The following is a 72,089-nucleotide window of genomic DNA, read 5'->3' on the forward strand; positions in this document are numbered from 1 at the left end:
GTATTGTAGTAGTTAATCGTATCTTGTTTGGAGAAATAAAAGAAGAATATATACATGAAAGTTGTGGTGAGTTGTTCCTTATATTAAGGGAAATGAGGCATAATAATAGGGAATGAATTTTTAGCATTTGACCCAACGGTTATAAAAAATAATTGTGACAAATAAGGCTTTGACTAAGTAAATATAACATGGTTAAATCAACAACAAATAATAAACAACTTTTAATAACTTTTGAAATATAATATCAACTCAAAAATACAACAAAAATAGCCCTATTGCTCAAGTAAAATCTTACCAAACATGGTCCAACATCATTATTGTATTCTTCACACAACCAATGACACACTCAATCCAAGCAGACTCAGGTGCTCTAAAAAGACAACGTTATGTCAACATCAATTTTCCTCCACGAGCTTAAGCTATATATCTCCTAGAAGGGGTCTAAAGAACACCGTAAACATCCACAATTACGAAACATCTTAATCATTTAGCACCTTAACATCAACACTTGTTTCTCCCACAAACACAATCAGCTTTATATATTACATACCCCTAACAATATGAGTACACAAATACCCGCACAAAACAACATAGAAATATTTTTTTTAGGAAGCAAAAAATTGACAATATCACAAGACTTCAGATGATTGTCTTAAATCTCTGCCCTATGCAGTCACAATTCCCTTAATCAAGATTTTTGAGGATGTCCCTACTTGTTGATGGAGATGGAGTACCACAATATTAAGACATGTAAATTGTTAATGTCATCAACATCACATGCACAAAATACTGTCTAGCAGTAAACAGATGCTTGTAAAAAATTCAGTTTATCAATCACATAAGTAGGGCAGTGATGAGGCAGTAAACAGATGCTTGTAAAGAAAATATAAAGTTCAAACAGGCCTTTAGTGAAAGTTCAAAACATAAACACAGAATGTAATGAAAGTTTAGATAGAGATTTATTGCTCATTAGATAATCAAGTTTTTCATAAAAGTTGAGGCCATCCGATAAAGCTAAAAGAGGCTGAAGATTCTCCTTTTCTGAAACGCAGAATCAGAACGGCAAAAAAGAGTATGAAGAGAAAAACCAACTATGTATTATTACATGACTAAAACACATGGAAATTTAAGTTACGAATTAACTTGGTCAAAAAGAATATATTTGTTTAAAAGTTAAAGATAGGACTGATATAGAGCCATAAAAGAAAATGTTGTTTTCTGATTTCCCGTTTCAATGATGCTAAGAATAGTTTTTAAACAGCTCTAAGAACAGAAAAGATGAAGAAACTCTCAAAATGTCAACAGAAGCATTGAGAAACAAGGACAAAGTTCGAAGTTCATGGTATGAAGCAACATAGTTAAGTTTTTGTGCACCCTCAAATACATCAAATTTTTCAAGTATAAGTTAAGCATATTTTTTTTTTCATCAACTATGCGTGCATGTCCCTCAACAATCTATCATAGCAAATTTGCTCCCCCATTAGAAAAAACAAAAGCAAAAATACCCACATAAAAATAACAAACACGGAAAAAAAAACAAAAAGGGTCACCGGTGGTAGGGAGAGTGAATCTTGTCGCACCACCATTCGTGTAGTATACATCGAAAAAAGGAGCTTTGGATTTGAGGGGGGACGCGCATCAGTTCCAGAGAGAGAAATTTTCTTATATAATGACACTCATAGGGGAAATGTTGTTATTATTGTTTTTTACACAATCAAATACATGAATTAATTCAAGATATTTAGGTTAAATTCATTACAAGATTTTTGCTAGTTAATGGATGAAACTTAACGTTGAGGTCAATTAAAAAATCAAACAATTTAAATAAATCTGTTACATCCAAAACGTCATAAGGGAAATGACAATTGATAAACAAATATAATTAATACTAACAAAATCAAACATCTATTTAGATTAAGAATATTGTCTAGAAACATAGCTTCAAACTATAAAAATCAGAATCCTAAGCATAAATGTAAAGAGGGAATTCTCCTTAAGCATGGCTTGTAATCATCTTCAATTGAGTTAACTTTAAACGATAATATCCCTGGAATGATAATATGAAATCATTAGAACGAAAAAAAAAAAATTCAAAATCTAAGTACTCAGCTAGAGTATCTTTCATCCTTGAGTTTCTGATTCTGATTTCATAACTCAATAGAATGTATTTAAAGGTAGAATTGATAAAATAGGTGTTTGTGTGAGGGAATTGATAAAAATGCCGAAATTGTTAGGCCGAGCGCAATGACTGGGGTTCAAACACCGACACCGCCACTTGTGTGTGTGAGTTTATTGGGCTAAAGCTCAAATTCAACATCTTATAAATTATAATCTAATTTAAATAAATTGCTCTCTAAGCTTCCAAAATTGCCTTTTTACGCAAAACGGCAGTTAACTGTCGTTCCAACTGCACTTAATTGTGGAGACAACAACTAATCATATGCTTAATTATTATTTTGTTATGTTAGGCGCCCCATGTTGAACTTGAAGGACTCTGTAAGTCATTCATCTTTCTATTCATTGGGCACAGTTGGGTAAAAAATGCATTGAACTGCCCATCTGCAGTTAAGTGCAATTGTTGCCCTTCGATAGCAAACTGCAATTAACTGTTGTTGGGAGAAAAAGGTAATTTCGAATGCCAGAGTGCAATTCTGGAAGCTTAAACAACAATTCCCCTAATTTAATTTCATTATGAATGTACCAAAAAGTAGAATAAATATGTACAGGTACAGATAATCACATCTCAGACCTTAAGGGGGTGTTTGTTTGAGGGTAATAAAAATAATTCCAAGGAATCTAAGGCTGGAATTAAACATTCCTTTGTTTGGTAAGTGGGAACCACACAAATATGTCCAGGAATACAATTTTCCCAGGAAAGCCATCTACCCACGTTTTCCCATTTCTTCCCCACGTTCACCCTTTTTTCCATCCCTTTTATTCCCAAGAGATAGCTTGGGAAAGTTTTATTCCCAGGAAATGGAAACCCATGATCTTGAATAAAATACCATATTTTCCCTTGCCATTCTCACTAAATTTTTCTCTGCTATTCCCACTAATTTTTTCACCCATGATCTTTGTAGTGTTCATCAACTGCTTGCTATTTGAGTTTTGGATTTCACTTTTCTCTTCAAGGTACCATCTAATTTCATTTTAATTCTTCCATTACTCAACATAGATTTGTTGATTTATATCATTTCTCTGATTTTTTTTTTTGTCTTCTGATGTTGCTTATTGCTTTGTTACTAAATGAATTTGTCATTTCTCTGCTTGCTTATTGCTTCTGATGTCACATCATTTATCTGTTTGCTTTTTGTTCTTTTTTTGTGAGAATTTTAACCCAACTTTGTTACTTAACGAATTAGTCATGTATAGATTCAATTGTTTTAAATTGTAGATTTAATACTCAAATAAATTGCTAGTATGGGAAAATCATGTATCAAAATTTTAAACTGTAGATTTTAAAGTGTATGAAGTATGAAGTATATATCAGAATTTAACTCCTCTAAAATAAGTGAAAAAAGAAAATAGTTATTATATATGTATGCGGAGTATGAAAGTGCTCAAAATCTCAATCATTAAATACATTGTGTACCTGGAACCATGTAGTAATAGCATACAACAACTGAGCTCCTAGTTGTATTGTTAAAGCTTAGCAACTTTGTTGTGAATTCGTTGTGAAAACCACACCAATAATAAACTTGATGCGTGGAACAAATTAAACCAAGTAATCAAATCAAACGGATAGCAAATAATTCAAACAAAAGTAAACAACAAGAGATAAAAGGAAGAAAGAGAACACAATGGGAGAGAGAAGCTTTCCGTTCCACTATAATGATATGAGTTTATTTACAAAGGGATATTGAGTTACAAGAATCAGTCTTCAAACATAATTCTACCCAAGTCTCAGCCTCTTCCCGTGACCAAGAGACTCAATCCTAATAGTGCTTTGTTCAAGGTGAATCAAAACAATCCCAACCCTAGTGTTTGTTGCCAAGAGAAATTCTCTATAAACGCTAGTTTGTATGTTGGCTTCTAAACCTTGTTTTCTACACAGTGTTTTGTTTCTACACACTCTCACTCTCTCAGATATTCATCTGATACGCTTATATTTATAGTGGAAAGTATCCCTAAAAAATTGGAACAAAACAGGCCCACAAGCTGTTTTATTTTTCTCCTCCTGCGAAAAATAGGCCCCCGAGTTTGCAAAATCGGCCACCGATTTTTCACAAGACAAAAGTCTCCAAAACCAGGTCAAAATCAGCCCCCGTGTGGTACAAATCGGCCACCGACTTTGACAGATAAAATGCACATCTTTGAGTCACTTTTCAACAAACTTGATAGTGAAAATCTGCAAGATGTGGTACATAATCTAAGACAAGTAGTATGATGTTCAATGTTATATCTCTGTGCACAATTTGGCAATTCTTTTGTTTTTTCCATCATGATATTCCCAAGTGTGAAATATTATCTAAGAAAGTGAAATTTGTCAAATTTAAAATCACTGTAGGGCGAAAGAGTTACGATCATCAACAAATCAGAGAAGGCCACAAACGGACTTCTGCATGCGGTAGATTCATTACTTTATGTGTTTTGTTATCTCTGTGTTCTCAAGGGCGATAATTAGATTGTCTAAATTAGAATGCAACTTATCACAATTATGCTTTTTTACGCCTTTCGATAGATTCATCTAAAATAAATCTGGTGTACAAACTGCATAATATTACTCCAATTACATCACTCAATAATGATATTTATTGCAATCCTCCAAGAGAAATGTAATGATATTCATATCAGCGGTGTTAAAGGAATGCATGTTATCTGTCGCACAAGAGGAACATAAGAATGTAAGTGAATTCAAACTTATATCTCTTTTGAAATTGAGCAATAGAAGTATTTTTAGTAATCAAGTGGTGCAATGCAAAAAACATGAGTTTCATAAATTCAAGTGATGAGAAATAATGTCTTGGTATAAGAACAATACCTTTTAATTCAAGTATTAAATTTTGTATATGTGGTGTAAGCCTACATAAAACTTGAACACTTTATCAAAGAACTAACACAAATGATTAATAGTAGAACTAATATTATAAATCTATAATCTATAATAACTATTTATAAAGACAAAACATTGTTTTGGTGTGGCCTTTTTTACTTTCAAGTAACGCCCTACATTTTCTTCAATTTTAAATTTCATTTAGACAATTTGGTGATTTACACCGATAATAACCGCTTCTATTGAAATGCAGGATAACTCATCTGAGGCCCTCAATCAAACAAAAACTGGGAAAAAAAATTAAACTGCCTCACATCGGAATCAAACGTGAATTTAGTAATAAAACTGATATCGGAAAACCTGAGAGGGAGGAGGGAAGACCCCCAATGAAAGAGAGCGGTGTGTAAGTTGCAGCATCTAAAATCTAAATGCACTCTTTGCAGGCAAAATTGTTGGTCACTATAACACCCATAAGAAATTGATCTTTATCTATCTCCACGTCTCTTTTTCTCCTTTCTCTATCTCTCTAATCTCTCTTTTCTCTTTTTATTTTCTCACTTTCTAAATTTATTTTTTTCAGCAACTTTATCAACATGATGAGGACACCATACATGAATCAACCAATGTCATCACTTTTACACTTCAAACTTCAGGTTTGATTTTTTGTTAACAAGTATTCTTCCATTTTCAAAACTGCCTTCTAAAGCACTCAACATCCCATTCCCAAATAATATTACACTCATCAGAAACAATAATTGAAATAGGAAGAATAAAATTGTGGAAAGGAAAAGGAAGAAAGAAGAAGACATGATGGAAATGGTTGAGAAAAAGGCGATTTGAAACTACTATTGGCCTTTGGTAACTTTCTATTTTACTCTAATTTTCCACCAATTTAACTGTTACTTTTAATTCAAAGAAAATGTCATTGTTGTCTCATGTCTCCTTTAATAATGTTACTATTATCTCATTTGTTTATCTGCTCTATTTATCAATAATAGAAAGAAGAAGAAACATGAAAAGGAAAAGGGATATAGATGAGCGCCCTGCAACAAATTAAAGAGGAGGGGTCAGAAAAATTTAGAGAAAGAAAAATAGAGTAGATAGGTTGTGATGGAAACAATGCATTGAGTAAATGGTGGGTATACGGTGGCCATCTACCAAGTAGTTCTCGATGGCAATCATAATAGAGTTACGAGTTTGGGAATTTCCTTCATGAAGGAGACAACACGTTACACATTTCTTCTTTGTCTTTGTGTAGCATTTTCATGAACGTAATTACAGTGACTGATATTTTAATCACTGCCATGAATCCTGTTGTGAATTCGATCGAGAAATCACACCAATAACAACTTGATGTGTGGAGCAAGGGATAATCAAGCAACCAAAAATCAAAGTGTATGGAACAATTAAATACAAGCCAAAAGTAGAAAAAACAACGGCGAGAAGAACACAAAGAAGAGAAGAACACAAAATAATTTGTTGACCCAGTTCGGTCCAAATTGACCTAGTCTGGGGGAGAGAGCAGCCCTCCAATCCACTATATGATGAGTACCGTTACAAAGAGAGAAATCAATGGGTTACAAGAATAAGTCTCCCGCCTAATTCTACCCAAAGTCCCAATCTCTTCCCGTAACCAAGAGACTCCAATCCTAATAGTGTTTCCCAAGGTGAATCAACCCACAAACTCTAGTGTTTGCTCCTAAGAGACAAACTCTATACAAACCCTAGTTTTGTTGTTGCCTTTCTAAACCCTTGTTTCAGCCCCCTCCATCTCTCTCTCAAAGTTTGCTCTGATACAAGGTCTATATTTATAGTGAAATATAACTCATAAATTTGGAACGAATATCACACTTAAGATACGTTTCTTTTTTTTCTCCTTCAGTGAAAGAATATTTGCATAAAAAATATAATATTCCCTTTCAAAATATATTTGCATCAAATCGTCCTTCATACGATACAAAAATATATTTATTGTCCATAAATATATTTTCAGCACAAAATATCTTTGAAACAAATCTTTTATATTTTTAGCAACAATATTCTTCTTCCATCAAATTTTGAGTCATACTACAACAAATCTTTAATTGAGTACCCAGTTAAAAATGTTCTTTCTATCATACTTTCTATGATTATATGCAATTAAATTCTAAATTCTCTTTATAGTGTAGGACCTTATATTTTTTATTTTTATTTTTATTTCACTACACATCCAAATTTAAATCCATTTCTTTAATTTTACTTCCAATTCCATGTAATTTTGAAAATAATGTAGTTAGAACATTTCATTTTGTAACTGCATTGTATTTTTATACAGTTTGAACTTCAACCAATCTTTCATAAACTCCTTACAATATCTAAAATATTTTACAACCAATCTTTTAAGAGATTATCAGTTATTTGCTTTGAATCAATTTATTTATTTTCTCATTTGTTCCCTTTTTCGATTAATTTCACATTAATGATGCGATTATTGTACATATTATTTTCATTCAATTTCACATTTTACATATTTCACACTGCTTTGACGATCAAGAAGAAACATATCCAACACTAACAATTGTTGTTTGACGATCCCTATTGCATGCCTTCATCTTCCTCTCTTTTTTATTTGATTTTAGATTCAATGCATCGATTAGTTCTCAGGTGATTATATTGATCAATTGTTTGTTTATATCACATCCTTAATTAATTTTATCATGTTCAACAATTTTCCTTCTTCAATTTTTTTCATTGGATCTGGCTATTTTTAAATTTTCATGTCAGTTGCAGGTTTTTATTTTTAAACCTCATTCATTTTTTTCTTATACTTTTTGGCAGATTGATATTCGATCGTTTTTTTTTTCCTAAACTTGAAATAATATCTTCTTTTTAACAAATCTTTGTATTTGTAGATTGAGTTTCATGTTAAAATTTTGTGTTTATAGAATGTGGATGCAAAAAGCAACATCTTAATAGTGAATTTTTGTTGTACAAATACAAAGTTTATATACTACAATTGTTTAGGAAAATACTAGCAACCTCATTATACTATTTTCTACAACAATAGTATAATGAATGTATATACCTGACTAGGATAATATGTTGCTCCATATTATCCTACAACACTAGCAACCTCATTATACTACCAATTTTCATGTTTATATACTATATCATTTTTTGAAGTTAGCAGTTGCTCCATATTTTTTAATTATATTTCGATGAATTTTATTTTGTTTAGTGTTTTTATACTATATCATTTTTTGAAGCTAGCACTTGCTCCATATTTTTTAATTATATTTTGATGAATTTTATTTTGTTTTGGAGCTACAAAATACATTCAGAATGAATGCACCCAGAGGACCGTTAATATACTTCTTATTAAATGATACAATGTTTGCTTCATAGTAGTTTTCAATTTGTTTCAATGCATTTCAAATATATATTTTTTTTTACTTTTTTTAATCTTATTTGAAGCTTATTTGTTTAAATGGGTTTTGCAAATCCTCAATATTAAATAATGGGATCAAGCAAGGAAGAGCTTTGACAAAAAGGTACTATGTAATTTTACTGCTATTAACTTGCTTCTTAAGGGAGAGTTTTGACCAAAGAGTGTGCCTCTATTTAGATTCAAATTTGAATAGAGTAGATGGAAAATAAGCACACAATTTTTTGTTTTGCATTTCTATTCTATTGTTCAAAAAAGTTAATTTTTAAAAGCCAACCTTTCTTAGTACCAAACCAAGAGATCTCCATTTATCAATTTTTTTTTTTTTTTTTTTTATAAGTTTTATATATTACTCTTCTACATGGTGTTAAATAATTATATTTTATGTATGACATGGTGTATATTAATTTATATAAAGAAACTTAAATACATATATACATATTTTAGCGCAGTAGAAAAAGCGGACAGACGGATACGCTAGTTGTATATTAAGTATATACATGTTGAACTAAAAAGTAGCACAAATATAGAAACACAAGAGACACAAAATTCAATGAATGATTGGAAAGTTGAATTTACCTTGAAAAATATCAATCGTGAATCAGCTGAATTTCAATTTCAAGTCCGCTTGTTAGCGTCTTGGAATCTCGTCGAGTGAGTGGCAGGTTTATGTAGGTTTTCTGGTGTCTCAATCACAACTAAGTTAATATGCAAGCCCAATTTCAAAAACCCAAGTCCTAGCCCTAAAATATCATTTTTTGAATAATCTAACTATCTACAAAATATATAACGAAATTAAAAATTAAATAACGATCATTTTTTTATTGATTATATTTACAGTGATATATATTTGATCTAGTTTGTTACACTTTTTTCAAAGATAAAGGAAAAAAAATTGGACATATACTCATATCGTATTTTTTATACGATATATTTTGAGTGGTAACAAAAAAAAAATTGTGACTATAAATTTTTTTAATATTCAAATTCACTCTCATCTATTATCTTTTTTAAATGAAAAGGAAAACATCGACATATATAATTTGTTATATTTTGTTTTAATATATATTTGATATTACTCTTATCTATTTGTCATATGTGCTATTGACATTGAAAGTCGGCCTAAAAAGCTGAAAGGGACTATTATCTTTTATATATACTAGCGGAAAGACGGGCACGATGCGCTAACGCATGTGATTATTTTATTATGTTTGTTTGTATAATTTTGATTAAATTTTTAAATTTTTTAAATATTATAGAAATTATTGATATTGAATTATAAACAAAATATTGCCAAGGCATATAACAAAATTATTTTTGAACTCAAAATATTTTAGTTTGCGTCCATATAAAATTAAGTAAGATGATGATCATTTATTGTTTATTCTAATAGTAATTAGTAACATCATAACATAAATGTGTGTTGTGTGAAAGAAACATCATAAATAAATGTATAGATGACATGTTATATAAAAGAAACATTGATATGATTGTGATAAAAGAATATCTTTAAAAACTACATTTTTCGTAAAGTCTTCATCTTCTCCTTCTATTTTCCCTTCTTTAATGAGAACTTTTGTTGAATTTTGACAAACTCCTCTTGATAAAGCTACATATAATTGACCATGGCTGAAAACATGATGTGGAAGATAGATTCCGACATTGGGAATGGTATGCCCTTATGACTTATTTATGGTAATAGCAAAACTTAGTCTAACAGAAAACTGTTTTCTACTAAGCACAAAGGGAAGTCATGAACTCGCATTTGTTTTTAATTTAATTATGGGCAAGAATGCTCTTTTTTCAGCGCATTGCTTCCTGTTAGGATTTCCACATCCAACATATATTCTTAAATAAACCATGACATAACAATTGTGTTCCATTACACAGGCCATATCTAGGGTCTATGTTTCGCAACAACATCAAAGGTGCACCTTTTTTTACCTTTAAAATATGTGGTGGGATACTTCCTTGAGCAGTTGAGTTTATAAATTCCTGTTGATATAAATTATGAGTATCCCCTTCAACGTCGTTAAATGACAACAAATTATGTTATTCTCCTGAAAAATAATTGATAATTAGGTTATTCAATTTTTAAACATCATCATTTGTAGGTGTAATTATGGCTCTTTCGACCATATATGAATTATGATATTACTCATCGCCTATGAATCACATACACTCCTCATATTAGATGTGTCTGAATACGTGTTGCATCCGCATCCGCAAATATAATTACCCTAAATTATGTGATTTTCTCAACTTATCAACGTTATTGGCGTGTCAGTATCCGTGTTGTATCTGGTGTCGATGTTCGCATCCATACTTATTTGCGGTCCTCTCTTTTTATGACCTCTCAGATGGTGGTTTGAATGTAACCAAACGCAAAAGATGGTGGTTTGAAGTTTTCTAGTGTTTATGTTTTTAGTTGTTGGTTACATGAGTGTGATTATCGTTTAACAATTTTGAATTGTTTAAATGGTTTTAACACTTTGGTTTCACTGTATTTTGTTGGATATTGGATGGGGATCATGGGAGCAGTTTATCAATTGTATACATGCAGAACGTTTGGAATCACAAAGAATAAATCAATGCTTTTATTCCTTTAAACGACAGTGGAATGAGCTTAACGACAGGGAATGTTATTGCTTATTGTCCCTCTATTTAATAATTAAAAGAATAAAAGCATTAGCGCAATAGTTTAATATAGTGCTAACAAATTTTTTTCTAAAATATTTTGAGTCCTAATCTTTTTTTAGAGGATTTAAAGTCCAATATTTAACATTATATTTTGCTCATGTTTGTTACTAATCTATTTATCAAAAGATTTAAAGTTCAATCTTAAACATTATTTTTTGCGCACGTTTGTTACTATTTTTTTTTTTTTGAGTATTTAAAGTTCAATCTTTAACATTGTTACTAATCTTTAACATTACTATTTATCAGAAAGAACTGGTTGATGTAATCGATGAACCTAGCCATGGTTGGAGTTATCCCTAGGAAAGACGATATCTCTGGATTTGATGAACACTTACACTTACACATTGTCGAGGGTAAGCGAGGATTTACAATGGGTAATAATAAACACTTACACATTGTAGAGGGTAAGCGAGGAATGTTTTTTTGGGGTGTTCCTTTATTTTTATTTTTATTTATGAATAAACTAAATTAGTCTATTTAAATTGACACCGAAGAAAAAGTAAATTTCTAGCCACTAGGCTACTTGACAAAAAAAAAATAAATTCACACTGAAGAGAATTAAACATGAAACCTTGAAAAGAAGCACGCTCTTAAATCCTAATCCAATACCCACAAGCCAACCCAAGTGGGTTGTGATCCTTTTGTTTTGATGAAGTGTTTATGGTTTTTAGTTATTTGTGTTAAAATATAATTGCTCCCCCCTTTATATAATTGGTGGTTGTTAGTTTTTCTTCTTTTTGACAATTGGAATAGCAAAAACTGAAATTCGGATTGCTATTTTTAAACAATTCAAGGCGGAACCGAACTTCATGTTGCTAAATATATGGCGGAGTAAAGAATTAATATGTAGTTAAGAGAATTAATATGAAGGCTAAATGATAAATGATAAATATTAAATGATAAAATTATGCTATGATCTCAGGTCAAATGATAAATGTTAACAAATCAACTACTATACTGGAGCTATTAGCAATGCTAGGCTTCTTCACATCTCTGATATGCTTGGTGTCCCTATTTTTAGAGGCAAGCCCAAGAAAGTTTATCTTCAACCTATTGCAGACAAGGTGAAACTGAAACTTGTATCATGGAAAGCTTCACTTCTTTCAATTGCATGGAGGGTTCAATTAGTGAAATCAGTGGTCCAAGATATGCTTATTCACACCATATCTATTTACTCTTAGCCAATTTCTTTACTTAAATACTTGGAGAATTGCATCATAAAATTTATATGGAGTAGGGATATATAGAAAATGAAGCTTGTCACAGTTGCTTGGAATAAACTTTGCAAGCCACTAAAAGAAGGAGGGCTAGGTTTGAGATCATTAGAACTTTAGATTAGGCTTCAAATTTGAAACTGTGTTTGGAGATGCTTAAATCTAACAATGATTGGGCTTCTCTTCTGAGTTCTAGAGTCGATCGACAGGAACAAAAATAGCATCTATTATCATGTTTATTCTTCTATATGGAGCAACATCAAAGGAGAGTTTATGGTTGTATCCGACAACGTTGGCTGGTTGATTGGTGATGGCAGTTCGTTATTAATATCTGGAGGTGGCTGGAAATAATTTTCAACATGCATATAAACATAATCAACTCAATTCTCTTCCTTGGATGATATTTGGAAGCTTTGTGACAAGTAATCGTCACCTCGATGTAAAATAGCTATTCAATCGATGCTTATAAACATAATCAACACTATTTGGTTTGTGAGGAAGAATATGGCAACCTCCCATAACAAGATGGATTAAGTGTAATATCGATGGTGGAACAACTGGTACCCCTCAGCTGCTGCATGTGGTTGGATTTTCATAAACAAGGAAGTTGTGTTGTGTGTGTTCGTTTTTTCGCTAAGAATTTAGGTTATGGTTCCTCTCTGATAGATGAGCTCTCTGGAAGAATGCAGGAATTTGAGATTGCATCTAGAAATAATTGGAGGAATCTTTGGATTGAAACTGATTCTATGTTGGTGGTTTTAGCTTTAGAGTCCATTACCACTGTCCCTTGGTCTCTCAAGAATAGGGGGTTTTACCATCGCCTTAAGATTTTAGGTAAAAATGAAGTGTCTTTCTCATTGGTCCCCGGACTCCCCTCATGACCCAACACTGTCATCATTGCTATCAATAAATTACTATATTTTCCTTAGTTGCAATTTGTTTCTTCATCTTACTTCTGTTGTGTTTGCGTTGTTCTATAAATCCTTTGGTTCCTATCAATAGGACACATCATTGACAATTGAATTCTCTATTCATGCTTCTTTGTTTTTTTTATTCCAATGTGTCTGCATATTTAGTGAAAACTTGTGCTTGTGGTATCTTCAAATGTAATATCAAATCCGAGGAAACTATGTTAGGCAAAGGAAATAATCTAGTATACCAAAAGAAAAGATAACAAGAACTTTGAGAAATGGTAGCAACACACATTTTAACACATATTTTTCAATATACTCGTTTTAATTGATTAAAATTTATATGGGTCCCACTAAATCGTGTGGGTCCCATGTAAATTTTTACCAATTGTAGAGAGTGTGTTAAAATATGTATTGCTAACAAAATAACCATATGCAAACAAGAAAATACGCATAGCCAAACTAGTTGAAACAAGTGTCTATAAGCCTAGCTTAACTGACAAATGTTGTTATTGCTAGGTTGGACACTTTAAACTTGAAATCTTCCAGTTTATGTGAGTTTTAATGATGTTTACCTCTTATTCTATATAAAAAAAAAAATTAGTTAAACAAGTAAATTCATTGATGATGTAGGGAACATATACCTAGTTTTTTGTTCTGTTCATGCAGTATATCTAGTGTATCTTCCTTAACTATGTATAATATGCTCAGTTGCTTCTACTATGATACGTAATATAAAATGTAAAAAGAGAAAATTCATTAAAGATTAAAGAATCGAATTGACTATTAAAGATTGATCTTATAAATTAATATTAAATTTTTTTACACAGGACCGACTTTTTTCCAGGAGCTAATCAGTTTTACAATGGGTACTGTATATTCAATGTCCAATGCCATATATGAATTAGAACAATTGCAAAAGTAAATTGAAAAATACTCTTAGGCCTTGGCTTTTGTTGTACTTAAGCCATATAACAAATTTAAAAAGCATATCAGGCAAGTTTTTTTTTTCTTTGAGAAATGATATTTGTACAATCACTTTTGTACAACTTTTGTTGAAATTTGGGGCCTAACTCATCCTTACAAAATCGGCTTGTAAGGTGGGGATTGCCTCCTCCTTATAAACTATTCTCAAGAGTCTTATCTATCCGATGTGGAACATGGATTTTTCCCAATACACCCCTGTCACGCCCAACACTCTTTGGGCATGGTGCGTGAATCGGTAGGTGGCCCTTGAATTCGACAAGTTCTGATACCATGTTGTAATTTGGGGCCTAACTCATCCTTACAAAACCAGCTTGTAAGGTGAGGATTGCCTCCTCTTTATAAACTCTTCTCAAGAGTGCTATCTATCCGAATAAAAGGACTGGCTTAATGTTATTTGTTTATAAGTGGGGGCAATCCTCACCTCACAAGCCGGTTTTGTGGGGTTGTGTGTTAGGCCCAACCACCATTTCTAAGATGGTATCAGAGCCTCTTCACGATTCTTTGGGCCACCTGTTATCAGGTTTCCGTTATTGGGTCACCCGTCATTTATGTTCACGCTTCAGATGTGCAATCCTGAGCGTGAGGGTGTGTGTGTTAAGAGTTCCACATCGGTTAGGAGTTGGCCTGACAATTTGTTTATAAGTGGGGGCAATTCTCACCTCACAAGCCGGTTTTGTGGGATTGTGTTAGGCCCAACCACCATTTCTAAGAACTTTCTCTCTCATACTCACGTTATCTTCTTATTCTCTCTCTTCTTTTTTCTCTCTCCATTGTTTTTTACCAATGAAAAGAGAGCACAACAAGGTTGTCCCAAAAGTTGTTGTAAAAAAGTTGTTCAAATATCATTACTCTTTTTTTTTTTTATGGCAAATAGTATATATAAAAATGAACATGTATGGAAAAACACCGATCACCCAGAAAGCTCTAGATACAACGTCCATAGAGGAAACAAATCCTTAGCGAAAAGAAGAAAACAAAAAACACCAAACAACATCACAAAAATCGGTGAAAAATTAGAAGCAAACAATAAATGAATGACCTCTACACTAAATAGAATAGCTCAAAAGAGTGGGCCCCACCAAAACTACCAAAGCACAGATCAGATCTAACTCGGTACACCACACCAGACACTACCGATGCAGATAGAGGATTGGCTCCACCTACCACTTGTAGAATTTTGGTCTCTTAAAAAAAATCATTTATGTTGAAAAAGAAAAGATAAATAGTTCTACTTAGTACCCATCTTGTTTGAATCAAGGAAGGAAGGTTGGCAATACATCAATGTTTAGTAGGAATCCTTAGGTTGTTATTCTAACTCCAAGTATCTTTGTTAGCCTACTTTCCCATACATGTTGTCATACCCCAATTTTTGACCTAAGGCCCCACTGACACATGTCACTCGACTCTGATCGATCTCTGATTTTTCAGTAAAAAAATTCGGCAGGGAGGTATTTTAAAATACCTCATTTTTTTGATTTCGAGTCGGACCCTCTTTTCTCTTTTTTATTTTCTTTCCATCTTTTATTAATTTTAATTTTAAGATAAGTTACTTTTTTTATATTTAATAATTTTTATTTTCCATCTTTTAATTTTATTTTTCTTTACATAATTTAGTTTAATTTGTTTTTATTTTTATTTCGTATTAGATTTATTTTATTTTTATTTTATTTCTTTTTAATTAATTAGTGTCCAAAAAAACAAAGTGTCAATAGGTCCAAAAATAAAATGCCCAAGGTCTAAAAAAAATTTCAAATCAAAGTGTTAACTTTAACATTCCTTTTTCAAAATTCACATAATTGTCCATCATTTCCATTAAACCAATTTTCCTTTTTTCATCAAACTCCTCACCTATAAATAGAGCCCTCATTCCACACAATTTCACACACCAAAAGTTCTCTTGAGTTGTCAAAGAACTTTTCTCTCTTCTCCCTCTTTTTTCTGTCCCTTCGGAATAAGTCCCTTCGAAAAAGTCCCTTCAGTAATTTTTGCCCCTTCGGTTGTCAATTTCTTTTATTTTCTTGCATTTTATTTCTTTTTAGCATTTTTGCATTTTTTTTATTTCTATTTAGCATTTTAATTATTGTTATTTATTTTCCAGCAAATAGAATGTATTTAGGTCCAATGTAAATATAAATGAGAAAAGTGTGTGGGTGTGTGTGTGTGTGTCATTTTATTTCTTTACCGCCTTAGATATATCCAAAAATGCAAAAAAATTAGATTAGGGATTTTGTGGTGATCCAACGTCACTACAAAAATCCACGCGCTTTTATTTTTATTGCTCCGTTAGTTTAATTTTTATTTAATATTCCAAAAAAACAACAAAAAACATGCAAATAATCAAAATCACAAAAATATTTTCATAATAAACCTTGATCCAAATCAAGTGACCGCATTTTTATTTTCTTTTCTTAATCAAACTTCAATCAATTTAACTTTACTTAAAGTCTCTTTTTTCAATATTAAAAAACACAAACAAACACTTATTTGCCACTTGGCTTTTCATTTTAAAACCTTTTTCAAAACTAATAAAAAACATAAAAACCAATCAAACGTCATTTTCTACCCTGAACTACGAGGTTTTGATCCCTCACGGGTACGTAGGCAGAGGACAATCGTCCTTTCAAATCAATAAAAATGTAGATAATTAGGTCTTTATTTTTATCATTTTCACTCTAATTTCTTTTTTAAGCAAGCAAGTTATAGCACATTAATTAAATAAAATCAAGAGGTTCTCGTAGAGTACTACGAATATTTAGGGTGCTAATACTTTCCCTAAATATAACCAACCCCCGAACCCTAAATCTTCTCAACATGGGGTGTTTTGAACTTTTTCCCCTTTTTCTTAAAAAATTAAATGTTCAGTCGTGAAATAATTAGCGAGTCAAAAGCTAATCAAATAGCCTTGATCTCCGAAAAATGACGCGACAGAAATGGCGACTTCACTGGGGATCCCCCCTAAGAGGGTTGAGCCTAACTTGACTTTATTTAATTCTTTGTGCTATAACTTGCTAAAAAAAATAAAAAAAATAAAAGATGGAAATACTTGTATATATGTTCTTCCTTCTTCTTCCTTCTTTCTAACGTGAGTGGTGAGATAAGTCCTACACCCGGACTTGAGAGAAATTTAAGATAGGACGGTGGTATAATCATAGTTCCATGCCAAGAGTACTCTTCGGTATTGGTACATGTGATAACCCCACTCAACGGAGGGATCTTGGAAGTATATGTGGTCAACGTGAGTACTCATGTTTGGCATGCTATTTTCAAGGGACCATTGAAGTTGAGGACCTTTAGTCACCTTTAACCCATCTTGGCCTTTTAGGACGTAGTGCGGTGGCTAATCGAGAGTACTCTTGAATTAGTTGATACGCGATACTACACCCAAACGAGACTTTCCGACGGATGTTAATTGCAATGGGAGTACTCCCGTCACCCGATAAATATTCAGAAGTGGTTAATGAGTTTGGGAACTTGGTAGAACCCTTGTTACAAGTGCAATTTGAAACCATAGTCCTTACCAAATGGCGTGTTTACCCTTGACTCCAACATTGTGGACTTAACCTCACCATGCATTCCACATTCTTTAGCATAATCATGCATACATGCATTCATACATAAGAAAAAATTCTCACTAATATCGAAGGACTTAGATAAGTTTTTGTAAACATCAAAGATGTGGACCTCGTAAGAAAGAACACCAAGAAATACAACTTCAAAAATCTTAACTAAGCTTTAGGTTTTGTTAAGAACTTTTTTCCTTGGTTTCGTTCTTACTTTTGAAAAGGGAACCAATTACAACATCTTCACAATTTTCAAATAAAACAATGTTCCTTATCAAGTTTACAATTACTTTGACAAGTCCTTCAAAAAAATGTGTCTATTTTTGCATAAGCATAGAATGCATCACTTTGCATTCAGGTCTGAGTGTTACACTGTGTCTTTTCTACTAAGGGTCAATCCATCTCAAAGGTGTCCCAACTGTCCTCGTCCAAAGCCAACTCGCACTTACAACACTCGTGCAAACAAAAAGAAAGAACATATCAGTTTGAACAAGAAATCCACGAGCATTCGTGAAGAGGTAACAACACTATTGACGTTCCTTCCACCACTTTTTGTTCAAATAATGTTTGTTTGTTGCTTTTCTCTTTTCAAAGAACATCCTTTCGTCCCGCCTGAGGTGAAAGTGAACTGGTGTAGGGCTTTTTGCTTTAAGAATTGTCATCATTAATAAAAAGGTCGTTTTGATCCCGACTTGGTTTTCATTTTGTGCTTTTCTCTGGAAAAATGGTAATACAAAAAACTCAAAAAGTAATAATCATTTTCAAATATCTGCATAACCATAACTTGTTCTTACTTGCCAAAATCAATAAATAAATCATGCATTAATAAATTCGTTGAACACATTTACCATGTACTCTCTTCCAACTTTGAGTTCCTTGTATTCGAAGCTGAAGAAGACAAGAATGAAGAGACTCCCGACATGATCTCTCACATACTGGGGCATCTTAGCCGTCAAAGCTGCGAACAAAATATCAAAGAAGATTGCCCAGAAGATGGCTTTCATTTACAAAGACTGGCACGAAATGCTACCATTTGCACTTCATGAGTATTGTACTTCAGTACACACTTCAACAGGGGCAACCCCCTCTTTCATTAACATACATCATGAAGGCCATGCTTCCTGTGGAGGTCGAAGTCCCGACAATAAGAGTTCTGCTGAAATCCAAGCTTGATTGAATTTAAATACATGACGAACTTGTACAACCATGTCAAAAGAGGTTGAAACAAACTTCCAACAAGAAGGTTCGTCCCCACAAAATTCAAGAAAGAGACTTTGTGCCCAAAAAGGTGCTACCTTTCCAACCAGACTCCAGGAGCAAGTGGACGCCTAACTATGAAGGCTCATGTGCAATGAATTTTACAACTATGGATGGTGACAAACTTGTACTTCCTATGAATGCCGGTGTAGTCAAGAAATACTCTGTCAAATATAAAAGCTCGATAAGTCGCAAACCTGAAAAGGCGGCTTAGGCAAAAATGAGCGTCTCGGTGGACTGAAAACCCAAAAGGGCGGTCCAGGCAAAAGTTAGAGACATTATCCTGATAGATTTAAAACCCGAAAGGGCGATCTATGCAAAAGTTAAGGATCAAAAGACAAAGTAACTGCATCCGGTCGGGCACAATCCACTTGGGGCATCCAGCTATCAAAAGACCTCCGATTCGAAGCATCTGCAAATCAAAGACTTGGAACAGGGGCATTCAAAGTTGTTAGGGAGAATAGCGGTTATTTGTGTTCAATGTACCCTTCCCATTACATTTACCATTTTTCCAAAAATTTTCAAAATTCCGTGGATCCATGCCCTTGGCAGGTCACCACTCAATTCATCAAAATTTGAGCCTGTGCCCATTTATTTGGAACTCTCATCTATTCTATTTGCATAATTTCTTCTATTTTTGATGGCAGTACTTAAAGCAAAAATTTTCAAAAATACAAAACTTGTTTTACATCTTTTGAAAAGTGTGCACAACAAACACACTCTCTTTGAACTCATGAGTAGGTGAAGCGTACATCAACATTCGCCTCGAGAACGGTTACACTCCGGAAGAGAAACATGGCTAGGCACTACGGAAAGGACCTCTACTTTGAGCAAGATGTTGTCACAGTCGAAAAATACAAAAAAAAAAAAGAAATGCAAAAAAAAAAATCAAAGCTCGCTAAGTTGAAAACCTGAAAAGGCGGCTTAAGCAATAGAGAGCGTCCCGGTGGACTGAAAACCCCAAAGGGCGGTCCAGGCAAAAATTAGGGGCACAAAAAAGAATATAATCCCGGTGGACTGAAAATTTGAAAGGACGGTCCAGGCAAAAGTTAGGGATTTTTCTATAAAAAAAAAAATAACTGCTGAAACATACCAATGGAGGAACACTCTGTGCCGGTTTACAAATGGCGACTTCTTCCAAACTTTTTATCAACAATGGGCTTACCCCAAGGTGGCATCAATTGCTACCTCGTGCCAGGTTCTTACACCGTCAACGGCTCGATTTGTTCACAATAGTATCATCTCCAAGGAAGTTTGCTGAGTGTTTATACTGCGATGTCAGTCCGTCTCCCATCTGACTTGTCTTGTCTCGGTTCATCGAGTCACATGTCATATACAGTCATGCAGTCATACATTCACACAGTCACACATTCATACATTCATACAATCATGCATTCATCAATATTTTCACATATTCGTACGTTTATACGTACACATCATATGCACAACATCAATTCACACATAATTGCATCAATCGTCCAGAATCTCGATTCGGTCATGTCTCTCCAGTTCAGTCTTAACTTACCATTGTGTCAAGCCGCAAGTTTCTACAAATAAGCCTCTTCCATTTACCTTCTTATTGTCAAAGTGTCATCCCCGGTGTGAAGCCGTGCTAGTCATGACACTAATCAAACTTCAATTTCAACTCTCAATAGTGTCATCCCCAGTGTGACTGACCAAGTTGTCCTTTCATTCTTACCTTTGTTAAGCTATCTCATCGATAGTTAGGTAAAAGTATCATTTGTCTTTGTTAAGCTATCATTTCAACGATAGTTAGACGATGGTTTTTCTTTCATTCTTACCTTTGTTAAGCTATCTCATCGATAGTTAGGTAAAAGTATAATTTGTCTTTGTTAAGCTATCATTTCAACGGTAGTTAGACGATGGTTTTTCTCTCATTCTTACCTTTGTTAAGCTATCTCATCGATAGTTAGGTAAAAGTATCATTTGTCTTTGTTAAACTATCATTTCAACGGTAGTTAGACGATGGTTTTTCTTTCATTCTTACCTTTGTTAAGCTATCTCATCGACGATGGTTTTTCTCTCATTCTTACCTTTGTTAAGCTATCTCATCGATAGTTAGGTAAAAGTATCATTCGTCTTTGTTAAGCTATCATTTCAACGATAGTTAGACGATGATTTTTCTCTCATTCTTACCTTTGTTAAGCTATCTCATCGATAGTTAGGTAAAAGTATCATTTGTCTTTGTTAAGCTATCATTTCAACGATAGTTAGACGATGGTTTTTCTCTCATTCTTACCTTTGTTAAGCTATCTCATCGATAGTTAGGTAAAAGTATCATTTGTCTTTGTTAAGCTATCATTTCAACGATAGTTAGACGATGGTTTTTCTTTCATTCTTACCTTTGTTAAGCTATCTCATCGATAGTTAGGTAAAAATATCAATCGTCTCTGTTCAGCTATCAATACGATAGTAGACAATCATTTTCCCCAATGAAACTATATTCCCCTAACGGAGTCGGACCCCTTTTTCTTCAACGAATTAGGGTATCCCGTTATTGTTTCTCATTCCAGTCAAATCACATTTGTCGTCCTGCATTCATACTTGCATCACATGCATTCATAACATCTTAGGTCAAAAATGGCGTACTTTGTATTTAAGTCTCTTCGACTCGTCAAATCAAAGATTTCATCTTCAAATCTCCGGACGAAGAAACTTAAATAGGGGCATCTGTCATACCCCAATTTTTGACCTAAGGCCCCACTGACACATGTCACTCGACTCTGATTGATCTCTGATTTTTTAGTAAAAAAATTCGGCAGGGAGGTATTTTAAAATACCTCATTTTTTTGATTTCGAGTCGGACCCTCTTTTCTCTTTTTTATTTTCTTTCCATCTTTTATTAATTTTAATTTTAAGATAAGTTACTTTTTTTATATTTAATAATTTTTAATTTCCATCTTTTAATTTTATTTTTCTTTACATAATTTAGTTTAATTTGTTTTTATTTTTATTTCGTATTAGATTTATTTTATTTTTATTTTATTTCTTTTTAATTAATTAGTGTCCAAAAAAACAAAGTGTCAATAGGTCCAAAAATAAAATGCCCAAGGTCTAAAAAAAAATTCAAATCAAAGTGTCAACTTTAACATTCCTTTTTCAAAATTCACATAATTGTCCATCATTTCCATTAAACCAATTTTCCTTTTTTCATCAAACTCCTGACCTATAAATAGAGCCCTCATTCCACACAATTTCACACACCAAAAGTTCTCTTGAGTAGTCAAAGAACTTTTCTCTCTTCTCCCTCTTTAGCTTGTGTTGACGAGCTATTCTTTTCTTCTCCCTCTTTTTTCTGTCCCTTCGGAATAAGTCCCTTCGGAAAAGTCCCTTCAGTAATTTTTGCCCCTTCGGTTGTCAATTTCTTTTATTTTCTTGCATTTTATTTCTTTTTAGCATTTTTGCATTTTTTTAATTTCTATTTAGCATTTTAATTATTGTTATTTATTTTCCAGCAATTAGAATGTATTTAGGTCCAATGTAAATATAAATGAGAAAAGTGTGTGGGTGTGTGTGTGTGTCATTTTATTTCTTTACCGCCTTAGATATATCCAAAAATGCAAAAAAATTAGATTAGGGATTTTGTGGTGATCCAACGTCACTACAAAAATCCACGCGCTTTTATTTTTATTGCTCCGTTAGTTTAATTTTTATTTAATATTCCAAAAAAACAACAAAAAACATGCAAATAATCAAAATCACAAAAATATTTTCATAATAAACCTTGATCCAAATCAAGTGACCGCATTTTTATTTTCTTTTCTTAATCAAACTTCAATCAATTTAACTTTACTTAAAGTCTCTTTTTTCAATATTAAAAAACACAAACAAACACTTATTTGCCACTTGGCTTTTCATTTTAAAACCTTTTTCAAAACTAATAAAAGACATAAAAATCAATCAAACGTCATTTTCTACCCCGAACTACGAGGTTTTGATCCCTCACGGGTACGTAGGCAGAGGACAATCGTCCTTTCAAATCAATAAAAATGTAGATAATTAGGTCTTTATTTTTATCATTTTCACTCTAATTTCTTTTTTAAGCAAGCAAGTTATAGCACGTTAATTAAATAAAATCAAAAGGTTCTCGTAGAGTACTACGAATATTTAGGGTGCTAATACCTTCCCTAAATATAACCAACCCCCGAACCCTAAATCTTCTCAACATGGGGTGTTTTGAACTTTTTCCCCTTTTTCTTAAAAAATTAAATGTTCAGTCGTGAAATAATTAGCGAGTCAAAAGCTAATCAAATATCCTTGATCTCCGAAAAATGACGCGACACATGTCCATCCTTAACCTAAGCCACGTTCCAATCCTGATAGTTCACCAAATGTATATATATTTGATTTTGACTAGTTGTTTAGAATTGTCTCATATTTACCGCAAGGTACATTCATGTGACGACTGGAGTGTGAAAATGTTGTGACCATCTCTACTGCCTTTAGGAGGGAGATACATACGTGTATCAATGAAAAGAGTGTGGTTGAGTATATGAGCAATCTTCTCCAAAGTTTGTCCCGCTTGAGTGTAACGAGGTAAGTAAGTCAAATCTGTAAATGGGACGAGATGATAATCTGAGCGCCTCTTCAGAAATGTATGTTTTTCCAGAAAAAATGTAAAGAATAAAATTCATTTTTCTTTCGTTATTTGACGACAAACAACAGTTTAAGTTTGGGGTTCTGATGACAGGTCATATTAAATTATTCTTAAAATGTTTTTAGTCAATTTCAGTAGGTTTTACAAGCAGAATAGAGGAGTATTAGATCAATTGCTTATGATTTTGGGACAGTTTTAATGTTTTCTTTATCTAAGCCTTTAACTCTATTCTGCCCGAAACATAGCAAATTTAGGATGATTTGTTGTAAATTCACGAAGAAATCATGCATATTAGAAGAGGTTACAGAGGGAGGAATTATGTTCCCAGTTGCAAGACATCTAACATAGAAGCAAACATGCGAAAAGGCGAAGAAACATGCATTTTAAGCACCTGACGCACTCACATGCACCCACGCGCATAGAAGGGGACGCCATGCACCCAAGAATTTACACTAGGGCACCTGATGCATGAAAGTAGGCGCATGGTGCCTGAAACTCCTCTCACATGCGCCTGGCGCATGGTCCTTGGCGCCTGACGCCCGTTCAGGTGGAAACTCTCCCAATAAATACCACATTCCTCATTTACAATTTCCAATTTAGAACGAAACGGTTTAAGAGAAAGGCAATCATTAGGAGCTTCAAGGAAGGAGTCTCTCTCCTCACTTATGGTTTTTCTTGGGTATGTTTTATTTCTTTTATAATTTTTTATTTGTTGCCATGGGTAACTAATTCTTTTTAGGAACCTCAATTTTGTTTGTTGGATAATTTTTGAATTTAAAGTATTTTATTAAGTTATTTTATGTTCGTTTTTTAGTTTTACTGTAGTGCGTATGATTTGTCTCCTCTTAACCATAACCGTGATTTAGGCACTTAGGTAGTGACATGACCTAATTTTGATATTCATATCTGATAATTTTATCTGTCTAACCAGGAAGTAATTAATTATTAACTAGCGAAACAAAACGAAAGCGAGCGTTGTAACACCCTTAAACCCCACATACAATATTTAATAATAAAATAAACAATTAAACACAAACGTTTAAGGTGCTACTTCATCATTAATCCAAAATAGTAATTAACCATCATAATTCATAAATAGTCGCAGCAGAATCTCAAGATAAAACAACATAAAGACATGATTCTCAAAATCTCATATACATCCTCATAAGAACTCGAGGGTTCCTCAATACATAAATCCAACAGATAAAATAAATCCCTGACACCTAATCAGAACGCAACTACTTCGACTCCAAAAGCATAAGCAAAGAAGGAGGAGTAGGCATCACGCTGTCCTCGGACACTCACGCCGATCAAGTGTCCTCAACTTAATATCTACACCTCAAGGATGCAGGTGACCAAAAAGTCACTAGAGGGTAAGATATACATTCAACATAAAGAGGATATGAACTCAAGCATAATCTTTAGGATTCAAGTATATATCAATACACATATTCAAATCTCATCTCATTAAATCCATAAAATAAATTACATATCCCCACATTATCATCACAATATATAACAAGTATTCACATCGTCATTTTATCACCAAGTTTGTTCTGGACCGGTCAGAAGATCAATCGCACGCCGACACGTGGTCGGACTTACACCGCCTCAAGACTCCGCACTTAAGAGAGCACGCCAGCCCACGTGCACCATACCACACAGGAGCGCGCCTTCAAGCAAGGATCACCCTACACTTGTACTTCTCTGTCCCTAATCACAAGCCGCAGTTAGCCTGTAATTTCGACAAGCTCAAAATTAATGCAGTCAACAGATGTTGACTTTTGTCTTTTCAGGAATGAAAGTTTTTTTCTTCAACATAGGATTTTAACGGAATATGGACTTAGCGCATGGAAAATTCTAAAAGCTTCGGAGTTCAACAGGTCGTAAGCTAAGAACGTAAATTCGTCAAAGTCAAGTAGTTGTTGTTGAGGCGGGAAAAATTTGAATTCAAAAGCGGCAGTTTCCTTAGTGAAAACGTAGGCGACAAGCAGTTTTCGATGGAAGAAGTGCTGATCGTGGAAATTATCCTTTTTTCAGTCATTTTAATATGTATAATTAGTAGTTTTCCATATGGAAAATGGGTCGCAAATTGTTTATAGAATTCTAGCACTCGAAGAACCGGCGTCTAGAGAAAAGAGTCATACATAATGTATGTAATCTGATTTGATGAACTACCTTTACATTAATGCAATGCAATTTACTTTTTCTTTAAATTTATGCGTTTTAAACTTTTAAGTCTTTTTTGCCTTTACTTTTGCTGTCGAAAAACACCCCAAGAAATACAAAGACTGTTTTGCTTGAGATTACAATGAAATGCCTGGTTTGAGTAGAAATGTAGTAGAATTGAAACTACCAATTCGACCACACAAGAAACCAGTAAAACAACTTCCAAGAAGGTTTGCACCTCAGATCATGTCGAAGATTAAAGAGGAAATCGAAAGACTCCTCAAAATCAAGTTCATTAGAACTGCAAGGTACGTTGAATGGTTAGCAAATATTGTTCTTTTGATTAAGAAAAATGGAACTCTTATAGTCTGTATAGACTATAAAGACCTGAACAATGCTACACAGATGAATATCCCATGCTAATTGATTCAGCAGCAGGTTTTGAATACTTTAGTATGTTTGATGGTTATTTTGGTTACAATAAAATCCTCATTGCTGAAGAAGAAATGTCAAAAACAACATTTCGATGTCTCGGAGCTTTAGGCACTTACGAATGGGTAGTGATGCCTTTTGGTCTAAAGAATGTTGGTGCTACAAACCAAAGAGAAATGAATTTAATGTTCCATGATTTTATTGATAAATTTATGTTGGACCAACGTGTGAGAGTGCTACCTTGGAATCGGAGAGTAGGATAAGGCTTTCGTATCCGGAGTTGTTTCCTTTTGGTAATTTTCGAGGGCGAAAATTATTTTTAGTGGGGAAGAGTTGTAACAACCTGTTTTTCGGTAGAATTATTTTAATTACTTTTTATGTATGTTTGTATGTGATTAATTGTCTACATGTGTATTTTATTCGGGATTAGTGGATTTTGGCTTAAGGAGAGTATTTTAGTGATTTTAGCCTCATGACTATTTTAGTCGTTTGGTGAGTAAGGGTAAATTAGTCATTCTGCTGAGAGGGTTATTTTTATTGTTTTAAGTGGGAATAATTATTTTTACTAAGTTACTAGTGGGTTGGGGTAATTATTTTAGAGACGGTAATTATTTTTTATTTTGACGGTTTAAGTGTGTAGTAACTTTGGTGAATTAGTTGGTAACAATATTGAGCCCATTAAGACAACTAGAGATTAGGCCCATTTGGTAGTGCTATATAAACACTAGTCTTATGAGAAAATTAGGTCATTACATTCATTCACTCATTTTTACAAATCATTTGAGATAGACATTGAGAGAGAAAGGGGATATAGAGGAGAAAAGAGGAGCTAGAGAGAGAAAAATTGGGATTGGTGGCTAGGAGATAAATTGAAGCTAGAATTTGGATTCTTGAAGATTAGAGGTAGGGGGATGGTCTCTTTTCATAAATTAAGCTATAATCACTTATTTTGAATTATGGGTTTAAGTGGTTTTGAATGATAAAATATGTGCTCCTATTTCATGTGAAATTGTGAGTATGATAAATTTCATGAAATTGTTGCATGAGCTTAAACTTTATAGTTGTTGTTGTTGAGTTATTTTGATGATTTTTGACTATTTGACTGTAAATCATGAATTGGTGATTGATTGTTGTTGAAACATGTTTGAATTCACTTCATTAATGTTTGTTTATGTTTGTATGTTCGTGAGATTGAATTGGTGTGGTTGTTTATGAAGTTTGAGTAAAATATGAGAAAATGGTGGTTTTTGGTGAAAATGAGCTAGATGATGATTTTGAGGTGAATTGGTGTTTTAATATGATGTTTGTTGTTGATCTAAATGCGTTTTTATGTTTGTAAACTAATGTAAAAGTTTTGGGGTCGAATTTGGGGTCAAGGGGAGCAAAAATGGGATTTTGGGATGAAAATTTGAGGGTTCCCAAGAGGAAACCCAAGTACATGGCTGCCTGTTCTGGTGCAGCTCGCCTGGCGACCCCAGGGCAAGTTGCCCAGTGCAACACTCATGTTTTGGGTCATTCCGGGCATCCGGGGTCGATCCGAGCGGTTCCAATCTGATTCTTTTGATGTAATTAAATGTATTTGAACTTTCTAATCCTTTGGAATCATCAATTGAGATAGATTGAGCTTGTTTTTGTGAATCGTGTAACACCCCGTTTCCCAAAATCAATTAAATAATAATAATTCAATATCAGAGTAAAACCCCAAACGGGCATGTCACATCACATTTATAATAATCATCTTAAATAGAATATAAAAAATCTATTTAATTAAACATCCTTCGAATTTTTCAGTAAATCTGCAGCGGAATATTATCATCAAACAACAATTCATAACTGTTTTAAACTCCATAATAAATTCTTGGCATGAAAGCCTTAACATCACAAAATCCAACATAAGTAGGGCTACAACAGCAATATTCAAAATTTGATACATAGGAAAGAAATTAAACAATAAAATCTCATCCCACGTATCAGAGCCCTAGACACTCTGAGCCACCACCAACTACTCAGGATCACCTGCAAGTTACCCATAGGAAGGGCAACATTTTCAAGCAGAAGGGGTGAGATTCACAACAATAATATAGATAAAGAATGCATCAATTGAATCTAACACCCTATCATAATAATTCATCAACAATATACTATATCATCATTTTCAATGTCATCAACAAATGGTAATTAAAAACCAATTCACGACTCATGCAACTCATCACCACTCCACCAAGACTCCTCTAACAACACCCATGCATGTGGTACCATAATCAGGACCGTAGCCCTCACCGCTGTAGAATGGTTAAAGCATTCATTTTCAGGACATAAGTCCTCACCACTAACACCACTTTGAGCAACTAGTGCTCCACCACTTTGAACGACAAGGCGTTCTAGAGCCGAAGCTCTCCCACTTTTATGCTTATGCAACTGACCCACTTGTGTATATCTACATACAACCTAACCTATGCATATATATGTATATGACTCACCACTCCAATTTACAACATTCATGTATAACTTAATTAAATAAAAGCATACATCCAGCCAGCATCCATTCATTACAACCAATTTAGAACATCCAGAAAAATACACCAACATAAAAGCCATGCTTAATCATCAAGATAAATCAACCATCAACAACAGAAATCAATCCAACAAGTACTGGGCAACTCACCTCGCGAGCACATCTGCTCGCTATGGCGAGCTCAGGAAACAGGACACTCGCCATGGCGAGTTCGAGGCGAACTCGAGGCGAACGAAAATATGGTGCTCTCGGGAGTTTTGACATTTTTCTCACTAAATCATCAATCCTAAGCTCCCTATTCATCTTTTGAATCTAAAACTTGCTCTAGTCCTCTCTAAAATCATCTAGGTACATAAAACTACCCAAAATACGGCTTATAACAACACTTCAAAAATCCAGTTTTCCTCACAGGTACTCGCCATGGGGAGTTGTCTCACTCGCGAGGCGAGCCATGAAGTTGCTCACTCGCCTTGGCGAGCAAAGGCTACTCGCGAGGCGAGCGATGAACTTCTGTACGGACAGAATGCAGGTTTTTCCCAAAAATCTCATTTTCCTCCAAATCACTCCCCAAATCAGTTTACAGATATGCAATGAAAGGTTATATGCACTCAGAACCCATTTCTAACATCAATATAACAACCCCTACCCTCAAAACCCATTAATTTAACAAAACTTAACTTCTCCCAATTCTCTCATAAAACTGTTAAAAACAAAATCAGAATTCAGAACCTATACAATTGCGGTAAACCTCACCCTTACCTTAGAATTGTAAAAAAATAAGCACAGCAATATTGATCCTTGGCTCTACTTGCTCTTCTCTCCTTTTTCTCCCAAAAGTCTTGTTTCTACGTAAAACAGTTTCTCTGGTTTTTCCTTTCTTTAACTCCCAAAATGTAACTCCCCTAATTATCAATTAACTCCCCCTTAATTCTATTAATCATAACATAACCCCCAAAACTCTAATTAATTATCTTTCCCACTTATTCTAATTAATAATAAATTAAACCATATAATAAAATAAACACACCACATAAATCACCAAAAATCGTATATAAGACTCCACATAATCAAAAATAATTAAACAACGATTAGAGCGTTACAAATCGTATCATAAACTTTTTGAAAATGGTTCAAGAACATGAAATTTTCGAAAACTCATTTCCTCAAGGGAAAAGGGTAGGACTAGGGTTGTCTACCATTGTTGTGATTTATAAAAATGTTCTCGTTGGGAATCATAAACTTTAACTTGGTTTTGCTTTGAAAAATTAGATTCTTTGAAAAACAGCAAAACGATACGAACTTTGTGAGATTTTGGGATTGAGGTGAATTGGCCTATGAAACGTATATGTATACGCTACTACACTCATATGTGACTTGTGTGGATATTTGGTTGAGGCATTCAAACTTGTTTGGCTTATTTTGTTGAAATTTGGACTTGTGTGGAATTTGTCGAAATTAGCCTATGAAACGTACATTATATGCTACTGCAATCATATGTGATTTGCATGTATACTCGATTGAGGCATTTGAATTTGTTTACTTTGGTTTTGGTGAATTTTTCGGAAAATGCTAGTTTTCATAAACTTAGACGAACTTTGTCAAACTACTGTTTTATGGTCTGATAACTAGTATGAGACTTTGAATTCATGTTATTATGATTTAATGTGAATGAATTGTTATGGGTTGGGTGTTTAGATTGACGAATGTCAAGATGTGGCTAAATGTCCGTGTTTATGCGAAATGTGAATTTAGAACCTTATCGTTTCTTTGCGGTGTTGAATGTTGTTGATGATTATGATGTTGATTCTTTCAGTGATTACGACTAGATGGTTTGATGATGACTTGTTGATTATATGGATGTAAGTATTTGATAATTCAATTGTTGGTGAATAACATAAATGAGGGTTGATTATTATGTTAAAGTATGTGAAGTTGAATAGCGCATTGTGGAGTCCTTACTTGAAGTTCATGCATTCATAGTCATACGAGCCGATTTGAAGTATGTATATATGCGGGTTGAAAATGCAGGTTGACTATTACATAATTTCTACAAGACATAAATGCAGGTTGATTATTATGTCGATGGATTCATTAACGGTCAAATGATATCTGGAATCTTATGGTACCACATGCATCTAGAAGAGTCTAGAACATTGCATGCACTTATTAATTGGTGAGTCGAGTCTTTACTTGAATATGTGAATCGGTGTGTATGTGTATTGCTAAACTTTTGGTGATTGTTGTGGATACCAGATTGAGCATCTAGATTCGTTGAGTGAATTTATTAATCATTTGAATTTTGATTATGTCAATTACTTTCTGTGATTATGTTTAATTGTGAAATCTGAACTAATCCCAAGTGGTCGTTTGGTTGTCCGCCTACCTTATTCATACGGATGGGTAGACGGTGTGCAGGATTAGTCGCTTTCTCTTGGTGAGTATGCTTGGAGGATAGCTTTGGTCGGAGCTACCTTGTTTATCGCTTCGATGTCGTAGTTCCTAAGGCTCTGAATAGGGGTCGGTCTTAGATGTTTATTTATTATATGTCTATTGGAGATTTTTTAGACTATGTAGTGATATGAGTTATATGATGACATAACTACTTGGTGGCTTATTATATTATGGTTGACTATTGCGGTGATTACTTTTATTTGATGAAGATATGTTATTATTATTCCGCTGTGATGTTTGAGAAAATTGTTTATGCATGTTGAATTATTTGAAGAAGTGACATCTAGATCCTTGGATAATTTATTTTATCCGCTGATTATCGCCTTAAGCGTTTAGGGTGTTACACCTTGCACCGAACCAGTAGCCCTAACAGAAAATACTCATCCTGACCTAACTTCGGCAAACCCTCCGAACAACTCAGTTTCCTTCACTCCACCGCAAACAACCATTACAAACACATAAAACCTACCTCTGTGACCCATAAAGAAAAATATTATTCCCCACTCAAAATCAAAACATAAAACAGAAAGAGACACTTGAGATTTAGAAGAAAAGGAGGAACAAAAAGGACTACGGAGAGAGAACAAGGAAGCTTTTCTAGCAACCATGCCAAAGGAAAGGACAAACTACGAGGTAAACTCCTCTTTAAATAGCCTTGAAACCGTCCACATTGACGGACCATATCAGGCGAAAGCAATGAGCCATGACCTGAACGGTTGTCAATAGCCTTGGAAGAAACAAAACTCAGTAAAAGCTACATGTGAATGTAATGTTTCCCAAGGAGCGCGTAATATTCACGAACGAGACGCATGGAAAGCACATTGAAATGAACAACACATCGGGAGCAAACGTTTTAACTAAAGCATTAAATGTCAACTACTTCCACTAACTCCTTATCGGGCGCGGCCCCCTTGCGGACAAAATCAAATTTCCTGACAAAACGCATTGTAGGTTGCGCAACCGAAGTCATCAATGGGCGACCTTGTCAAACGCCTCATCCTACTGCTAAAGCCATTGTTCCATAAAGGAATCAACGGCTTGGGGGCAACTGTTTTGGACCAGTCACACATGGTCGGACTTGCACCACCTCGAGACTCCTCACTTAAGGGAGCATGCCACTTGCGTGCACCATATCACATAGGAGTGTGCCTTCGCGCAAGTATCACCCTACATATTTCCTGCTTCGCCCCAAATCACATGTTGTATAACCTGGACACGGTTATAGCCAATGCGCACCTATATAAGGGTGAACTTGCTTCACCCTCAAGGTACACATCACTTTACACGACACTTCTTACACACTCTTTCTCAGTTCCATTATTGACTTGAGCGTTGGAGTGCTAACATGCCTGCATGCACTTTACTTCCACCACGAAGACTCAACGCCGTCGTGCCGAAAGTCGTTACCGCCACACCGGAGCATTCTCTGCAGCCGTTGCCACTCAACCTTTCTTACCGGACAGATCACAACTCAAAGATAAAGATACAAAGAAAGAGAAAGCAGAAACACATCAATTTTATACTGGTTCATCCTACAATCCAAAAGTAGTCTAGTCACATTGCATTTCCAAGGGATTTCACTATAATCTCACAGGATTACAAATTGATTAAGGACACTTCCAAGAGACTTCTCTATGCTCAAGCACAACTGCAAGAGACTTATATGTTCTAGGACTCTACCTAAAGACTTCTGCTCAAGGACAACTCTAAGAGACTTCACTTTGCTTAAGCACAACTACTTAAGACTTCCTCTTGCTCAATCACAACGGATTCAGACTGATAGATGCTCAAGTTTTCACCAAGAGAGTTATATGCTCAAGCACGCAGGCAAGATACTTTCTAAAATGTTTCCCCAACTGCAAACAAGTTAATTTGTTCTTACACTATATTTAACAATGATTGTGTAAATTGAACAAATGAACATATTCACTCCTTAGGAGTTTTAAGATATAAACCTGAAAATATATCCTAAGTGTTTTGCGATATTACATTTGACAGAGTTATGGCACAATAAAAATAGCAGAGTCTTGATGTTTCTTCCTCGGGTCTTCAGCTCCATTTATAGGCAGTGATTTGAGAGACGTTGTAGAAGAGTGTCATCACAAATATAATCATTGAGAAGCTTTGATCAAGATCGTTGGCCTTTTTCCTGATATAGATAATTCCTTTGAAAATTTCTTTGAATTTCCTTTGCGGAAAGAAGAATTATATGTTGTATTCTCTTTGTTCTTGATGTCCTTTGTCTGGTTGCACACGTAGACAGAAGAAGACAAAATAACTGCTCTATCAGATACTATGATAGAGATAGCTCACAGAATGAGACAAAATATAATTCAAGTATGATATCCTTTACCAAGTATGAATTATGGGTCCCTAGACCCAAGTATACCAGTCAGATTCTATGTCTAATGTCCTTTACCGAATCTGTTAAGTTCACTGTCTAGCTTCTGTAAGGCATCATTCTTCTAAGGGAGTTGACTTATGGTTGACCTTCCTTTGGATCTTCCACCATAGTCTTCTTAGCTTCCCAATCCCTTTCTGATGGTCTTCATATGTCCTTTGTTCATGATGGGTAGATTCTGCACACTTGAACATATGTTAGTATTCCAATTGTTCATCAATACTTTGTTATCATCACAACCCTAAAGGACTTGTATTCTGCACACTTGAACATATGTTACCCCCTCCACACACACACACACACACACACACACACACACACACGCGCACACACACGCGAAGCCTGATCACAAGCTCAATATAGGGTTAGGATTTTATGATTCCGGTTATCAACCCTAAATATTTGTATTATGCATGATGATTCCGGTTGCAAAAGTTATTCTACGAACTCTCTAAGTAGAATTTTGAAATGTTATACTCTATCTACTACAACAGGATAAAATATAAAATAAAAAAATTATATTCTAAATAGAACGAAAGGCTATCAAAATATATATATATATATATATATATATATATATATATATATATATATATATGTATATTTAATGAATTTTAATGAAATTTGAATGATAGAGTGAGCTAAGGGATACATGTGACATGTTGATCATAAAAAATTAACATTAATTACAATTTTATAGTTGTCTTTTTACAACTCCTAAGTGCTAAAAGCTATTTAATTAATGTTTAGAAATCAACAACTTTTACTTATAAAGCAATAAGCAAAATTGTTACATTACATGCAAAAGTAGAAAAATATGGCTCAAATTCTCATGTTTGTCTATTTTTTGATCATCTTTCTTTCTCTGTTTCTAGTTGAAAGCATAAAAATATTTAGTAGGCTATTTTTCAAACCATCTAAAAATTTATTGTTTAAACAATTTTTTATCAACTTTTACTAACATTTATTTTTTTTATTTGACAATGTAGCTGAGCATCGTTGTCGTACCGACGCTGATTGTCCAGCGAGGGAGCTTCCTGAATATTTGAAGTGTCAAGGTGGTATGTGTCGGCTTTTAATAAAGAAGGATTGAATCAAAAAATAATTATCTTTCCTTATATCAAATAAATTGTTCTGTACTTTTAAAAAAGATGCAGTAATATTTTTACATTCGGTAAATAAACATACAATGTATGTATGTAATTTAAATTTTTAATATATTATTTATAATAAAATGTTAAGACAAAAACGCTTCTTTCGTTTGTCACCATTTGAACCGAGTAAATTGAAAGTTACAATGAAATGGGACACAATAGAGGAAAAAGATACAAACTAATAAATATCAACTTGCATGATATAAATTGAAAGTAAGGCACCCTTGTGCAATGTCGTTTAAACTTCAAGAAAAGTTGTACCACTTGAATGATATAAATGGCTTAGGATGCAAACTTTTGATAGCTACTAAAATTATAAAAAGGAGTTTCATAAACCATTTGTTAAAATCCGTAAAAATCTCAAAACACTTTTGATATATTGTTGAGTTTTGTGTGTATTTTGAAATCCGTAAAAAAAAAATTCTAAAACTTAATATATTAAAAGTCGTGCTGACTCTCAAAATTAAGTCATGCAAGTCAGAGAGTTTTTAGTCGTTTTTAATCAATTTAAATCAATTCAAAAGTTATAACTGACTTTCTAAATTTATTTACGCAAGTCAGAGAGTTTCTAGTCAGTTTCGAATCAATTCAAAACTAGATACAATGATCTATCCCTCCCCCCACCCCACCCCCCAAGATTCATAGTTATACTGTCATGCAAACCACCAAGTGGTATCATGAACTCGGTCTCTTAGATCACGGATTAACCATGAAAAGAGGTAGTATGACGAGTATGGATCCAAATGGAATGCACAATAGAGCTCCAGTCTTTGACGAAGTCAATTACGACTATTGGAAGAAAAAAATGCATGAACGTGCACATTCAATCAGTGGACATGGAAGTTTGAAATTTTATAGTCATCGGCCAATTTCTATATCATTCCATGTTATTTCTTATTTTAAGGTATCATTCCAATTTCTTTATTCCAAAGTCTTAGACTTCTGCATATTCCATTACTATATTCGTGATTAATTATCCGCTGCGCCACTCTGATTTATCAACTTTCTTCGTTCAGGCATACTAATTGAAACATACTGTAAAATTTCACAATCTCATTACTACATGTTTATTCAATTTTCCAAGTCATCCTTCAGAGCTTGCATGTTATAAGAGCGGATAGGCTAATTTCATACTACCTGTTGTTTCGAACACTAACTTATATCATTTACGAGTCATTTCCAGATACTGTGTTTTCCCTTAGACATATACTAAATACTTGTTCTCGCTAGGTGTCCCTTGAATGCTTCCCAGATTCACGTCATCCATATACTAAAACATACTTGCCTGTTTGGGGCTTACTCCCATCTATTCCATTCTTCTCCGTAGTGGTAATTATACTTATGATCTACTATACTCATATGTTAACTTTATCTTTCTTTCTACACTCTATCAATGGAGTTCGACTTTGTTCGTCCATCAGTCTGCTAAACTCCGGTAACTTATTGTCCAATCTTTATTTCCCGACTTGGTCGAAAAGTTATATCTCTCCACTTGCCATTATTGGGATCTCTTTCACTTACTGCTAAGCTTGCGCTTCTCATTCCATAAACAGGCAGATGAATGAAATTTCAATTTTATTTCATTGGATCATTACAAATTTGACATGAAGCGGTGAATGAATGTTACCTCGAAGTGCAAGAAAAATATTGATAACAAAGCAAAGCAAACAACAGAGCCTCTACTAGTCCAAGCGAACGGTTCTCCTCCAATTCCCGGTGCTAGCCTAGCGATCAGAGGTTTAGGAGAATTAGGGTTTCTAAAATGCGTAGCCAAGACTTCAACACAAGGGTTCTATTCATAGAACTCCTAGTGAGCTCTCCAAGTAAGAAGTAATTATTGGGCTTCCGTAAGCCCATTAACGAGTTTAGTCTTTTGCTAACTAATTAATGTTATTTGCTAAACGCACCCATCATATAACTCTTACTTATATTTCTCTTTTGACTGTTCTTTTGTGTGTGACCCCATAAGTTTTAGTCACGTTGGCAATAATATTAAATCTAGTATTTAATATTATAAACAATGAGCGGTGTCTAGCAACATATCATTGCTACCCAAGTGACAAGAATGTCAAGTGATTTGACAAAACATTTTTATGATAATACTCATGTTATTTGGGCTTCCGTAAGCCCATTAACGAGTTTAGTCTTTTGCTAACTAATTAATGTTATTTGCTAAACGCACCCATCATATAACTCTTACTTATATTTCTCTTTTGACTGTTCTTTTGTGTGTGACCCCATAAGTTTTAGTCACGTTGGCAATAATATTAAATCTAGTATTTAATATTATAAACAATGAGCGGTGTCTAGCAACATATCATTGCTACCCAAGTGACAAGAATGTCAAGTGATTTGACAAAACATTTTTATGATAATACTCATGTGTACAATTACTCCTTTGTACTCGTATATATATTGATCACAAGGCATATATTTTGTCACCCTTGTATAGATCAATCTTAATATTTCTTGATCCCGAAATATACTGAATAACTAATAAGTCTAATATCTCATATTGACTTGGTTCGACATGGCATGAAACTTTACAGTCATATTTCATTAAAAGGCCTAAAGATATATCTACTGTTATGAGGAGGGACAAATCTCATCTAAAACACTCATGTCGCTCAACATGATTCCTCAAATACCCATTAGCCAACATTATGGTTATCCTTTTACAAACTCCGTCTTGCTCTTAAAATATTCCATGTATCTTCTTAAAGAAAATTCACTATTTATTTTCTTCATTACTCCCCAATATTGGCCACCATTTGGAGCTGAGTACTTCCTCACCAATTTATGTTTTAATTCTGACAGCCTAATTCTTCTTCTTCGTATGCTACATTCCACCTAGGTCCTATATGTTCTCGAACATTGTTCTAACAATCATATACTAGATCGAGTTGATCAAACTCAACTAGATGTGACATGTAGAAAATGAAAAACAAGTGCATTGAAGTCAAAATGAAGAAAAAATAAACATAACATTATATAAAAATAACCGATATTATTGTAGTGATACTTTTTTACAAATTAAACTATTACTCCTTCAATAACAAAATTTATGGAAAATATATTCAAAAGGTCAAATGTATTTGGACAAATACAAGATCAAACACACTTGACTTGACTTTCATGAAATAATGTCTTATATTTTGATTTGACTTGACTTTATTCAAAACATAGTATTAAATTATAATATTCAAAGTAAGTTATCTATACTAATTATTTTACTAAATATAGTTTTATATTTTGAATTAAGTAATGGCACACACTATGAAAAAAACATAAAAAATGAATATTGGAATGCTATAACATGAGGAAAGGATGAAATACACAACATCATCAATCACTCATTAAATAACAAAATTTATGAAAAATATATTCAAAAAGTCAAATGTATTTAGTTCAAATACAAGGCCAAACACATTTGACTTGACTTTCTTGAAATAATGTTGCTTATATTTTGATTTGACTTAACTTTCTATAAAATATGGTATTAAATTAAAACATTCAAAGTAATTCATCCATACTAATTATTTTACTAAATATAGTTTTATATTTTGAGAATTAAGTAATCAAACACCCTATGGAAAAAAGCATAAAAATGAATAATGGAATGCTATAAATTGAGGAAAGGATGAAATACACAACACCACTAATCTATGGCAGATCCCTCCAGCAAAAAAACCTCTTCTTTTCCTCTTCATCCTCCTCCTTCTAAATCAACTACCATGAATACTGATAGGTTGATGAAATGGATGTATGGATACAACCTAACCACAAATTCTTCATCATCATCAGTTGCTACTAATAATTTCGGCAGCCATGCTCCAGGAATCATAAAAGCGATGGAAATTCTTGAAGCACAATTTGGACATCCACATGCATCATCAGTCAATAATAATGCTAATGATGTCATCAACAACAACATAATGGTGTTGGATAAGTCTGTTGCTCATGATCATTCGGATCTCCCTGGAGGCTCATCATCCTAATAATAATTTGAGAACAAAACACTCAAATTCTAAATAAATATTTAATTATAATAATTAGTATGTTTAATTCAGAGATGAACTTCATTTTGTTTATTATAATTAGATAGTATGTATCTACTACTAATATAATAAAATTGTCATTAGCATAATCTCATATTTATCCTTTTTTAAACTCATGGTCTTCCTAATTTTATGTATGTAATGGTCATTTAAAAAATATAAAACAAATTTATTAATTTATTGAAAAATTAAATTTTTGTTTTTATCACTACTAAGCCTAAATAATTCCCTTAGAATAAAAAAAAAAAAAAAAAACAAATTTATTATCATCATAATTACCGGCAAGTTTGTATCCAATTCCACACGACAACTCTAACTAATTCCATATAATTAAGCCAATGTTTTTTTTTAATATAACTAAGCCAATAGATTATCTTTTTCAAATATTTCAAAGTGTTTTACAATTCAGCGTCAGGGTAGAGTTCAGATTGTCAGTGCTATTCAGAATCTGAGTGCAATAGATAGAATTAACCACAAAGATAGATGGGAATGCTAGCAACACTCTCTTTTGAACATTCTCTCTATCACTCACTCTTTTATTGGCTCAAATCAATGTAGGACCTACACTTTGGAAATGAAACCCACATAAAGTGATAGGATATACATTGATTTCACCCAATTAAAGAGTGAGTGCTAGAGAGAGTGCTCAAAATAAAGTGTTCCTCCTCAGGGTCGTCCCTGAGAATTTGAAGGTTCGGCTCTAGGATGAAAAGAGGCCAGTGATAAAATCAAAATGTTTTTTTTTTAAAAGAGCAATGTTCTATTTATATTTTTTTAAAGATAAATACAAGGTGCCGTATATATGCGGTACACCTAGAGGTGAAAATGACTACCGTATACATGAGGAACCCCCACCTAACACCAAAATCAAGAGGAACTAATTTTAATAATCCTAAAAGGCTAAAACAAGAGGACAGAAAATGAAACCTGCACAAAACCACCAAAAGCCATGCGCGCACAAAGCTGACAACACAACAACCAAGTGGTCACAACAACAACAAAAAACCCACAAAGCTGGCAGTACAGAAGCCAAGCAGTCACATCAACAGCAAAAAAATCGCAGTCCTGTTTAAATTAAAAATGAAGTCCGTAAACATAAGAAATAAATAATATAATAAATAATATAAAACGAGTTTAGGCGAATACCTTCAAAACGAATCTTCATTCACACCTAAACGAGACTTCCTACGCGCATTTACTGAAGCAAATTCATCAATCAACTCTTCGTATTGTATATTTTGCAACATAGGATTCTCAATTGCTATCATTGCTAAGCCATTAAGTCTTTCTTGTAGCATGGTAGACCGCATATAAGACTTCAACAACTTCAACTTTGAAAAACTTCTTTCTGCGGAGGCAACTGTCACGGGAATAGTCAATAAAATTCTATATGCAACAATTGTATTAGAAAAATAACTCATGTCTTTCAAAAATCTTAAATTCTGAATAGGTCCCATTTTTTCTTTAGGCAAGATATTATTAAGAGATACAATAGCTTGATCAACAAGGAAAAGAAAGTAATTAACTCTAAAAGATTCTTCTTCAGATTGCTCAACTGATGGGGTATTCAAATCCTCATCAAACTGCCTTTTTCTTCGAATTATGCGCCTTTGAGGAAATATCGAGTCAATATTCAATTCAATGGCAACTTCTGTAGCATCATCCAAGGTCTTCTTAAAGCCAGTTTTTCTATATTCCTTAAAAAAAGAAATTAATTCTTTTATTTTTGACATAGCAACATCAATAAGCATATCATTTGACTGTAAGAGCTTGCTAACAAAATTAATTGCAGATAATATGTCAAACCATATAATTATAGATACTATAAACTCAAAATCACCAAGTTCATGTGTTGCTATAGATTTAGCTTCAGTTCTTATTTTAGAATCATCATCCTTATCTGACACTTCAAGTAAAGCTTCAATAAAATCCGACATTCCCGCTCTTATAGCTTTGACACTTTCTACATGACTCTCCTAACGAGTGGATGACAATGATTTTGGAGTCAACCCTTTTAAATTATCTTTCAAAATTGTCCATCTCTTAGTAGAGTTGGCAAAAATAGTATAAATGTGTTGAACAACTCCAAAAAAATCTTTAGCTTTACCACATGAGTTAGCCATATCACACAATGTCAAGTTAAGACTATGGCAACTACAAGGAGTATAAAAGGCTCTTGGATTTATATCTAAAAACTTCTTTTGTACACCTCGATGTTTTCCTTTCATATTTGAACCATTATCATAACCTTGTCCTCGCACATCAAAGATGTCAAGATCAAGATTTTTCAATTCATCTTGTAAAACATCAAAAAGCCCTTGCCCAGTTGTATCATTCACATTCAAAAATCCTAAAAAAGACTCCTCAATGATAACAGAATTTGAAGAAACATCTACATATCGTATTATCTAAGACATTTGTTCTTGGTGACTAATATCAGGAGTACAATCAAGTATCACTGAGAAATACTTTGCTTGCTTGATTTTTTCAATGATTTGATTTTTAATTTTAGAAGCAAGCAAAAGTATTAACTCATTTTGGATTCTAGGCCCAAGATAGTGAACATGAAGATTATCAACAGTAACACGTCTAACATGTTCTTGGACACATGGATCAAATTCATTTAACATTTCAATTAAGCCCAAAAAGTTCCCATTTCCATCTTCATCCAATTTGTCTATAGAACCACGGAAGGCCAAATTAAGTTTAGCAAGGAATTTCACTATTGCAATGATTCTTTTTGAAAACACTTTTCCAATGATCCTTTTCTTTCTCAATCAATTTTTGAGTTGTTTTATCAATAGTTTGAAAACTATTCATCCCTTGACGCAACTCATACCAATTAGTCATGCTCTTAATGTGTTCCAAGCTTGCCTCATGCTCTTTACGTCTAACAAAAACATGTGACCAATCACTAAAACCCTCATTTGCTAATTGACCTCTATCAGTCTCTCTTTTAAAAACTTTACAACAAAAACAAAATAATCTATCAAGCTCTTTTAAATAAACAAGCCAATCTCTATCACACTTCTCTCCATTTGATAAAGTTCTAATATACAAATTAGCCGTAAAGCATCTAGAAGATTTATCTCTAGGACCCTTCACGATACTTAAATCTCTTATAGGGCCTTTTGTAGCTAACAACTCAATAATTTTAGACTCGAGAGAATCCCAATTTCTTGGATCAAATATATCTACACTAATGTGAATGTCATTAACATTATCAACATTTTGATTATCATCTTCATTATCATTAAGATTTTCAACATCAACATCCACAGCAACATTATCATCGATAGGGATAGCATCAACAGGAATGTCATCAATAGGAATAGGCATAGCATCAACATTATCAACGGGAATAGCATCAATAGAAATAGTATCAACAGGACTATCATCAATAGAAATTTGTGTTTCTTTTACAATAAATTTATCAAGAGCTCCTGTTTGGGATTCAATTAACTCAGCAATTTTTTTCTTTTTCCTACGCTTCTTAGCGCCAGACTCAAACTTTCGAATCTTAGGCGACAATCTAGGAGGATCCAATTTAGGAGGCATAGAGGAAGATTAACAAAAATAAAGAACCTAAAATTCTTCACTGTTCTTGAGCAATTCCGCAATGTCGAAGTTGAACCACATCATTAGACATACAATGTTGAGATTGAACCATAAAATAAAATTAAAACATAATTAGTAATTAGCAACATATATGATATATAAATTCAATTATACACTGAAATTTGATTAATTTTAACAAAAACTCCCAAAACAGTAAATATGCAGAAATCAATTATTACTAATTCTGTTAATAATCAACCAAATCTCTATCAATCTTTATCAATCTCTATTTAGCAATTTCAACATTCAACAAACAGTGTTGTTTTGGAAAGGGGAAAACCGATTGAAATTTGAAACAGTGTTGTTTTCAACATTCAACAAATCTCTATCTATCTCTATTTTAACAATTTCAACATTCAAATTAATGAAAGAGAGTTTATTTACTTACCAAACAGTGTTGTTTTGGAAAGGGAAAAACTGATTGAAACCTTGAGAGTTGAGAATCAGTGATGATTTGGTGAAGAAGGAAGAAGAAGAAGGAAAGCTTGATGATGTGAATCAGTTGATGATTGATCAGTGATGGACTGGTTGTGAATAGGTGATGGAATGGAAGAAATCGATGATGAGAGCAGAGGAAACACGTTTAGCTTTTGTGATGGAATGGAAGAAATAATTTTTTTTTATTGAAGGATATATATTATACTGGGTATAAAAAAAAAATTGAGGTCCATCCTTGAGGGAGGCCCAGCTCGTTTGAGCTGTTTGCACCCCCTCAGGGACGTCCCTGTTCCTCCTACAATCCAAGATTAGTCATGTCCCTTTGCACTTCCAAGAGAATTTCAATATAATCACGACTTATTACAAATGCTCAAGGACACAACCAAGAGACTTCATATACTCAAGTACACAAGCAAGAGATTTATAAATGCCCACAACTGAAAGAGACTTCTAAGAGTTTTACGAACAAAATAGTTTTCTTACACTTGATATACAATCGAGATGTGTAAACAATTACAAAACAGAACAAACTCTAAAGACTTAGAATTTCTAGGATTTTAACTTAGTAAAAAATTCTTAAGTGTTCTATGCGCTTTTAAATTTGACAGAGTAAGTGCACGGTTAAAATTCCAAAGTCTTATTATAACTCGTCAAGTCTTCAACTCCTTGTTGTGCGTAAAAGAATTCAAAGTGGTCTCATTCATCTCTTACTCGTGCCATCTTCTTCTCAAATAACATATTTGTTGACAAAACCACTTTTGTCCCCGAGCTTTCAATTCCTTCCGAGCTTGGCCTATGTGATCTTAATAGTCCAGGCCTGTGTGATCTTAATAGTCCAGCTTGTGGGGGATGTTACATGTTAATATTTAATTTAATTATCATTAACTAGAACCTATTAGTTAGCCTGCTTATTAATATTCTATTCAATTGTATTTATACATGTTGATTAGTCTTCTCTTTATTTTAGTGTATAAATAAACCTGCCATGTACCTTTATAGATAGATCAATGAGAATTATATCACTTTTGTCTTTCTACTGTGTTCTAAATATGGTCTTGTTAACTGGTGCCTCACCAGTTAAGAAATTAAAAGTAGAAATAAAAGGCATGATTTACATTGAAAAGAGCAATATTTCAAACTTTAAAAGATAGAATACTCAATTTCTAAGAAAATATTTCATTTTCTAACTGCTTAATCAGTGCCCGGAGGCACCGGTTAACATTTCCCTCTATATATTAACACTCTATACATTAATTTTTTTCTTGGATACTTTTATGTGACTTTGCATCATGTCACAAGTTATGAGCCCTATTCATCTTATCTATTTATTTTCTTTTGGAATTAGATACGTCAGTGAAATACTTGTTATGGTTTGAAATTAAGTTTGAGATTGCTCTTTGGAATTACCTACATCTTAAGTTTGGGGTGGCGTACCAGTAGAACTTGACTATCAAAAGAAAAATGTAGATAAAAATATCAAAATTTATATTGATTTCTTTACTTCAAATTTATAATACATTGAATAACCAAAGTAATTCTCTCGTTATGTTTAGAATTGGATTCATGTAATCCTGATTGTAGCTAAGAGATTCAATTTGTGTTTGCATTTTATTTTTGTGTTTCGCTTTTTCACTTCTTGTCTAATGGGTATTTTTTAAATATTACTTGGAAGTTTGGTGGGAAAATCCATGGAGAAAGGAATAGGAAAAGCATTTGATATCACCTGATGCAGATATACTAAGCAACCTGGGTTAGGGCATCACTTAAATTACTTTCTTAGATTTATTTTGTGGGGGACTTGTGCATCTGATCTTTGAGCAAGAAGCCACTACTTTGTAGTTAATATTATGACTTGGATCTTGAACTACTTTGATGTTTATGCTAATATTTGATGTTTTATCATTTTTGTCCGAACATTGTTTCATTCATCGGAATAATGTTAGGCATAGAGGTTTGGAGAAAAATCAACTATTATAGTCTGCCAATAATCTACCATGTATCTCCTGATTCATTTCACCATCACACATTGTTTTGAAAATCTGTTAACCGATCACCGTGTGTCATCAACTATTTGTTTAAGCAAATTTGATCAGCTGCATGAATCTTCTATATTTTCGTGTTCTAATTCTGGTAATCTGGTTTGATCACATAGAAGAATTCATAGGATGAATCATTTGGCTTAAAATCGTTTATACTCAGAATAGGTTTTAAAATGCAAAGTAAGATGCGATCAAATTTAGTACAATGATCAACAGAACACAGAAAAGCATACCTAACTTTGAGTTTCTTTTTATGCTGATTTTTAATATTGATTGGAGAGCATATAAGCATTCCACATTTTTTATGCAGGTTCAAATGATTTTTTTTATAGATGCAGTTCAATCTAATTTAATTGGTAGTAATTTTAGTGTGTGTAATTTTAGTGTTTAAACATTGCGGGCATGGTTCAGTCAGACATATTGTGAATATTGATATACATTATCCAACTAGCTAAGAATCTGAAGGTTAGATATGGAATGTTTAAATTCTTTTATGTTACATTTAAGATGAAATCATCTAAGGTGAACAAATTCAAGTTCAATTCAACAATGGAGATTGTGTTTGAAAATACATAAATTTCAAATGCACGAAGTTTTCATGGTATGAATTTACATGTTTTGGCTCAAGACCTGGAGATTTTCATTCCTGCTAGAGATAAACTCAAGTATAAGGTGAATCCTATAATTCGCAACGTGATTTCTTTGCCGGCGGGAGGATGGGATGCTATTAAATTCCAGGTATGTATCAGTATGTAACATTAGTTCACTAGTAGAAAAAATTTATTGGTTACTGAAATTTGGTGATGAATTTGATTTGTCTATATTTTTGGTCACTAATATTGTTTCTTGTAGTTGAGTTTAATAAGGTAATTTAGAGTCCAACTGAGATAGCACACTGATAACTTCTTCATTGTTTTTTTTGGCAGGGGTAAGGTTTTTGCACTGTCATAGATTTCATAGTTCTTTTGGTTATATGTATGCTAGAATGCAGCAGTGTACTTGTATCACAAATCAAAGTCAAAGTCTTATGTTTTAACTTATACGGCCGTAAATTTGACCCATTTCTAGTTATCTACACACAAAACATGAAAATTCATACCATGAAGGTGTAAACTTGCATGTTTCCATCTCAGTTGTCCGACATCGTAAATGTATACGCCTAGAAGACTCCTCTACTAAAATATACTAACACATACAAAACAATTCACACCTATGATATGATATAGGTGCCAGGAAATATTATAACCCAGGCTTTGACATAAATTTTATAACCAACCAACACTAATAAGATAAGATGTTAGCCAAAATCAAAATATCAGGAAATATGAGAAATTCCACTTCAATATTTATCTTTCTGCATTATTTCATTGAGTTTATAGGCTAGAAAAGCTCAAATACTTCGAACCTGAAGCCACCAAATCCATCGACCCTTCCTCATATATCTTTCACAAATGAGTTTCTTTCTCTCCATTAAACTGTACTGCAACAACTACTATCGAGGCTATAGTACTGTGGAATTTGGACAAAGAAAGACGAATAGCAATTTTGGAATAGGAGGCTATAGTACTGCGGAACTTGGACAAAGAAAGACGAATAGCAATTGTGGAAGAACAAATGATCGAGGAAAAAAGAAAAAAGGAAGGGGGTAATCTTCAGTAATGGCTTGCAAATAGTACTGCCCTAATTTGGTTTCAACTAATTTTTTTGTAGAAGTAATTGCTCACTAAATTTCAGTATTTGCAATCCCTTGATACTAATTGTTTTTGTGAAAATCTCTCACACGTTAAAGTTTGAATTTGCAACTGTGGTAGAAAATGCATTTGGCTGGTTGGTGATGCCAAAAAAACACATGTAAACAAAAATTCCTAGATACGCTAGATTTAACTGCATCAATAAAAAAGGCAGAAAAATACCAACATTCATTAGTGCAGAAAAATTCGTTAGATTAATCTGTAACAAGTGCAGAAAAATTGTGAATTGTTTATTGTCAACCCACCCTTTATTAGCATTTAGTTGAAGGCCTGCTTTCCAATCAATATGTAAAAGAAGCATGAAACAAACTGAAGATTTCACATGTTAATGAGAAAAAAACGAACAGAATCGTTGATTGCGGGTCTAATCTACTGTCAGTATAAGTGATTATGAACCAAATCTAACCTTTTAAGGAGAAAATACTAACATAACATCGTATAGTTAAAACTAGGGTTCAAATCCTGGCAAGGGAGAAAATACTAACGTAACAAGGGAGAAAAGGGTTTAAATGAGTTAAGTAGTTAGAAGTCCAGGCAAGGGAGAACATACTAACATAACAATTAACATACTAACAATTGTCATTAAAAAAAAAAGAATCATACCATGGAACATACTAATATTTTGTTTAGTTTTTCCAGCATTCCTATTAAGCCTTCACTATCAAAGAGTTCCTTACTTCGCTTCCTTTTTTCCTATTTAGCACTTGATGCTTAACTGAGAGAACTTGCAGTCACCATTGTGCTTTGTGAGAAGTGGTAAATAGATTTGTTGAATTTAAGTTAGGATATCAATTACACAAACACACGCACGCGCGTAATTATATGCTTGTTCAGCATACATTTTCCTCAACCCTAAATCTATCATCCTCTTTTAAAACTACAACATTATCATTTATGAATCAAACAAGTAAACAACCATTTGCATAAGACGATATATAAGTTAATATATCATATATAAACTTCAACATAACTAAATATCCAAATCATAACCCAAATTGAGAAAAACCGCAGCATGTTGTGCATACCTCAAGCTTATTATATCCTAGTTCCTATGCTTTGATCATATTACATAATCTTAATCTAACAAATTAACTCATTCATCATCCTAAGAATCACTGTTACTTAGTTCATACGAACACGAATTGTCTTATAATTAACAAAGGCTCTTCCTGCTCCTCTTTCTCTTCCTCACTACTACAGTCTCTAATCATGTCTGATGTCTCCAATTCCTGCCACAATCCTATCTACAGAGAGTGTGCTTGGAGTCGGCGTTGCAGACCTGTAATTCAAAAAATACCCATGAGTTAAGAAGTGACAAAATAAAACACAAAATATACAATTAAAATGAAAAACAAGACAAAACAAGAATGCATAATGAAAAATGGTTAAGGGTGCAACCATATCCACCAGTAAACAAAGAAATAAATTAGCTTCAACGATGATGCAATGAATCCAAGGGTTCTGTGATTAAATAATAAATTTTTATTGCAATATCATTAACATCGGGTATACAAGTAAAATAACTCTTCAGTACAATAATTTAAGGGATCATGTGAAATATTGACACGTTATTTTAACATGACAAAGATTTTAAGACAATATATATGAATTACCATAGATTCAAACGATAGAAGAGAACTTACTTCCAATGAGTCGAAATCAAGCTTTCAGCATAGTCCATTGCAGAAAACCAACACAGTTTGCTGGAAATTTTAACTCTCTCTACTCTCTTATCTCTCAGATTATAGATAATTGCTCGGTCATCTTCATAATTTGCCAATATCAGTGTATCGTCATTCTTAGAAAGGTACAGTGGCAACAACGGCGGCGTACAACTTTCAATGAATTCTGCATCGAAATCCGTGTCATAATTGATTGTGAGGTTATACATTTCAAGATTAAAGTAGTCAATTCTAAATAACAAAGTCCAAGACTCTTGAACTCCAAACTTCTTCATTTGCCATATAACAAATTCAGTTCCCTTGAAATCGTGCGAAAAGCAAAGGCAGTCCATCAGAACATGAAGAGTTGGCTGAAAGTGTGGGACTTCATCAAAACCAAATGGCAGCAAAAATTGTGTGTATGTCTCAGTCGAAAGATCAAGGGAAACAATCACAAATTGCTCAACATAATTCATACATTCGTAATGATAAGAAGCACAAAAATAGTTGCGAATAACCAACCAATTAATCTTGCCACTTAAATGCACGCCATTGTTATTTCGATTGATTTGAATACATCCAATAGGAATCAAAGGGAAACTCTCAATATTTCTCCAACAATTATCACTTAAACTGAAAATTCTGACCTGACTTCTCCATGAACCGCTGTGGTTCGCATCATCTTCTTCTGCCCGATATGCCACCAACTTGTAAGTTCCTGTTGAAATATCACAACCAAAACCGAACTTGAAAGTTTCTGATGAAGTGTTGTAGCATCGGAAAGTCCCTAATTCTTCAGATATTGTTCTCGTGGCAGGATTCCATAAACAAAACCAGTATTTTGTATACTTCCTATGGAGAGAATGGAAAATCAAGCAAAACAATCCATTGCAGGAACCAATAACCTGACAAGTGTCATTCAAATCATGGAAATTGTCACCAAAAACAGTGATTGAAGGATTCTCGAGTAAACGACTCACGGGGAAGGACTCTACACTACTGATAGGATATTTCAAAGTTGGTGGTGTGAGTATGATGTGTGGATTTTGTGAAGACTTCTTGAGGTGTTTTTGTACGAAGGTCGAATCATTGATGAGAGAGTTCCATGACTTGCTCACACATTTTAATTGCATGATGGTTTTCACGTTAAGAAAGGATAGGATTTCTGCGATAAGTTCGTCGGGAACGAAGGGCACCGTTAGCTGTTGTGAGTCGGATTGACCACGCTTCTTAACCTGAAGGATCTCCATCAGAGCTGTGACGCTTCTCAACCCTAAATTTATATGAAGTGTATCTGAATATGTAAAGTATGATGGTATCTAAATTTGCACGCCGCACATTTATATGAACCAAAACAAATAAAAAAGGTGTGAAGATCTACGAATATTTTTTGTTTAATAAACGAAAATTGCTCTGTGGTGAATATTGAAGCCAATCCTGATGGAGTCTGATGCTGGAAGATAAGAGTAGTATAGTAATAGAATGGAAAGAGTAATAGGTTCTACAATTGTATTAATCTGAGATCCACGATTACAGGGAAAATAGCAAATAGCAATGCAAAACAAAAAAGGAAATAACAAACTAATAGTGGCAATGATGGTGACCCCCCCTTAATTCTAACCGAATTAAAGAATGAATCTTTCTGTCCCCGCTTAGCTCATTTGGTAAGGGATAATGCACAATATGTGCAGGGATTGGGGTTCGAACCACGGACACCCCACTTATTCATTTTAAGGTGAATTTCTCTGACCACTAGGCTACTTGACAAAAAAAAAAAAAACACTGACTCCTCAATAATCAATATATATAGCATACAACACATGTTCCACACCTAACAGCTTTATTTTTCTTTTCCATGTCTCCTACTATAAACCCTCCACCATTGTTTTCAAAATCCCGACTTAAATCTTACAATCCAGGATTTTGAGATTTTCTTCACCTTTAATGACTCAAATCCGTAGTAGAATCTTAAAATAGGCAAAATTCATCGATTTTGATTGTGATTTTACGATTTCTTATAAACTAAGTCATTTAAGACTATATATCATTTATAAAATATATTTAGTATTATTATTTTCTGGTAAAATCCATCGATTTTGATTGCGATTTTACAATTTCCTATATCGATTCTACAAAAGTCCTTGAGTAAAATCCTTCGATTTTGATTGCGATTTTACGAATCCCGATTTTGCTATTCCCTTTCAACCTGAATTAAAGTCCCGATTTTGACAACCTTGCCCTCCACACTCTTGGTTTAGGCATAAAGTCAAGCCCAATTTCTTCGTCTAAGTCTATCAAACCATACTAATATCCTCCCATACTCGTTGGGGAATAGGTAGAGGCTGTAAGACTCCAAATGGTTGGTGAGTGGAGTATTTGTTTTGTTGACACAGGTCACAATCACGAATAAACAACTTAACATCAGCAGCCATGTGAGGCCAAAAGAAGGAGGCAATTAATCTCGTCAGAGTCCCTTTATTACCAGAATGACCACCTGCTGGCGACGAATGGTGCGCATGCAATAACTGAGGTCGTATGTGAGTTTCTGACAGAATGAAAAGTCTGTTGTTTTGTTTGTAGTACAAAAGGACTTTGAGTTAGGTGTCATTCTCATTCTAATTCAAGTTTCTCTCTTCTCCTTCGCTTAAAACTCTTATGTGTTGCGTCGGTGTCTCCCCAAGATCTTTCTCCCACACTTTTCATTTTTGGAAATTTTTATTTATAGATAGATATCTTATGACCGTACAAGAATAATCCAGGTTTGAGTCTCATTGCCATGTGTAAAAAGATTGTTTTACCATCCTATTTGTTTTTACACCTTACATCTTCAAAAGTGCTCTCTCAGCGACAGTTAAGTGTCGTTGCGATCTGGACATATTCCATAACAGAACAACAAACTATTCATATGTTCAAAACTTTAAAAAAATAAAAAAATTAACCAAACTCCCTCCAAACCCCTTCAAACCAACTACATCCATTTTCTTCAACTTGAAGTAAAATGTTCATAAACCTATTGCGATAAAAAGTTTGTTTTATATGTTAGTTATTTTGAACAAAGAGAAATGCTAAGGTCAAACCCTCTAACACACTCTTTGACACACTCCAGTAATATTATGCCACATCACCCACTCTTATTATTCCTTTAACCGGCTAACAGGTTGTTTTGGTTGCTAAACATTAAAAAAAAATTTGGCAATATTTTTTTCTTCTCAATTCGTAGAAACCATACAGTCGTGATAGTCTGTCATCATCACCACACCATTCATTGTCTTTCATTTCTTTTCCATTCTCAATTTCAATACCATCCAACTATTCTATTTCACTTTCATTTTCAATCTCAATTTCTAACAACCACCCCCTTTTTCAATTTGTGAAATTCCAATGCAAAAGAAAGACGGGTGATGGTAAATCTGGTGATGTGCTTCGAAGCAGGTATTGGACCAAATTGGGGATGATGAGATTTTTCTAATCTAACAAAGAAATGTTTCGTCTTCGAGGTTACCACGCCACTGATGGTTTCAACGTCGTCCACCATTGGCAAGGGTTTTCAAGATCTCTCTATTTCTTTGAAAAAAATCAGAAATAAAAAAAATCAGGGAAAAAAGACGGTGGAAGCAAAAATTAGTGTTTTTTTTTTTAACTTGTACAACAGGTTGCTGGTTAATGAAATAAAAAGAGTGTATGAGATGGCAAATTATGATTGGAGTGTGTCAAAAGAGTGTGTTAGAGAGTGTGACCATAGCATTCCTCTTGAATGTTTTGACCGCCAATCTTGTTTAGAGTAGGTTTAAGTCATTGTTATATATTTTGCACTTGAAGTATTTGATGAAATGCAACGAGTTTTGAATTGAATTTTTCATTCCTTTTTTGTTGTGTGGATATGTTTAAGAACCCACATAGGCACCGATTAAGAAGGAGACCATGACTCATAGGGCCCACAGGGAGAGGATGATATCGAACCCACATTTTTCCAAACAACACCACGATCGTTGAATCACTTCAATGCTACCTTTCTGCAACTCTGCTACAATCCCACCACTACAATTTATCATTGTCATGGTATCTTAACTTAATGTTTGGGTATAATAGGAGTAGAAATTTAAAGATAATGGAAGAGAGAACCGAAAAAATGAGAAGGGAAAGAGAGGGAAGTAATAATGTAGATAGAGGGAGGGATTAACAAAATACATTGTTCTTCTCTATACCACTCCCCTGATTCAACAATATCAAACCCCACTTTTTAAATATCATCAAAACACAACTCACAACAAAAAACAATAGCAATAAAAATATTGTTTTAACAAAGCAGGAGGGCGAAGCTACTACAAGAGTTCCAATATCGCTCGAGGAAATAGTGACGACTCGTCTACCAGCATATACCATATAGAAGAATCTAGGGAAAGACTTAAATTGGAGGGAAATACAAGCCATTATTTTTATTGGAGGGTCATAATTTAAGCCTTTCATCTCTCACCTGAAGTGAAGTGATATGGTATTGCAATGGAGGATCTCAAAATAAAAAATGGTAGAGATCATATAAGAGAGGGAAAATGCAAAACTGAAAAATAGAAATTGTGTTTTATTGCTATGACTTTGGTAAAATAATGAATTATATTAACAAAAGGCACCAGGGATGCCAAATAACAAGAGTACAAATAGTTAAAAATAAAGCTTCCCTCAACAAACAAAAAAAGCTACAATTACAAACAACGAAGATTCTACGCCAATTCATGAAGTTCATCATCATCAAGATGAAAACCAAATAAAATGTAGTAACTTAGGGAAGAAGAAGAAATCTGAGAAAATGAAAACTGTTTATCGAATTGTGTCGAGTTTGTTACATTTCATCTATATATAGAAGTCATTGTTCTAACTAGCTATTAGATCTTCCTACCAATTAACAGCTGGCACTAACTACTATATGGTTAGATTACTCACTCTATGTACCATACACTATAGTAATAGTGTAGCTAAAGCTCAAGTTAACTAATACCGAGTTACAGTTTTGCAGGTTTAACAACAATCACCACAAAATTCAAAGTAATTCCTCAACCTCCTACAAAACAGAACCTGAAACCATATCCCTCGTTGACAAACATGGTGAGAATTCACTGCTATGCATGAAAAAATATCCCAACCAACACTAAATAATTTGGTTAATGTCCGAGAATAATTGCTGCTGCCGCTGCTGAACAATAATAATCTCCCAATCAAGAAGTCGATACTATACTACACACTAGGAATCTGCTTGACGTGAAAACCAAAAGCTGCAGATACTCCCAAAACCTGCTCGAACCAAAATAGAAATTGTCTTAGAACAAGTACAAATATAGATTTACATCAAGCGATTACATCCCTTAAATAGAGAACAAATGTGTAACAAGCTACTAAAAAATTAACAGTAATGTTATACATAGCGAGAAACATTATCCCAAACGGATCACAAACCGAAAATAGACCAACGAAAAATCAGTGATGGGTGACAATAAAGGAAGGTTTGGAACATAAATTGAAGTCAACAAATAAAGGGTGAGTGGAATGCATGTGTCGTGATACATTATTGTGTTCCTTCCTCATAATAAACAGCATTTTGCAAAAATTAATTACTAATTACATACTAATTGCATCTCTAGCAGGTAGCACTCAACAGTATGATAAAAAATCGAGTAGATACAATAACTCTACCTAGGGAAGTTGTTCTTTGCATTTAATGATAGATGGTTGATATTATGGTCACCCCAGCCACAACAATACAAAGAATTGCAAAGAGTCTCATCGCAGGGATAGCTGGTTTGGGAGGTGGAATTGTACAGAGCTCCTGAAGCTCCTGGATCTGATAATAGTAAGGAAAATTGGTTTCAGTAAATTTTTCAATGACCAGTAAAAGAATAACAATACCATTTTGAAAAAGAAGAGACAAAAATACTTATCAGCAGTTTTTTTCATTCACGAGTAAAGTAGGAGTAGCTGAGTAATTCTTCATGTGCTAAATACTTTTGAAGTGCAAAAATGGTACATTCTAACATTTATTATGATATTAAATAACATAAATAACAGAATTTTCACCAACCTCGATAGGTTGCTTCCAATTCTTCTTTATTCCTTCTAGATGCCCCTCTCCAACAACAGCGACAACTGTTCTGCTCTTCCTTGCCACTGTTAATAATGTGTGGGACATGTACCTAGATACACGCAATCTAAATTTAGTCATACATAATATGAGATGCAACATAAATATATAATCTATAGTAAACAAATACCAAACAAAGACTGTTTGGATTAACCTATTTGCTCTTATCTAGTTATTTAAGCACTTGTGAGACTATTTGAGAGAGCTTATAAAAACAACGTATGATATGTAGGTTGTTTTAGCTTATTTGCATAAGCTTTCCTTAGATTTTGTAAGTTTAAAGAACACCACAGGCATATATATCAAAAGAAAGGCCACCCAAATATGGTTTTTAAAGTAGCTTTAGCATTCATGACCCTTACCAATATCTTTATTCTTCAGATTGTACCTAGTAGGATGTTTCAAACTGTTAATTTCTCATCATCATCGAGGGACAACAGTGTTAATTGCATACATAGAGAAATTGCCTCGTCTAAACTTCAGAGTGCCATCACACTCATTCATGGAACTAACTTTTGAGAGTGAGATATAAAAACGTTTAACTCATATCAACCTCTATAAAAATCACTACAGTAGGGTCTATTCTACAGTATTTTCATATCATGTGCTATGAAACAAAATAGGCACCCATGGTATTTGAATTTAGACCTTCATGTGCTATGAAACAAAATAGGCACCCAAGGTATTTGAATTTAGACCTTCAGGTTGCCTACAATAAGCAGAAAATGCCAAAACAATAACCTCATTCAAGATGCTATCCAAGAGCCCCTCCAGTTAAACATATGTATTCTTTAGGCTTTGTTTCAGACTTGGGAGGGATAAACTTTGTCGGAAGGAAGGAAAAAGTACAAGAGAGGAAAGGAGAACTTTTCAACTTGTTATGGAAAAAAATAAACAGCCACAAAAATTACAGCTGGTGCAATCACAATAAATCAAACTTTATATTTAATTAAGTGCAATATTAGGAGCGGAGATCGGATCCTCTCAATTTTCTCTCCTTATTGCATTTTGTTGGAATTTGGAGCCTAACTCATCCTTACAGAACCGTCTTGTAAGGTGAGGAGTGTCTTCTCTTTATAAACTCTTCTCAAGAGTCCTATCTATACCATGTGGGACTAAATCCACCCCCTCAAAGCTAACACAATGAAGGTGTTGCAGGCTGCAATAAAGGCTAACCAAAGGTCGCAATTTAGGCAACTAGGGGCAGACCGCAATTAAGGCGGAATTTCCAACACACACCCTCACGCTTCAGCCCGGCCCAATGGGCCTGAAGCATTGACGATGCGGGAAGACCAATGATAGATCTAGGATAGGCTCTAATACCATGTTGAGATTTGGGGTCTAAATCATCATTACAAAACCGGCTTAGGCGACTAGGGGCGGTCCACAATTAAGGTGGAATATACAACACATTTATATTTTCAAAACTTTGGTGATGATAGAAATGGAGAAAGTATAAAACAGAGAGGATCTATCTAGACTCCAATATTAGAACTTACCGATCTCTTTCATGCACCATGGCCTCCCTTATGGTTGGAAATCTCTTATACACCATTCAATCACACGGAAGAGTTGGGAAACAAGCAATCAATAATTTTGGGATGTGCCAAAGTGGCAGCTTACTCCATGTTCTCTTTAATGTAATCTGTTTAGAGGAAATGCAGAAAAGATAACAACATAAAACTGTAAAAGGAAGAAATAAAATAAAAGTTCACTTCATTCATGATCTAAAGAGGCAGCATACATGCTTATAAAGCTAGGGTTATGACCCTTGTTGGGCCTAATACTAATAGGCCGCAGGCCACTTGATTGAAAATATAAAGGCTTGACTTAATATTCTTAATAAAAGAGCAAAACTTATTTAAGAACAAAATCCTTTAACCAAAATGGCTTCAAAGATTCTTTTTTTGACTTAATGGGACCCAACTTGCTAACAAAATCAATACCGATCAATACAGTAACAAAGTTACAAAACATAATCTCACATGCAAACCAAGCTAAAAGCGCATTTGGTAAAACTCTAACCATTGATAATAGAAATAAATAATTAGTGAGCATTAGAAGATGTTTTTGGCAAAAAAAACATAGCTTATTTTTAAGAACATTTGTTTTAGAGGCTACCTTTATAACTTTTATGAAAAGCACTCAGGTTTGTTTTTTCTTTTGTCTAAACATATGCCAGCAAAAGGGATATGAGATATTCTTACAAAAGAAGGCAAGAAAAATAGAATTATTTGCCTTCTTTTTTTGGTTTCTTAAGTCTTAAGGGAAATGAACTATAGTAATCCAAAGTTTGCCGAGAGATAAGTAAGTTTTGGCCAAAAATTGTTTCAGCTAAAGATCAAACTCAGATTCTAATGATGGGTTTGTCTTAAATAGAAACTCATTAACAAAAATATAGCATTCATTCTCAAGTCACAAATTTTACTATCCTAATAATTATTGATTTATTAAAATATCAAGAAGTGAAAACTTTCTAAAGAACTATCAGTGGTTTTCATGGATCAAAAAATTCATGACCTCAAAAACAAATGAAATAAAAAATTATTCTAACCTCTAAACGGCGATCACCAAGTACCACTATGCCACTATATTTGATTGCTTCTTTATATGCCGAACGAAACTGAGCAAAAGGATAACCGTCACACCTACTGTCAATCTGTCAGATTTTCAAGGGAAAAAAATGGTTCATGATAATTGCAACATTTTTTTTTTCAAAAATCAAATATCATTCTGGAATAATTTAGAATGAAAGATGAATAGTAGACAAATGTAATAGGATGATAAATATAATTGTCAAACATTGAAACATGCCTCGGCATCCAACCAGCTAGTAACCATTCGAAAGATGCTATATTTTTCCTTCCTCATTGCATCATTCATTTCTCCCATGGTAAGTGCCTGTGAGAAATTAAAGAAATTAATTATACTATGATAATGTTGATTATCAATACAAGAAAAGCTACACCTAATTGTCATGATTGCATTATCTGAAATATGAACTAAAATAGTGGAAACCTCCATGTTGTCATGCAAAAGCACTTCCTGACGATCTGAGCACAATTCCAAGAAAACAATCTGGAGTAGACAAAAGCCAAGCATTAAAAAATGTTCAAAGATAATAAGGGAACTGAAAGCTTGAAATCTAAAGGACAAAACCACCTCTGGTTTCAGAAATTTCACAATTTCCTCAACTTGTTTGCTTGATTCCTGCAATATAATTCAAAACAAGGGCCTTTTGGTGATGATGATGATAAAAAAATTGAATGTCTCGTAAATACAACTACTCATATGATAAAAGAATGAGATACATTTCATATGGTGTTAACATATCTAAATATAAGACCTGTTTTGTTTTATCTTTATCCCATTTTATAAGATTATCTTTGAATTTTCAACCACATTAACATCACAACCAACTTTCTTAATTTCAATGATTAACTCGATGAGTATTGTATTTAGATACACGGGAGTATCGGCCTTTTAAATCTATCGCTAATTATCAGCACTCTTTGAAAGATAAAATTTGTCCATAAACATAAACCCTTTTTTAAGTTTTTAGACGGATTTATTACGTACCTTATTTCCATGAAAGGTGCCAACAAGGTAGACATCGCAAACACCTCCCTTTTCCATAGAGTCACAAGACAGTTGAATGACATTTTTCGTAAGCTCCTTCGGTAACTCCAACCGACGCTGTCGTTCCTTTTCCGGTGACTGATCTCGGCAGAAGGCGGCAGAGGTGGTTGAGAAGCAAGGCAGGGTGGTGAATGTTGTTTGGATAACCTTTCTCAACCTCGTGCTCAAACAACAACGGCTTCTTAACACATTCATCGGTGGGCGCCTGAAGATGCTTAATCAAAGCTGAAATCTCACACAAACACACACACACAAGTCAAGCGCAATACAACCGCACACAACGAGATTGAAAACATCAATTTAACTATCTTTGCAAGATTTGACAAAATATATAAAAAGCACAATCGAAACAACAATGTACAATACAGATTATTCACATCAAAAAACCCTTGTATTTTTTTGAAAGAAAAAAACAAAAACCATAATCTAGTACCCCAAACAGATTAACACACATAAAATGATAAAACACGAAACAAATCAAAACATTTATAAAATGATGAAGCAATAATAAAAAAAAAATAAGAAAACAAGAATGAGAAAGAAAAGTGTACCAAAAAATGGAAGAACAGAGGTAGAGTCAGGAATGGTGGAGTGATTTGGAGAAGAAGGTGGAGTGATTTGGGTTTATATATGAAAAATCTTTGTGTACGGATGATTTTGGGGGAAAAGTTTGCTATGGTTATTGCTAAACCGTGATCAAGCAAAGTTTTTCCCTCCTAAACCACCGTTAAATGTGTGTTTATATAGCCAACTCCCTCACATTTCTACGCATTCAATTCTAGTGATTAACACTCTGTTTGGTTTGAAAGAGTTAAAAGAAGAGAAGAGAGGGTTAGTGAAGAGAGAAAGAAATAGAAGAGATGTACCATATTTCTCTTGTTTGGATAGCGAAGGCTGAAGAGTTTGTGAAGAGAGAATAAAAATAGGTGGGCTCTACCACCTTTTTGTTTCTCTTCAAATGTACCTTTATGCCACTACAAATTGAGAATTGCTATTCCCACCTTGCATAAGGTTCTGGCACACGAATAATTGACATTTTTGCCCCCTTGGCAATTAACTGTCGAAGTTTTAGAAATCCAACTGCAGTTAACTATCGAGAAAAACTTCGGTAGTTAACTACCGAAGAAAAAAGGAAAAAAAAAAACTCTTTCGACACTTTACTGCCGAGGAACTATTTCATACCTTTTTTATTATACTGAAGCACTCCTCTTGCAGTACAAGACTGTATAATTTTAAAATTTTAGGAAATAAATAATTTTCCAACTCTTGCAGTACAGCTAAGAGATAAGAGAATATACTCGACTACAATAATCACAACATCAATTTTGCATTGAGACTAAGAGATAATTATTAAATTGAGTTTAATTTAGAAATCATCATTATTTCTTGCTTAAAAATAAGCCAAGATATAATAGTATTTTGTTTATATAAACAGAATTAATTTAGAAACATCTAGTGTACGTGTATGTAAAATCAACAAATCATCAAACACGTTTCATATTCTAGGAGAAGAAGCATCCATCAGCTTCTGAAATCATCAACACTATTCAACTATGTTTCGATTATCTCTTTTTTAAAGCTTCAACAAAACAGTATAATAAAAAAGTTTGAAATAGTTCCTCGGCAGCAAAGTGTCGAAGTAGTTTTTTTTTTTTTTTTCTTTTTTCTTCGGCAGTTAACTGCAGCCGGTTCTTTAACTTCGGTAGTTAACTGCTGCAGGAGTATTTTCGTCTTTTATATGTATTTTTCAGCCCTATCATATGTGTCAACAGCAATTCTCCTACAAATTTATACTTATGCAATTTTTATTCTTTTCGGTGAATTTTTGGATGAATGTCCCAAACACTTTTTTTTTTTGCAGCACATACCCAAAAAAAGTATAAAACTTGACATGTGTATTATAAAAAAAAAGGGAGGGCTGGACCAACAACAAGACACAGTTGTGCTCAAAATTGGGTTTCGAAAATATATAATACACCTTAAATTAGATTCTTAAATTAAATTATTAATTAAATTAAATTAAATAAACTAATTTTGTCAAAAAATTGAATTAAAGTATATTAATAATTTAATCAGTTAATAATAATAGTCAAAATCCCCCTTATGTTTAACCCATTTTGTAAAACACCAATTTTAACTTGGTCAATCATATTTATCATGTCACTCGACATAAAAAGTTGCCAACTTTGTATTTTTTAAATTAAAAAAAAGAAAAATCCAAGCGTGTAATTATAAACTTAAAAAAGAAAAAATTTCTCATAATTAAGGGAGTAAAACAATGTTTTCCCCTGAAGATGATGAAGATTGGAATGAAAAATTGGGCAAACAAAGTTCTTGAAAACCTAAATATGAAATTCAAAAAAGTGATTTTGATTTTGACTCATTAAAAGAAATACTCATCTCACAAAAACCCTTTAATCTCAGTTCAAATTCACCTCTCAAAACCTACCAATAACAATGAAACTCAAAAACTTACAACCTTAGTTTACTATCATTCTGGTGCTTGTTATCTTGATTCTGAGTGTGCAACCCAAAGGCATTTTTGGAGAGAAATCCGTAAAAAAACTTGCTTGTTGTTAACTTGATGAATCCTTTCTATTTCCAAGCATAACCCCTAATTGTACAATATTTCTACATTTCAATCTTTTCCTCTTTCCTTGACCTCGAACCACTCTTCACAGAACCGAAAATTGACCGTATTGCTTTATGTTCCGATCCAAACCCGAATCCAAATCCAAAACCCCACAATCCTTCACTCGACATGTAATTCCAATTTTATTAGGGTTAAGGTTTTGTGCGAATTGTGGAGCAAAATTTCCTGAAAATGTACTAGAAGAGTCAGTGAGAAAGTTTGAATTTTTTCAGGGGAAAATCGAGCAAAAAAGTTTCAATTTTTTCGGAGAAAATGACATTATGTTGTGGATAATTGGATTTATGGAGTTATAAAGCGGAAAAATGATGATGAGGAATTGAAGTGTTTGATTTTTAAGAGTTTGATGAGTTTATGGGTTTGATGAATTATGTAGATGATGATAAGTTTCTGGGTTTGATTTTTGGGATCTTTTCAATTTTCTTTTTTCATTTTCTTTTATTTTATGACCAATTTGTTGGATTTTTTTATTTTTAATTAAAAATTACACACGTGGCATTTCATTTAGTCAAGTAAGCTGCCACGCAGGCGACTGGGTCAAAATAGAACAAAAGAGCTACTATTGCAAAATGGGTTAAACATGAGGGACTAGTTTAACTATTTTTTTTAATAGGGGACCAAAATCCCTAAATTTTTAAAGTTAGTGGTGAAAAGTGCGTTTAACCCTAATACTTTTCTAAGAAAACTTATTCAATATTGGTTGATTTACGTCTACTAACTTGCATACATATAAATAACACACTAGAGCCGTGTAAAAAGAACTTTAAGACGAATTTTAATGCGATATTGAATTTCCAATAATCTCATGTGTTACATCACAATATCAAGCCTTTTTCTAAGCATTTTTCTCTTTCTCTTCTCTCCTTCTCAAACTCTTGCCGTCACTCCTTTCTTCTTTTCGTCGGAGGGGTGATTTAGGGTCAATTTTTGACCCAAAATCACCCCTCTAACTCGTTTTTCTATTTCCCTTTTATTGAAATAAGTGATTTTCACATTTGTTACGTTTTTTATTTTGTGATTTCGTCATCTTCGAGCGACGTTGGTTTGTTCATCGTCTTTGTGCGACGTTGTTTGTATTTCTTGTTTCTCTCATGTATTTGATCGGTTCAGATTGTCAGATCAGTTTCGATCCAGTGCAGATCCAATCAATGACTTTGGCGTCATCCACGTTGCAGATCCGGAGACATGGCTATTCCGGAGATTTAAATATAGTCATATGTGCAGACATTTGTACCTTGCCATTTTATGCTATTAACATGAATGTTGTGAGCCTGTTCACATATTTATCCTTTTTGTTTTTATCGAATTTGCATTATATCGATGTACTCTATCAATTTGAGTGAATGAATATCAATTATTTTTGTTAAAAAAAAACTCATGTGTTTATTGATAGATATGTACATCTAACGAGTTAAAGATCATTTATTGGTCTTTATTATAGTCTATATAGGGGTCACACAGGTCGAAAATCTAGTATTCAAAATATTCATTGGCCGATAGCTAATTTTTTTGTGAGGGAATATTTTGGTGGTACAAAATATTCATTGGCCGCTAGCTAATTTTTTGTTTTTTTTTATGTCTATAGGTACAATGAGTGCTTTTTCTTTTTCTTTTTTTTTTAGGGAAGAAATTCATTGTTTTTCACTAGCTATTATAACGGTACATCATTATAAACATGAAAGCTGGTGGAGTTTAACATGGGAAAGGATGGTGAATCCTTTCTCACCATAGGAAAGTTAGATTTTTACCTCCATGTATAGGTCAAACAAGTTGCTTTTATTTTGTTTGTTTTTTCAAAGATTAAAAAAGCTAATATTTAATAGTATTAACTAGTTTACTAATACACCCCTTGTTTTTATGAAATCATATATGCACCTCTCCTATTTAAAAATAAATGATTTTTCACGTTGATATCTAACCTTTTTTTTTAATTTGACAAACTCTTTTTTATGGTAAGGGATTAATTTACTGGTTTTGACCACATTTGCGATGTTTTAGGGACGTTTGCAAATAAATGGATTTATATTTTTCTTTTTGATAAGAGTGAGTATGAAATTATTGATATGATGTAACTAATTTTTTTTTCTTGCAATGGCAATGAACATTTATATTAAATATGTTTTGATCCATTTAAATATTTTAAAATTTTCATTTTAAGTTCCCTAAAATATTTCATCAACTTTTAATCTTCGTAAATTTTTTCATCCGCTCTTTTGGTCTCTCATTTTAAATCATACAATATACTTGATAATAACGACAAAAAATAATGCGGACATAAATTATTTATAATGAATATTAAATACAATAAATAGTGAATACAACAAATTGAATAGATTTATTCCCTATAAATTTAGATATGACTTGCTGCTTAGCAAATTGGATAAATTCTTACAAACGATATGCTACTTAGCAAATTAATTAAAACCTTTTTTTAGAGAGAATGCAAATTGATCATTAAATTGAATTAATTATTTTTCATACAATTTAATTAGAAAACATAATTTTTTTGAAAGGAATTAAAGAACATAGCATCTCATACACAATGAGAATCGGTCCACTTAGTAAAAAAAGCCCACTTACTTAACATTATTTTATATGTTGTGGGGTCCCAATTTTTGTTTCAAGTAAAAAACCAAAAAGTTGTAAAAGGGTAGCAAATAAAAGATCTCAACCATTGAATTTTTTATTATTATATCTAAGGTCAAAAAATACCTTTCTCATGGTGGAAAATGATTCACCTTTCCCATGTTAAACTCCACCATAAAAGCTAGCATGTGATGGGACTACCCTAGTAGGAAGAGAGTGCTTTTTCTACTAGTATAGTTTTTTAATACCTACAGTTTTCTAATATGTCACTTTAAGCATTCAAATCTATATGTCAATTTTTTTTCGTAGTGTTACTTCTCTATGTCAATTTTATGAATCTCTTACCAAATAAGAGGAAAGGGAAGAAATTGATTGATTTTTTATTTTAAAATTTAAATTATATTATACAAAAGAAAAAACTCTAACTATAATAGTTTAAATGAATTGTATAATTAAAAGATAACAAATCCAACTTAAAATTAAGGCTTAATTCATCTGTCGATCCCTTAACTTGTTTCTTTTATTCAATTTGATCTTATAAGTTTTAATTTTCATAAACACGTCTATTAACTCATCTGCCATTACCTAATAGTACTTTCCGTCAATTTTTAAAAAAAAAAACATTAGTTTTATACATGTAGGCGTGCCAGGTGTCAAAAACTTGAAATGAGTAAGCAGGTATGACTCACCAATATATAAGGGGGTTAAAAAAGTGAGGAAAAAAAATATAGGGTTCATATTTCACATTTTCCCATTATTTGGTGAATGTGTATTCACAATAGTCTTTTAATATATCAAAATTTTAAAATAATACGCCCTCCATTCCATGTTAGATGACTTGTTTGACAAATGTACACTTTTGACCTGACATAGTTTAACCATATTTTTTTACTAATATACAAATATAAATAATATCATGTAAGATTTTGTTGGATTCGTCTCGATTAATATTTTCAAAATATTAAATTTTTATATTATAGATAAAAAAAAATATGTATTGATATGTGTATGAGAGTCAACTAAGACATATAATATGGACAGAGAGAGTATCTGATTGTGCACTCCATTAACGTCAAATATTATTTTGACTATTGGAATGCATAATTAGAAATTAGTTTAGAATTTCCGTACATTAAAAAATCATTATAGTTTTTTTATACAAGAAAGAATCATTATTTAATATTTTGAAAATTAAAGATATTATAGATAAAAAATATGTATTCATATGTGTGTGAGAGTCAACCCGGACCGCAATTGAACCGGTCAAAACTGGCATGACTCGCTAAAAACCGGTAAAAATCGGCCACTCGGCCGGTTTAATGAACCGAACCGGGTCATTAAAAAAATCATAAAAACTGGAAAAAAAAATCACAGATCAGAACGATTGGCAATACAAAATCAGAAAAGCTGGAAGAGAACAAAATAATAGAGAGATCGACGACGGAAGGAAAGAAGATAAAGATGGCATGAACAGATTGAAACTAATCAACTTGTTTTAGATCTAATATGTGCTTTCTAATTTGATATCTACTTGTTTGGATGAGTGTAGATTTTGATTTAGAGAGAATAGAAGATGAGTGTAAGGGAGGAGCGGCTGCAAGCCTCCAACATAGAAAAGTAGGGTTATGTTTTTAACTTCACCTTTATTTGATATCTAAGGGTACCTATATCTTCAAAATAATTTTATACACCTATATCTTTTATAATTATTACGTTATTGATTAATCATAAAATATATTAAACAAAACTAACAAAAAGATAGGGAATATTTTACATACTTATGTTATTTTATAATGAGATTGTAAAATTATGTTAATTTGTCAAAAAAAAAAAATTAAATTTGTATAGATGTCATGAGTTTTTGTTTTTTTTTTAATTAATTTTTACATGTCAAGTCAGTCAATTTTATGTAGTTTAATATACATATAATTTTTTTTAATGACCGAGTTATAAGACCGAGTCATCCGGTTTAATCCAGTTCTATCATGCGGTTCAACCAATGATTCAGTGACCCAGTAACCTCACCGAGTCAATGACCGGTCCGAGATTTAAAACTATGCCCACATCTATGCCACTCTACATGGGTGGTATAACTGGGTCCCACGTAATATTTTATATTACTTCACACTTTCCAATTATTTAAACCACTTAATTACATTTTCTAAATATTCATACCACTCTTACAAAACTTACAATGGGTTCCACTATTCTTACAATATGTTCTAAATTATATTTTACATTAATATATAAAATGTATAATCAAAATATATAAAATGTATCTCACAATATACTCAAAAAGAATTAAAATATCCAAAAAAAACAAATCAAATGAAAATATATTAAATAACGTACTACTTGACACAAATAAGTTATAAGAAAATACAAAAAAAAATAAAAATACATAAACGTTAAAATAAACTACTAGCACAAAATAAAAAAATACATAAACGTTACAAAAATCCATGAACGTTTAAAATAATTTTTAGTTGTTGATATGATTTTTTTATTCTTTCTACTTAATGTTCATTGTTTAATGACATTTGAATTTATGGTTTTAATTTTGTTATTATGTGTTTGTTGATTTACTTCACCATATATCCGAGTTCTAATCTCATTTTTTTGAACTTTCCATCAGCTGAAATGGCTACACCCTTTGAAGTCAAAACTAGACCTTTTGTATTCATAAAAGACATCAACGTAAAAAAGGACTTTTGGAAAATGGCTGTGAAGGTTAGGGACAAATGGACAATTGTTAAGGACTGAAGGGAGCACTCAGAAATGGTCATTGTGGATGCAAAGGTAATTTGGTTACAAGGATATGATGTTATGTTTTATGAATGTTGGTATAATACGTTGTTTTTCTTTATTATCATAGGGTACTGACGTTCAAGTCGTCATCCCAACGGCATACAAGGCTGAAACCGACAAAATGATTGAAGAAAATACAACTTATACACTGAGCAACTTTCTGGTATTGACCAATGATTTGTTCTTCAAAGCATCAGATAACAAGTACAAGTTGATTTGGACTGGTAGAACAACTGTTGTAGACCCTAATGTTCATGATATCCCTGATAATGACTTGAAGTTCAAACCATTTGTTGAAATTGTTGCTGAGAAATGGCGTTCTGATCTATTATACCATTAGTACATTAACTTACAGTGTTTTATTGATTTACTTCTTTTATGTATTATTATTCCAGATGTAAACAACACTTTTTTTACATCAGATGTCATAGGCTATGTTCATGAAATTGGACATTGTCAAGTAAATCAAGGAGTGTCTAAGAAACTGCAAGTGAACTTGACCTTGAAAGACCTTAGGTGAAATTTACAATATTGTTCAAGCTACATTGTTTCTTACCATATATTGTAGATATCACTAAATATTTTGTAAATGTGTTTAGTGACATCTCTTTAAACTGCACTCTTTGGGAGGACTATGCTGCAAAATTCATCAAATTTAACAATGATAACAAGGAAAGTGGCCCAGTTATATTGATGTTGAAGTATGGGAAGATTAAGGAAGAAGGTTATTATTTTATTTTTTTTACATATTTCTCTTATACTGTTATATTTAAATTGCATATACATATATATTTTATGAGGAGGATCTTTTCAAATGATCAATATTACAGGTAAATACCCTCTCAGTATTACTAACACGTATGGTGCTACGAAAATGCTATTCAATGCTGATATATCCCATATCAAAACGTTCAGGGAAAGGCAAGTATTTTAATAGGACCCATGCATCTCTTACAACACAAACATGTGTTGAATTTAATACTAATTCATCTATAATACTGTGCAGTTTGCCCAAGAATGATCAGATGATGACCCAAAGCCAAGTTATGTGTACACAATCATCAGCTGGGTCGCAATTTAGTACGGATGATGACTTGCTATCTAATCCGTTAATCATGCCACTATCTGATATTCTGCAACTTGAACAAGTATATCTTTTTTCGTAATGTTTTTTGCTTATATATTATTGTAACATCATTTGACACTTTGTATTTTGATTTCTCTCAGATTTCTTATGTTGTAACTGTTGCAAAAATAGAGAAGGTGAATTCAACTAAATTTGGTTGGTACTACTTGGCTTGCTACAAGTGTGGTAAGATTGCTAAGGGTGACAACCCTCCATACACTTTTGAGAAAGGCCACAATACTGAGACAGAAATTGTTAGGTAAAATATAGTTCATACTTTATAACTAATAGTCCTCTAACATGCATAAAACATGGCACTATATTGTTACATATATATTGTTCCTTTTCAGGTACAAACTTGAGCTGGATGTTTAGTATGGAGATACGAAGGCTACATTTGTTTTTTAGGATCGTGAATCCACACAGTTACTGGGGATTTCTGCTGCCCAACTTCGAATTAACATGATTCAGGTTTAATCAATAAGATATTTTATTTGACAATATTTGTGATGAGTTTCATATATATCTCAAATATCCAAATAATTCCTTATATGTTTCATATATTAACGTAAATGAGATGTTTAATCATGTAGGCTGGTATTACAAACCGACTAGAATATCCAATGCTCATGGATAGCATAGGTGGGAAGACTATGGCTTTTAAGATCAAATGGCAGTCAAAATGAAAACAATATCTGTCGTTTGCTATAGAGAAGGAAATGTTTTGGCTAAGTTGGTCAGTTCTAAATTCCCCGAAGCTGTGGTATGCCTTAAGTTTCTTTTCAAATTAGTTTTATGTCATTACTTTCATATATACACATTTCTAACTGTATTATTATAATCCATATGCTAATATTAACAACTGTTGAGACCCTTACCACATCATAAATGTTGTTGTCTAATTCACGAGATCAACGACTTACATGCTGAGTCAGGTGATGATGTTGAAAACACTCCTGACAGTCTTACCGTTACGGAAGAGGTCACCATGTTTGTTGTAAGTATTGATTCGTTGTGAAGTTGATATAATGAGAATATTGATTCATACTATTTAAAATATAAATATTTAAGACATGGTTTTTTACCTTTGTTTCAGGATGTATCTGCAACTGCTGAATACAATCCGATCACATTGAGCCAGCTCACCCCAATGAGTGGTAAGTCTCAAGGAAAGATTAGCAATGATACGTCTGATGATAAATTCACGCCTTTTGAAGATGTCCAAACCAGTCCTGCCTACTACGACTGCGGCATATGAAGAGATCATTCCTGCCAAGCAGTCTTCGTCGAAGAGGGTTAAGGTTATCAAGACTGAAAAGAAGTTAAACATGATCTCCGTTACTACTTATCTAAGGATGATCCCTGTTTTGTAATATTACTAATATTGCTTTATCGCTTGGTACCAAACTTTATGCCAATGTGATAATAGACAAGTTATTCATCCAATATAGGAAGCTATATATATATATATATATATATATATATATATATATATATATATATATATATATATTATGAACCTTTGCTTCTATATATGTTATGAATTTATTAGTCTCTTTATAAAAAATTTCATCATGTTTTAACAATATTCCTAATTAGTCTTTTTATGCAACTGTTCCACATAATGTTGCAGATTGCTTCCGGCACAACTGATTGATCAAAACGTTCTTTATTGATCTACCACAATTTTATAATTGGCAACATCTTTTAAATTTGATTTCATATACATATCTTGCTTACACGTCCAACATACTATACAACATAGCTTTGTGGCATTGTATTGACAATAATCTTATAAATTATTATTGACGTAGAACTACACAATCAACCTTATACATTTAGTGAGAAAGTTTTATGTAGAGGGGTCACAAGTAATATTAACAAAAACACATTAGAGTATAATCTTATACATTTATCTCTCAAACTACACATTACACTTAGTTGTGTATAATTTTTCACTCATCGCTTTCTTTTGGACTTGACATGTGAGGGAAATATCATAGCAAATTACGCCAAGCATTAAATGTTTATATTGTACATGTTGAGTTAACTTTGTGGTCTGCTGCCAAACGTGGTATGGAACTTGCAACTTTTGGATATTATATTTTAATAATTACTTACATAAAACAATTATAACATACAAACACTCTATCTTCATTATTACTATCTTATTAATTAATAACTAGATTCATTCATTTTACCAAGATATGAATCATTTTCTATCTTAGTACAAGCTGTGCTTGAGACATTGGTTGCACATTGCATTCTTATCATAAAAACCAGCTAATCCCTGTGATAATCCAGCTACTTTTTAACATATTGCTGCAATTTTTATATGTTGGTCTAGCACTACAGTATCACATCCGGTAAGTATTTTGTCGAAATCTGCATTTTTTAGTTACTGCGTGTTGTAAGCATTCATGTCTTCCTTGCATTTTAACTTAAATTCTATTCATATTTGCTTGGTTCTTTGTTTTAATCTTTGTTTCCTATTATGTGATTTTAACAAGTGTCTACAATAGAGATATGTTCATTGAAAATTATGCAGACTTAATATAACATTGCATATTGAAAAAACATTATTAACCTTATTGAGTTAACAACCAATCATATTATATAACCTTGATGTGAACTTAAATTCCATTTAAATTATTCACTTATTCATCAACTATTTCATTTTAGAAAATGGACAAAGTAGGAAGTCCAACCTCTGATTCAAAGTCTGCAGAAGCTCGAAAAGGAAGAAAGAGATTGTCCCAAGTTGCTAAACAAAAGACATCAAAGAAAGAGGTTTCCAGTTCCAAAGTCAATAAAAAATCACTTGATATAAAAAGTTCTCATTCTTTAACACCACTTGCAGATATCACTTCAGTTACACTGAACCAGCAAAATTCTTCCAACCAATCTCTTTAAAATAAGACAAATCCTTCAGTTAATCAACAAAATAGAATATGTCCATTGAACCTAATACCAAGGAAATATGTATCTGGTGTTAATCTACTCAACAAGTTTGCCTCAGTATCAACTGATGAACCAAAACCAACTGCTGCTCCAACACCTGATTCTGGAAAAACAACAACTACTGTCTTGACAAATGTTAAAAGAAAGCTGTAACACCCCGATTTTAAATATTAGTTTATTAATATTATTTTTAGATAATATTAGTATTAATGTTATTATTTGTATATGTTTTTAGGTAGTATTAATTTAAATATTCATATTTATTGGAAGAATAGGCAAGAAGAAAGTAAGTGGGTTGGTTAGTCAGTTAAAGAGTGAGAGAAAATAATGATTAGGAAGAAAACAGATTTTTTAGAGAGAATAAGAAAGTAGAGTATGAACGGAGGTGAATTAGTAAAATTGGATAGAAAAGAGGTGTAGTTAGTGAGCTGAGTAGTGTTTTAATTATTTAAGTAGAGGGGAGTGTGAATAGCAAGTCGGTGCAGTTACTAAAAGAATAGTAACAAAATATAGAGGTGCAGATAGTAATCTAAAAACATTGGTAACAAACCTATATAGTAATCTAAAAAGATTGGTAACAAACTCAATTAGAGCTTATAAATAGAGGAAAAAAAGAGAGAAACAAAGCGACAAAAGAAAATCTAGGGTTGTGGAGAAAAGAGTCATGAGGCACACCGAGAAGAATCTAGAGAGAGATTTCACCGTAGGAATTCATCAAATTCTTCGAACTAGAGGTAATGGGGGGAGTCTCTATTCATCATAAGGGTTGTGTACTCATGTGGGTAGTGAAAGATTGTTAATTTTTATTATTTTCTTAATCCTTTCATAAATCTATGATTAAATTCGTGTTCTTTTATGTGTTGCAATTACGTGTTTGATTTTTGTTTCTGAAATATAATGTTTTCATGCTAAATTCGTGATTTAAAATATGATTATGTTTTCTTTTGAAAAATATAAATAAAAGTGATCGAGTTTGTATCTTCTTTGAAGTTTCAATCATTATTAATACTGTTATTTAAGAATATAGGGGTTGTTATAGAATATTTGATTCGGCTTGACCTCCATGTTGCTATTAGAATTTTTGAATTTTGCTTGTGTTGGTTATAATATCATTTCGGAACTCCTTTAATTGTTGAACCCTTGACTACATTATTCTATACTTGTATTCTTTGATTCTTCTATGTCAGTGTTGCTTAAACCATTTACAAATTGGTTCAGTTGGCCGAATGATAGGACAATTAGTTCTATAAAAAATATTGTGAAACTATAGATATTAAGCCGTAGCTTGTTGCCTACATATGCATGTACCTTCGTATACTTATTTCCCTATTTATATGTGTACCTGACTAGAGTCTTAATCTAATGGATTATGAGTTTCATAGCTAATACTTGACTAGAACTTCCTAAAGGGAATAAACGTAGTATAACTTAGAAACATAAGCTTTGTTATATATAATTATGCATAGTTGACTGTTCTTTGTGATTTTACCATTTAAATTCTCCTCTTTGTAGAATTATTTGACTATGTATTGACGATGAGCATTGATTAGTAAATTTATTTGACGATATTGATTGTTTATGCATTGATGTGTTATTTGAGGATATATTATATAAAGATGTTTCATTTAAAAATGTGCAATATAAAGATGTGATATTTGAATGTGTTATATAAAGATGTGTTATTTGAAGATGTGTAATTTAAAGATGTGATATTTGACGATGATGTTACTTAATGATGTGTATTTGTCGAGTCATTTAAAGATGTGCATTGTCGAGTCATTACTTGGTGTTCATGCATTCATGGTCAGTCCGATTTAAAGATGTGTTTAAAGATGGGG

The 72,089-nt window shown here is 33.0% G+C and overlaps 3 protein-coding genes and 1 long non-coding RNA gene across 4 annotated transcripts; 2 read left to right on the top strand and 2 right to left on the bottom strand.

The window, feature by feature from the left end:
• The first annotated feature begins 34,387 nt into the window (after positions 1 to 34,387).
• LOC11440663 (uncharacterized) lies at positions 34,388 to 34,727 on the top strand. The gene is made up of 2 exons (XR_003013053.2): positions 34,388 to 34,528; positions 34,622 to 34,727. It is a non-coding gene; the product is annotated as an uncharacterized lncRNA (long non-coding RNA).
• Positions 34,728 to 47,672: 12,945 nt separating this feature from the next.
• On the bottom strand, positions 47,673 to 49,873 carry LOC11438147 (putative F-box protein At1g33530). Its single transcript, XM_003619425.3, has 2 exons — positions 48,334 to 49,873; positions 47,673 to 47,969 (listed from the first exon to the last, which is right to left on the bottom strand). Exons 1-2 carry the CDS (start codon positions 49,599 to 49,601, stop codon positions 47,894 to 47,896), a joined length of 1,344 nt encoding a protein of 447 aa, XP_003619473.1. The 5' UTR covers positions 49,602 to 49,873; the 3' UTR covers positions 47,673 to 47,893.
• Positions 49,874 to 53,124: 3,251 nt separating this feature from the next.
• LOC11440264 (traB domain-containing protein) lies at positions 53,125 to 59,046 on the bottom strand. Its single transcript, XM_024785770.2, has 10 exons — positions 58,672 to 59,046; positions 58,061 to 58,345; positions 57,644 to 57,691; positions 57,500 to 57,559; positions 57,296 to 57,382; positions 57,036 to 57,140; positions 55,981 to 56,126; positions 54,422 to 54,533; positions 54,037 to 54,184; positions 53,125 to 53,637 (listed from the first exon to the last, which is right to left on the bottom strand). The coding sequence occupies exons 2-7, from the start codon at positions 58,313 to 58,315 to the stop codon at positions 56,037 to 56,039; spliced, it is 645 nt and encodes a 214-aa protein (XP_024641538.1). The 5' UTR covers positions 58,316 to 58,345; positions 58,672 to 59,046; the 3' UTR covers positions 53,125 to 53,637; positions 54,037 to 54,184; positions 54,422 to 54,533; positions 55,981 to 56,036.
• A 7,088-nt stretch (positions 59,047 to 66,134) lies between these two features.
• On the top strand, positions 66,135 to 67,665 carry LOC120576025 (uncharacterized). The gene is made up of 7 exons (XM_039826985.1): positions 66,135 to 66,155; positions 66,232 to 66,503; positions 66,764 to 66,888; positions 66,995 to 67,085; positions 67,171 to 67,312; positions 67,392 to 67,549; positions 67,641 to 67,665. The coding sequence occupies exons 1-7, from the start codon at positions 66,135 to 66,137 to the stop codon at positions 67,663 to 67,665; spliced, it is 834 nt and encodes a 277-aa protein (XP_039682919.1).
• Positions 67,666 to 72,089: the final 4,424 nt, after the last annotated feature.

This window comes from Medicago truncatula, chromosome 6, assembly GCF_003473485.1.
Source record: "Medicago truncatula cultivar Jemalong A17 chromosome 6, MtrunA17r5.0-ANR, whole genome shotgun sequence".
NCBI classification, from domain to species: domain Eukaryota; kingdom Viridiplantae; phylum Streptophyta; class Magnoliopsida; order Fabales; family Fabaceae; genus Medicago; species Medicago truncatula.

What these genes read in the sequence shown, in the direction of transcription:
- LOC11440264 (XM_024785770.2), bottom strand. Translation starts at nt 58,315, where the DNA reads ATGAATGTGTTAAGAAGCCGTTGTTGTTTGAGCACGAGGTTGAGAAAG. An exon ending in CTAGCTGGTTGGATGCCGAG is followed by an intron (nt 57,141 to 57,295) that starts GCATGTTTCAAT and finishes AAAATCTGACAG; the next exon opens with ATTGACAGTAGGTGTGACGG. An exon ending in TTGGTGATCGCCGTTTAGAG is followed by an intron (nt 56,127 to 57,035) that starts GTTAGAATAATT and finishes TCCTCTAAACAG; the next exon opens with ATTACATTAAAGAGAACATG.
- LOC11438147 (XM_003619425.3), bottom strand. Translation starts at nt 49,601, where the DNA reads ATGGAGATCCTTCAGGTTAAGAAGCGTGGTCAATCCGACTCACAACAG. An exon ending in TTGATTTCGACTCATTGGAA is followed by an intron (nt 47,970 to 48,333) that starts GTAAGTTCTCTT and finishes TTTGAATTACAG; the next exon opens with GTCTGCAACGCCGACTCCAA.
- LOC120576025 (XM_039826985.1), top strand. Translation starts at nt 66,135, where the DNA reads ATGGTCATTGTGGATGCAAAG. An exon ending in ATCAAAACGTTCAGGGAAAG is followed by an intron (nt 67,086 to 67,170) that starts GCAAGTATTTTA and finishes AATACTGTGCAG; the next exon opens with TTTGCCCAAGAATGATCAGA. An exon ending in ACTGAGACAGAAATTGTTAG is followed by an intron (nt 67,550 to 67,640) that starts GTAAAATATAGT and finishes GTTCCTTTTCAG; the next exon opens with GTACAAACTTGAGCTGGATG.